Below are 72,089 nucleotides of genomic sequence, written 5' to 3'. Positions count from 1 at the left end.
TGCCATGTAATTACAATCGAAATCAGGTACAAGCGGTACCGCTGAGCTATCCTCACTTGTGAATACGGACGTGTAAAAGGCGATTGAAAGCCGCGGAACACTCGCTCTCAGAAAGAGCAACTCCGTTGTCATTGTGCAAGACGATTTGTGTACTTCCTTGATTTGGGCTCATTGTTTTCCAAAACTTTGTTGGATTGTCCTTGAGTAATTGTGGGAGATCATTTGAAGAGTATTTATCCCTTGCTGTGAGCACGGCGGAGCAGTATGATTTAAGGTAGGCCTTGCAATCAGTCCATGATGATGGTCTTCCTAAGCGTTTAGCGTGCTTATACATCCGCCTCTTTCTATTTTTCATACGGCTAAGGGTTTTTGTGAACCAATGGTTAGATGTATAGTTACTGATCTTAATGCGAAGAATGTATATATCTATTATTGTGGACATCTTTTCTCTAAACATCAGCCATTTTTCTTCAACTGGACTACTTTGAAAAGATGGCAGCTTTCCTGCTGCGAAAAACTATCTAGTTCAGCATTTATTGTGACGTAATTACCTTTATTGTAATTACGAATAAGTTTCGACGACATATTAGTGACAGGAGAAGGTATATTTAAAATGACTTGAAGCAAACTATGATCGCTGAAACCACCAACATGTTCTATGTGTACTAATGTTTCAGGATGACTTGTAAGAATAAGGTCCAGTATGTTTGAACCACGGGTTGGCTGGGATACAGTTTGGGACAGGTTGTAGTCCAGGGTCAAATTAATGACTTCAGTTGACACGCTACATGACGAATAAAGTCTGTCCCAGTCAACTGACGGGAAGTTCAAGTCAACAAATAAATAAGTGATGTCTGAGGGGAAGACCTCAGATGCTTTCTCTAAGCTAATGCGCAATTGATCGTTAAAAGAGCTGTTTGTATCTGGTGGATAGTAACAGCAGGGGACGAGTATAGTGATTGAGAATATCTTGCGGGCAACCCAGACAATTTCGATATCGAAGTTTGTGTTCACAGGGAATGATGGAATACTTTTTTTGACGCCCAAAAACACAACACCTCCCCTCCTGCAAGTGCGATCATAGCTCTATGTATTATAGATACTTGTAAGAGCACTTACTTCGGTGGCATATGCTGCGAAAGACAGCCAAGCCTCGGTGAAGGCGATAACGTCTGAGTCAGCATCATCAAGATAGCTTGAAATGAGATCACCCTTTGACATGAGGCTTCGCGTGTTTGCAAATGACACTGATAATGACTGTAAGTTGCGATCTGGCTTTGTTGTTAGAGAACGAGCACACATGTTTGGGCGTAGCTATCTTTTTAGCTCGACGACAGAGCCAGCGATACCATCATAGACGTATGTCGCGGAGCCGATTCGTAGTTTGTCAACTGAAAGCTTAAATGAGTTATGCAGTGTTTTCGCAAACGCACGCACCTTTTGCCTGGCCTGCCGAGTTCCCAGCGAAAAATCTCCTCGAACTGAGAACGCCGTTCCCTTAAGCCCCGGTCCAGAAGATAAAATGCGCTCTTTATCTTTGAAGAAAGTTAGCTCGATGACAGGCCTTGTTTTTCCGGCAGGAAACCTGCCAAGTCGGTGCACACGCTCAAATCGATGGCATGATGATGTAACGCCCTGGTTTTCTGCACAAAATTTAATTACTTGCTGTTCTGACGCTACCCAATCCTCCCTGGGATCGTCATCTAGGCCGAAGAGAACCAGATTTGAACGCCGCATCCTGTTTTCCATGTCGTTATATTGAGTCGTAATAGCCGTTACTTGTTTGGACACCATGCCTACAGCATCAGCATTTGCCATGGCTCTCCGATCACCCAGTGGTGTTGAACTTTCTAGTGCTTCCAGTCTAGCGTTTGATAGTTTAATTTCTTCATAAGCAGCAGCCTGCTTTTCAGTACTGCTTTTCAACACTGTCGACAAAGCGGCAAGATCTTTTGCGAGCTTCGTTACGGCGTTTAGGGCCTGGGCAAACGCATCAGCTTCCACCTTATTCATGGCACCAGGATTCGATTCTACGTCACCCGAAATCATGAGTAGAAGATCAAATAAATAGCCAGACATTCCAGACGAGAAGTATTTCGCCTGTCGCGTCAATTCAGTCAGACAAGGTGGGCACGACACAGCCAGCAGGCAGTAATTGCTACTTTGCTACTCTTAACACAAGCTGCATGGTTCAAATAACTGACCTGCAAGAGCATCGTGCGTGAGTACGCCATTCTCGGTGCGATGTCGTGCCCAAACTGGAAGGCGGGAGCCGGTGCTTTATATCTGCCGATGGTATCTTCAATCGCTTTGGAAGTGGATCCGTGTTGCCAGATGGGCCAGACGCTTTCGTCCAGAAGCGGCATCCTGTACGCTGGAACAATCCTTGGCGTAGACTAGTTGACAGGTGGATTCCACTCGAGGATGGCAGACAAGACAGCACCGGTGATGGTAGCTTGCAAGAGCATCGTGCGTGAGTAGGCCATTCTCGGTGCGATGTCGTGCCGAGATGTGATGTCATTCGAATGACATCACACGTCGTTTGTCAAGCGCCTAAAACTCTGCACATAGGAATAGGCGATGCACAAAGCGCCGACGACGCCATCTGCCGCCACGGCTCCGAAGCGCTGACGGGTCCGGGCGATCAGTGTTCGCGCGAGCGTCTACGCAAGTGCACGGGTGGATGTGTTTTCATCGTGATTTAACGACTCTGTCGGGCCTCAACGATGTCGAAAAATAACTGCTGCGTTGTCGGCTGCTCAAACACACCGAAAAAATCGCCAGGAACGCACTTCTGCAGGTGCTAGTTCATGAGCGAGAGCGACGGCGGCGGTGGATGGCGGCTGTACGACGTAGAAGGTAAGCAATCGCGCTTTCTTTACGGTAGTGGTAGACCGATTACCGTATTTTTATTTCTCCATTTATGTGGCTACGTCTCCAGCGAACGCTACTACGTTTACATTTGGTCGCCTCGCCTGCATTGTAGACGCTACAATGCACATGATGTTGTTATCACTGATAAGACGCGATGCCTAGGCTCTCTTGAAAAACGAATGGCGCGAAGCGCTATGCCAGAGAATGTGGGGCAGGTGACGGCTCCTTTACAAAAGCGCCGTGGAATCACACGTGTGCTGCACGAAATGGGCTGCATTCTACCTAATGATGGCACTGGAATGCGATCACCGGTGCAGAATGTTCGCTGTGCGCACGCCTCAACTGTATGCATATTGGCTGTAAAACATGGCACCTGTGCGCACTGAAGGCTTTTGACAGGACATTCAACCGATTCAATCTCCCTTTGAATGCCTCGTAACATGACTTCATGCTAATAAAAAACACCCTTGATGTATCCCACTAATGCTCATTCGCTTTACACAAGCTGTGTTATGAGCACGGGGGGTGGGGGTGGGGGGGCGCAAAATCTGTTCCTTGCATTAACTTAGTGGGGCCTGGGGGCGTTGAGATGATCCTTTGCCCCCCCCCCCCCTTTGATGGGGAACCCTGCGCACGCCTGAGTGGAGCCGATTATGGAACTTACGTGTTTTTCTTTTCTTTATTCTTACTGGTGGTGCTAGCTACTGGTTGCTGTTTTCTCTACCATGTAATTGGTGAGTATATGTTGGTGCTGCTTCATTGTGGTTTTATCACACCTGAAAAAAATGTTGCATGCCCTATGCGTGGGGTCGATCCTCAAAGTGTGTTTTTTTTATTCCTTCTAGTGGTGCTAGCTACTAGTTGCTTTTTTTGTGTGTGTGAAATTGCATGGACTTCAGTAAAGCACTTGGTTTTCAATCAATATATATGACCACTTTTAGCATTTGCTTTAAAACTGTGAATATTGCAAATATGTATTATTTTAATTAATTCCTTGCCTCTTCCACTTTTCTGTAACCTTATGAACATTTCAGAGAGGATGTGTCTGACGAGGCTACGACACCACTCCTCCCGAACGTGCAGACCAGCACAGGCGAGCCGCGCGCGGCAGTGGCGGAGTCTGCGCGCGCGCCGGCGCCAGTCTGTCTGGCGTGGCCACGACGCCACTCCTCCCGAACGCGCAGACCAGCAACGGCGAGCCGCGCGCAGCGGTGGTGGAGTCTGCGCGCGCGCCGGCGCCAGTGTGTCTGGCGCGGCTAAGACGCCACTCCTCCTGAACGCGCACGCCAGAAGAAGCCTCATCCATGACAGAAACCGACATTTTGTGCCAGAACTGTTTCAACCGCTTCAAACAGATCGCCGTAGAGTCTCTGGATGCATCTCATTCTGACGAAAATTTTGTTCCCGAACAAATTGCTGTCGAAGAGCTAAACGTATTCGTGAAGACAACAAAATATATTTTTTTTCAGCGAAATTACAGGGGGTCGACGGACATGCACCGACGTTCTTCTCTGAACACACCCAGCAAATACGTAGCCAAGCTGCTATGACAGGCTAGGTGACCACCAGCTCCGCAGTGACTCAGTCTCGCGCCACTAGCGCACGCTGCCGAGATATTTTTTCACAAGTTTATCGTGCTGGTTTCAAAGTTTTACCAACGCTGACCCTTCGCGTGGCCGCACCCGTGAAATCCATGCGCCGGTGCGACAGCGCTCCCTCAAAATCTACTATATAAACACATGGCACGTAAACGAAGCTACTGTGTCGAGAAAAAACGTTGGTTCATGCGTCAACGCATGCAGGCATTAGTGATCGGGACATTATAAAGAAAGCGGTGTACTTACGATGAGCTCCACTTCGTAGGGAAGCTTGTTGATGTTTGTCTGTGGCAAAGACTTGGCGCGTATAGTGACATTGTCGTCCCACACAGCTGTGACATCGGACACATGTCCACTATCGCCGCAAAAGTAATTTTCAGGGACGCGCACAAGCGGCAAATCGCATGCGCGCACTTCCGTCATACTTGCAGTGAAAGGAGGCGTCTGCTACGCGACCCGCCAGCGGTTCCAACGGCCGCCGCTACGAGGCTTTCAGTGGCGCCCCTATAGGCGCTGCGCATCGCGAATTGAACCAAAGAAGCAGCCTTGGCAACCGAGCACGCGCAGCACGCGGTGTACATATATTGCGGTTTAACGCAGACACGGAAGCGGAAGCCCGAACATTGAAGTTAGTGAACGAAAAGGGGGGGGGGGGGTCAGTTTGAGTGCGCCGCGGCCATAAAACATCCGCGAAAAGAAATCGTCGCCATACATGCAGATGTGCACATTGATGGCTAGCAGACGGCACCAGGAGCAATCGACACTGAACGGGCTCCCGATGGCAACTCCGCTCAATATCTGGGAATATTGCTTGAACATTCAGTGCAAATTGCTTTATGAACTTTCCCACTAATTTTTCAGTAACACAAGCAGGACAGACAGGGCAGCAGCATCGAGCAGCTTTTACGTAGCCAGTGCACGCGCGAAGAGCGGCACACGAGTCCCCTCTCTGACGTCACAGGAAAGGGGGTGCCATTCAGAGATTTCGAGGCAAATAGCAACTATCATGATCGCTTGGCTATTCAGGTGCCCACTCTGCTCCTTGCGTGGCTCCGTTCTAATATAAGCCTTCTGCTATCATAATGCATGTCGTGTCGTTGAACTGGCGAAGCTAAAGAGAGTGTCGTGTTCTACACAGCAACATTGTTTTGTGGTATCAGTCTCGTTATTCCATCTGTATTGCATAGTATATATCCCGTTGTAAAATTGAAAACAGACACCTGTGTTTTGTAATCTATGAAAAATAGCAGAACATTTGGGTTTGTGAAACCAGTGATATTCGATCTCAAGTCTTCACTTCGAGAGTAATACTACAAATATTGGCAAATATTCAATGGCTTCACACTGCAAATCTCGCACTCAACAGCCTTGAGCCACGGCCATTTGGCCGTATATGAGCAGGCACAAAACCTTCCAATATGCTGGACAGTATCTATGAGCTGTGATGAGAAGATAAAGCATAAGGGAGGCCTTATTTTAATCAAACACTAGCCCTAAAAATCCCAAGCACCCCAAGGTTGCGCTTGCAACACGCTGAGCTAGCTATGCATTTTGAAACGTGAATTCCGTGAATTGCGTTATCGCATCACAAACAAGGATATGACTGAACTGAAGTAATTCAATTTCGCTAACATTGCAGGTGAACTGGGAAAGATATTGTCAATGTCAGGATAAGTCTTAACAAATGAATAGAAGGGATATCCTACCTGTGTATTGCGTGAGCCGTTCTAGCATGTCGCTCATCTCTGGCATCACTATCATATATATTCAAACATAGTACCTGTGAAATTCCTGTTTGTGCTCCCATTTTGACACCGTTTTTTTTACTCTCTATAGCCGGTGAAGACACCTCATTAGAACTTGTGCCGACAAGTGGCGTAATATCTTACATATATGGTTAATCAGAGCGACCATTTTTGGCATGGCACGAGCCACATTAGAAATACCGTTACATGAAGCTCATTTTCATTAATGGTGCCTTTGTATTTAGCCCTCTAATGGAGGATCACCCAAAATCTTGTTGAGACGAAACGAATAAGAACAATTTGATGGCATTGTATTGCTGCCGCATAATTTAGTGGAATAAACTTAATTATAATAATTCTATAGGTCATATTCCTGTGTGCAAACACGTGCGATATACACCACCCTATTAGATATATACAGTGTGCCAGGCGTATGCATTCAACAGATTTTAGCTACTAAAAATCTACTTTGTGTTTATTTGACTGCGTAGCAAGTTAATTGGGAGTCTAGAATCGTTAAAAAGATAGTTCTAATGAGTGTACTCATTAGAAATATAACACAGAGAGAAATCATAATTTTATTCTCACTTTCGCACTTGACAAACGTTTAATTAGCCTAACTCAGGAAAGTCTCAGTTGGCTAACACCGAGACGACATTTCATTGGCAAGGTTTTGAGCGCCTTTAAACTGTTTACTTTTTAAACACCTGCTTTTAGCATCAGGCATATTGAACATGCTTTACAATACATTCAAAGCTCCAAGTGCAGCTGTCATGTATTATCGAAAGTTACATACGAGTATATGGCCCCCGGCGTTGTCTATACACCGCAGAAACTCATAAATTACATGGATGACGTGAGCGTTCAACTGGAGCGCACGCATTTGCTTTAAACATGCCACATAATTTAACCTTCTGAAAGCGATAAAAACCTCATTGACCACGCACCTCACACGCTATGGAGAACAACCACGCCTTGTAATCCTGAAAACCGTCTGAGCAGTTAGCCACGCAGTGAGTGTTCTCAGAGAGAATGGGTGTGTGGCATCAGATGCTGGTCCCAGTCCTAAGGAATAATTTTTCAGATTTGCGGTGGCGCAAACATATATCTGGTATTAACGTGCAGTGGCTGACCATCGAAGTTGCCAAGATGGGGTTCCCGGCAACAACACCGACGCTCGGTGCGTAACCGCCACTTCTTCCGGCAGAGATGACCGCACCGAGTAACTAGCAGCGCCCTGCTGCACCTTAGACTACCGAGAGAAGCGCCACATGTAATTCCACGTGTTAGGAACTCCTCGTATGCTCGCTAAAGCCATAGAGCTAAAAACACAGGAAACAGGGAAGAGTACAGGACGTGCGCTACTCACAACTGATTTTTATTTCTGAAAGGTGTTGTACGTACACCAAACATGAGGACAGCGAGAACTGTAAGCCAGCACCATTCAGATGTGCGATTTCCTTTGCCATCGGAGTATTTGACAGCCGCTAACAATATTGGCACCTTCTTTTGCAATCAGGCTGGCCTCAACTATCTCCTTTGTATCCTTATGAATGTTCCAATATAAAATTACATAATAATTAAACGGATAAAGACAACCGCAGTCATTTCCATGCACCGACACGTGTCAGTCGTGGTAAGAGTTTAACGTCTGCTTGTGCTCCCTCAGCTTGTCAGTCAGGTATCTGCCTGTCTTTCCTATGTCGACCTTACCGCACGAATCTGGGACGCGATAAATACCACCTTGCACGCAGGCCAAGAAAGGACACTGGTGCTTTTAGAATGAAGGCTGTTATGAGGCCACAATGGCAGTGAGTTATTTCTGCGCCGCCACCACCGCTGCCGGTGTCTGTAACCAGTATCGCGCGAAATAAGAAAAACGAAATAAATACAAATATTCAGGACTGCATAGCAGTTGAACTCGGGCTCTCTACGTGGACAGTGGATATTCTACCACAGAGGCACGCTAGTGCTTGAAACTCCTTTGCAAAAAGACTGTATACAGGCGTCGTGTCAGGCACGGAATCACGTTACCATGTGTAATATAGCGTGGCAGGAGAGTAATACAACCCGGCCTCACACAATGCTAATTGCGCAACGGCGGTGTGGTTGAAAGCTTCTCACCCACTACACTGTGGGCAACCATAATTCTTCGTCCATGTCAGTCAGATCAGCATCAACAAAGTGCACATAATGCCTTGCAGATGTTTAGCGGGTACCTCGCTTATCCGCACAAAGACGAATAATGTCATAGTGGGTGCTTCCCTACTTCACAAAATTATAATGTGTGACGTAGTGGATACCTTTCTTGTGTACGTGTAATGTTTTCCCGAAAAGATTTTGTCATGGGCTCTAGGAAGGCCGCTCTTCCAGCTTTCACTGTGACTGTGCTGCGCGCTCAGCGCAGGACAGGCGTTTTTCGCGCACACTCAGCTTTTGTTGCGAAAAGGATCGGTAGCCTTACAAAAGCTGATTATTTTTTGTTGTACGAAAAAATTGCATTTTCTTCCAGCTTTATTGCCACTTTCTTTAAGCTGTGGCCTTACCTCTGCATATATGACACAGTTACTTTCCGTTCTCTTGTCTTGATTGTTGCGCAAGAATTTGCAGATTTAGCTTTTTATAGCCTTCGCCGCCACTGACAGGAGAACGTGAGTGGGGTAGCATGCGCCGAGAAGCCGCTCTTGTAGTCTTGAGAAGTTGTCTTGCATGCGGTAGGTGCAGGATTGGCGCAATGCATTCACAAAACAGCGTTTAGTAATGGCACGCTCAACTAATTTGGAGTGTGCCCATGTACACGGAATGTAGCTTCCAATTCTCTCTAGGGTGATAGTCCCAACAGCAATAGTTGCGGTGGAAATTTGTTTGATGTCTAAAAACTGGACGGCATTATCAACCGGACGTTCATGCGTAATCACCAGATTGTCAAGTCACTCGCGGAACACAAAAATCTGATCTGTCAATGTTGCTTCAGTATTTGACTCAAAATTTATACAGCACTAGGTAATCTCTAACATATCTAAAATGTGTAAAATATTTAACAACATCAAGTTATCTTACGCGTCTTTCGAACATGGTCGAGATATCAGTCACTCAAGGCGAGGCTACACACGGGCCCAGACAGACACCTGTTTTCTCAAGTTCGAAGAGTTCACATTGAACGTGAGTAACTTTACATAAAACGCCAGTAGTTCTACAAAGCGTCTGCCAGATATTTCCTGGCTGCATTTGGAAAGCAATAACCACATTGCCATTTATGCAGTCTCCGATGCAACGAAGGAGCGAATATTACGGCATGGAGAGGCCCAGATCCTTATATCGAGCAGGCAGACATCTTAATGTAGTTATTTGTACCAAGAAACTATTACTTCATTTCAGCTTTTTAGCATGAACGGGTCGTCAGTAGAGAGTAATATAAGCTTCTCTTCGTTTATATTTCATGCAGCCACGAAAAGCCGTGAACCAAGCCCGGGCCTTGAAGAAGACTGAGGTCATCTTAGATCGCCGAACTACCCAAGAGTAGCAAGGACTACTTCCCGAATACCAGACCATTCCCGATAACATCCGGCAGTCCAAGTCCTTGACCTCAACCGCAGCAATGGTGACCGCCCCAGTGCCCCTAACGTCAGTCATCTTACAGCACCCTAGGAAGCAACGAATTTTCCACGGGACACCATGTGAAAACCCAGAAGCCTTGTTTGAAAGATATGACCATGTCTACGTATGAGTCTGAGTCTTTATTCCAGACATGCATAGACAAATGAATGGCTGGGGAGAAGAGAAAAAAGCCGCTCATCGAGGGAGGATGGGCCGGCACAGGGTTCACTCCCTTTGTCCCCACGCCGCCCGAAAGAAACTGCAGAACTGTTTATCCATGCAGTCATTCATTCCTTCATTCAATCACGGCTTGACAATGCTCCCTTATACCACGTATGCACCGGTACTGCGGTATTTACAGAACAGAAAATAGCACATGCTAGTGATGTTGCATGAAGAACCCCCCCGAAAAAAACTAGAAAAACACAGTGCACAACAAAATGGGAAATTCTACAAATACTACATATCTCAGGATACATTCAATGCAAGTTACACACATAAACGAAAATATGGCGGCTAACAATTTAGCTAAACCAGTTCCGAATACAATTATCGAAAACGTCGTGGATAGAGATATGAAATAAGCCAAACTGCTTGTTAAGCAGACATAGCAAGGCATTGGTTAGAGCTTGAAAACCATAGTTAGTACAGTCAAGGGTCTGACCGAATCCCGTCTGGTCGGGGACAAAGATAGTGCAATAAAAGAAAAGGCCAAACGCCTTACAAGCCAAACATCGCCGAGACTGCGGTTCATAATCTGGAACTCAATTTCAACACAGCTAGGCTCGGAAATGGACAGGAAGAAGATAATTTGCTCTGTGAAGGACGCTGTGAGCCTTGTAGAACCTTCACGTGGAGACGTTACCTATACGCTGTCACTGTCAGTGCTCGCTTGACTTCGTCAAATACAGCCTACCCCTCTCACCTCAAAAAATAATGCAGCCAAGTTCCTACGTAACAATGCTGAAATTTCAATTCTTCCTGCGGACAAAGGCAACGACACTGTTTTGCTCGACAAGAATGACTACGTGAACAAGGTTAATGCCCTCTTTGAGCAGTGCCAGTACATACCTTCCGATAAGTGCGGACCCAACACCCATACTTCAATGGGATCTCCAGAAGCTGCTCACAGACGTAGTTCGCTTCGTGCCGCCTATAAATAAGTCCCTATATTATTCACGTCTGCGCAACAATGAATCTGTGCCAGCTTTGTAATGACTACCTAAGATTCACAAGACAGGTTTCTTAATACGCACTATTGTCGATTTTACTAGGAAGCCTCTGCACAAGCTTCCAGCTCACTCACACAGAGTCCTCGCCATTCGTTGGAAAAAGTATTACGCATTTATGGAACACCAGCGCCTTCATTTGTAAGGTACACGACGTGGTGCTTGATCACAATGACATTCTGGTATTTTTAAACGTACGATCACTTTTTACAAGTGTACCGGTCGGTCTGGCCATTGACACGTGAAGGCAGCCCTTGAGTAAGATCGATCATTGCAGGACAGAACACCCCCTGATGTTCCGATCTTCTAAGGCTGCTGCAGTTCTGCTTACAGAACACTTAGTTGATATTGACATGCGCGCCTATTTTTGTGATTTTTATGTAACTAGTCCGTTACACGCGCAGCCGTCGCATTGCGCAAGCCGCGCCCTTATGTCTGGCAACCTTCCAGATTATCTTGTAATCTTTTTATGGCTTGAGCGCGAAAACGCGAACAGTTGAGGTTATTCTCGAACTAACGCGCCCACCAGCGATAAGGCTCGAATGTTCGAACGCTGCATGTATAAATTCCGAACGCGTCTTACCGTAGAGCAGTTTTTCGACGGCCTAACACCCTGTTCGCCGCTATCAGTGTACACCGTATATTGCTGTAGTTTGAGTTTTCATGTCACGGCCCCAAGTTCGGCCACATAAAGAGTTTCATCTTGTACACGCCGAGTGCTGATTTCGTCGACGTCACGACCCCGTGAAAATATTGTAGAAATCAAGGAGTCTCAAAAATTCAATGCGTTTTAGCTTATGTGAAGGCTTCCTGACCACACCCTGTGCACACCTAGGATTCGCAACAACTGATTTCGTAAAATATGGCATTATATTGAAAAAAGCGTGCGTGCTGCAACATAAAAGTAGCAGTTGGCCGTGGAAAGTTGCCCTTATGCGCTTATTAAGGCAACGCCCGCTTCCGGTGATATACGAAAGTTCATAGTGTAACTTGAATTTATAGATTGCGCAGTCTTCGCAATCGACGGACCTCAATACAGTCGTTGCAGCCTTAGTTGTGAGCACTGCAAAAAGGAAAAGCATGGTGCCAACCTGGCGCGTCAGCTGTACTATAGGAGAAAGGGCGTCGCTGTTATGCCATGTCAGCCCCGCTCCCGATATCTGAAACCTGGGTTATCCCCGCGTTCATTGTGCGTGCAATTTCTAATTTTCTGCCAATTCGCTGAAGAAAACAATAGATGAAACACAGCAACCTACAAAGTAAAACGTTATTGGTATGAATTTCAGACGACATAACCCGACGCTCAAAAGCCGAGAGTCGCAACCACCTGGTTAAACCAGCGCATCCTAGATAGCAGGCCAGCGCACTGCACTTTATGAAGCCAGTTTCTTGGATAAAAGCTTTGACGTCACCGTTTTCGTCCCACCGGGTTTGACACTGCGAATCTCGGTCCTAGAAGAATAGATTGCTTGTGGATTTGGTAATTGTTTGAGGGAAACTGGGGGGGGGGGGGGGCGCAAAAAAAAGAGTGAAAAAGGGAGAACCGCACAGATCTTGGTCCAAGTAGGCTGGTATCATAAATCAGAGTGCGCATGCCTGCTATCTAGAAGGCACTGCGCAAAATCCGTATCTCTAAACGGTACTGCGCACAGATGACGCGCGTGTCTAGCGGATTTGGCGGCCGTTGTCTCTTCAGCGGCTACTCGTCCCGCAGACGTCTGCGGTGTGCAGCGTTGCCACTGTAGGCTGCTGCTGTTTCTTTGCCCGGGCATTCAACCGGACGTTAATGCTCCCACATCCAGAGCTAACATTCAGTACTTAGCTGTCCTGAGATTTTCGTTTCACGTAGCACCGAAGAACACGTCAACAAAGCTGGCATAACACATAGAACAAAAGTGAAAACATCTCATATGCATATGTCTACGCTGTCGACCAAGCAGTTTCTTCCTTGCGCTCTGAAAAGTTTAAATAAAAACGATGTATCCCAAGACAATAGCAGTCCCTGGCATTTTGCATATTCTGTTTTATTAAATACCGAAAGCCATACAAAAATAATTTCTCGCGCTTAATACAGCGTCGAGCACTTCTAGCACTATTCATTCCTTTGATCCAGGCCTAAATTTTTCACTTTAGCAGCGACGGTTCTGCTAGATCTAGAACACAGTAAGTTTAAAAGGTAAAAAGAGACTCTCAGAATTACGTAGCTAATCCGTAACGGAAGTTCGTGCTCGAGCCGACGTTTTTAAAGGTGCACTTGTCTTCTTGAAGGCTGGATCAAGTCAAGTACACTTGTCGAAACGTCGGCTGCTTACGAATCTTTTCATCCCAAGCTTCCATCTGTCTCTTCCTGTCATTTTTTGGATTGCGTGGCTAAGCACTTTTATCTATTCAACACACGCGCTACTGCTATGAGACCAAATGAGCGCAGGTTGAACACCATTAATGCCAGTCGTGAACATAGTTATAGGAGTCTGGCATGAATTTTCATAATGGAAGATTACTATTATGGGATAAAAATAGCACGCAAAGGGACAGGACGAAGAAAGGCAACACAACACAAGCGTTGACTCTCAACTGGTGATTTATTAAAATCTACAGAATATTTAAACATACGCAATATACATAATGGGCATGCGCACAGGAGTTGGTTGTCAAACACAATATTGCAAATTGAAAAAAAAGATTACGCTCAGGAAACTGCACAAGCGCGACAAAGAGGCAAGTCAGACAAACATTCTACTGATTGCATTCACTTGTTTTTGATAGAAACATACCGATATTTCTCTGACGCACAACTCTCTCTCTGTTTAATGTAGAATGCTTCTGCGAGTTCCTTTGTCGTCTGATAATTGTGTATGAAGAGCACCGTCGTATTACAGAAAAGGGCGGGCACCCACACGCGTGGCAGTGCGAAGGCAAATTGGTATACGCGAACGTCTTCATGGTTCCAGAGTGTTCTATTGGCCGTACATAGAGGTAGCGCTCCGTTTGCTCCATGTACACTTTCCCACAGGATGAGGGTATTCTGTATACTGCACGTAGTGCACAAGGCACTGGAGCGTCCCTGAGCTTCAAACCACATTTAGTTTCATCTAGACCATTCTTTTTGATGATTTGTGTTATTCACCAAAGCGCACAAGTTGCCTGATATATTCTTCGCCGAAAAGAGGTCCTAAACATCGTAGGGTGATGCCACATTTTTTTTTGTCCATGCGCCATCCTGTGCTTATAACGCATGATTGCCCATTTTTTGACAGCTCGTTTTTATTCTTTTTTCTCCCTGCTTAATCTGGCGTAGTCGACCTTCGAAGACGGTAGTGAATGAAGAAATCGAAAAAGCGGCTGCCTGAAGGCGGCCCAGCTTCTCAGGCAAGCTCTTTTCGCCTCGTGTCTACACGACCTCCTGATCGCGACAGCGAAGCTCGATGTGGCGATGCCATTTTTCACTATTTTTTAGTGTCCTGGAGTTTAATTAAGGAGTGGTTTGACAGGTCTAGGGTTGCACTCCTAACAAAGATGGTTGTTAAAAAATGTCATATTGAGATCTAGAAACTGCAATGTGGTGCGCAGATGGTATTTCACTGGTGAACTTAAGCCCCATTCTAGTTTTTTAAAATGCGTTCAGGATCTTAACTACACCAAGAGACTCGTCACATTGCTACATCGGAAGATTACGAAATCGCAGCAAACCCAAACGCTTATGTCCATATTATGCCGAACGCTTATGCCAAACGCTTATGTTATTTATGTCAAATCAAGGAAACTTCCGTTATCACACCAACTCATCCAGATGTACTTAGATTTTCTTGTATTACCTGCTATGGGGACGTTTGCAAAAAAGTGGCGCCGCTAGGACTAATCGACGTAATCGACGTAATGCTGAACTAAATGCTTCTGATTATTGATTGAGTGATTAATTTTATTTCAGACACAGAGGGAGTCTTCGATGGCAAGAATAAAGGCAGAACATTGTCCTGTCTGACAGACGCCTTGTCACCCATACATTGCTCCAACAGTGAGGCAGCATAGAACACAAGGGCAGACATAAGGTTTGTGCAAAAGAGTAACAGTAATAAATTTGTTACATGTAAATGAAAAAAGTTTAACACAATATCTAAGAAATAACAATTGGTATACGCTGTACCATTTGTAATAGCGAAATTGATTACAAGCAGAATGTGACAGTAACAGTGTGACAAATAAAAAAAAGTAACATTTTCGCCGCAAGGGCGAAGCAATGAATGCGATAGCATGAAAAGCGGCCCGTAATGGATGCGCAGCTACGCCGCAAAAACATCTGCCCCCCGGCAGCAACCACCGCGCGAGCAGACAGCGGAAGTGCGAAGTAGTCCCTGCGCAAATATTAGAAGAAGTTAGCAAGCTGGCCGACGACTTTTAAATGCGCCCGTTGCACTTCTCGCGCCATCTCGCTGGTAATGAAGAAACACTTATAAGCGCCTGCCGTCTCTGAGTCCTGCCAGCAGTAAAGGGTTTGTATATAACGCTCGCCGTTTAGCTACCTGAAGGATCTGCGCTTTGTGGCGTAGTGGTTAGAGAGGTGGAGAGAGAGGTCGCTGGTTCGATTCCGCGCTTCGGAAGCATTTTTCTGAATTAGCTTTTCTTTGGACGTTTATATATGTATACATACTTATACATATACAGTGCATGACGGTGGCGGCAAAAACCTAGCCGAGACTGTCCATATAATTTCTATCGCAATAATAATGTATACATCGCTGAACCAAACCTATACTACACGCGAATACAATTTGTAATAACAAAAAATATTTACAAGCTCTATGCGGCACGGACAATGTGACAAACTCAAGAAATAATTACTGCATACAGCACTGAACCAAAACGATACGTCCAACAGAATAGACCTAGCAATGAATTCAGTCAGTAACAGAAAGCAAGTACACCTTCATGGCATTTGTAAAGCAACTCAAACACTTGCAGTTTCGCACAATATTTATAGTGCTAGGATGTGCATTTATAAAGGATGGGATTAAGGTTGGAAGCTGTTTCGTACCGTAGACTGTCCTACAAAAGGAAACTCTGTGCTTTCCATCAAGTTTTCCATCAATTAGACTGTACTTTCCATGAAGTTTCACAGATAATTTTACTGTGTATCAAATCAGAAGCTTCATTCTTTAGTATCAAGCACGCGGTTATAATGAACGCACCCATCCTATGTGGCGATATATTGGGATTATCCTAGGCTCAGTGCTCTTTGAATGCAGTAGATGTACTAATGTGGTATTGAAGTTAGGACCGCAGCAAGAATTGCCGCTGTCCAGATAACTTTCTTATCCACGCGACTCAGACATGTACGGAGGATGTGTATGTATGAAGAACGCATTTTGATACAAAAATTGACCGGATTAGGATATGTCATATATGCAGCATAAAAGATGTTTTATTCGTCAAGTAACGGACAACCTCCTGGATACTTGGTGTACTGTGGACCTTCGCAAACTGCGTTAAAATAACTCAATGTTGACTCCTCCACGTTATTCTGAAGGCTTTCTTGGCCCAAAGAGAACACCGCGGCTTCTCTGCAAAAACGTATTAATGAACATGCATGTAAGCACAAAACACTCGCAATTACAACAACAAGAAATCCTCAGATCTCACTCATTCTGGACACGATGTCAAGCGAAGCACTGGGCGAGTAATGGCTTCTAGCGATTTTTTATTGCTTTAAAGCGAAGCGTGCCGAGGTGGTCCTACTTTTTGCATATTGAGTAGTTATGGGTATATCATGGGCAGGCCCGTAGCGAGGAATTTTTTTCGGGGCGATGGGTAGGCGAGCACTTCCTCAAGATCTTGCTATTTGATGAAAGCAGCTACTTCGATGAAACAACCTACATGAGGAGCGCAACAATTTGGCGGGTCCTAAGGACCCCTCTTCGCCTTCCGGCTACGGAGTTGACCATGGACTCACTAGGCACGTCGACTACATTGACGCCCAAAGGGTATCCTGTAGTCCGACAAGATTTCGCTACACGCCCTAGAGCACAGATGTCACTTTTATCGAAATGAACTGCACGCTACGGTGCGATGATGCGCACAATATAAGTGGCCTTTGCCGTATTTCTCCGCATTCAGCCATGGTTGAGCATAGCTTGGAGAGTCGTAGGAGTGAATATGTAATGGTTGTCACATCCTTAGAATGGCGAGGACAAACATTGCAACCGCAGCTGACGTTGCCTCGTCATGAAGCCATTATAGGGCATTTTTCATGAGCAGTTTCAAGCACTGGTGTAGCTCCATGGATAAATACTTGACTGCCCCGTAGAGTGGCTGTGTTTGACCACCGTTCTAACCATGAATTTCAACCTCGCAATAGTGAGTAATAGCTAAGCGGCTCAGCGGACCAGCGAGCCCAGCGGAAGAGCGGAGAGATCAGCGGAGCGCGAGAAGAAAGGAAGAGTAATAGCTAAGCGGCCTAGCGTCGCCCCGCTCGTTGAACGTAGAACGCACCTCGCGTTCCGCTGTGGAGTCAGTTGAGCGTAGCGTGAAGGTGCGTCCACTAGGTTTCGCCGTCGTTTTGCAGCCATGCTGACCGCGTCTCGACAAGACGCGCTTGCGAAAAACGCGAAATGTATGCAGTTCTCTGCACGTCTGTGAACACGCGATTAAATGTAATCTGTACGGAAAAGATGTCAAAGTAGCACCTACACTTTCTCAAGTTTATTGTGCCTTCTTGTCTCCAATTTCGAAATAAAAGATCAACACGAGCTTTCGATGATTTGAATCCACTTTAGGTCATCTCCAAATGCCCTCGTCTTCAGAGGTCTTCTTATGTTGAAAATCAACGCCGGGACTTTTTCGCCTGGAGCAGAGCGAGCGCTATGTTGGCGGGTATCGCCGACAACATGCCGCTGCCGCTTGTGTTGGGGGTAGGCCTCTTGTCTCGCGAAAACGCTGGTCCGCTGGCCACACTCCGCTGAGCAGAGGATACCAGCGGCTGAGCGGTCCGCTCCGTAAAAACGCTGATGGCCCCAGCGTGCCGCACATGCGCAGTTGGCATCTCCGCTCGTGCGCTGGGCCCGCTGGCCCGCTGAGGCGCTTAGCTATTACTCTCTAATATTTGGTATGCGTCAAGCTAAACAGACGACCACTAGAGCGCCCAGACGTAAAAGATAAAAAAAAAAACGCCAGGCCTGCGCAGAAAGCGCAGCACAGTCACAGCGAAAGCTGGAAGAGCGGCATTTCTAGAGCCCGTTACAAACCCTCTTGTAGCTACCAATACAAGTACGCTAGCAACGCACCCACTACGCTACAAATCATAATTTGTGTGAAGGTGGGAAGCACCTACCACGACATTATTCGTCATTCTGCGAAGAAGCGAGGTACCATCTTTAAGATATTATGTGCGCTTTGTTGATGCGATGGTTGATGACGATAAATAATTATGGCTGAGCCCTTTCTAATGGGTTGGAAGCATTAAACGACGCACTAGTTACGTAATTCGCATTGTGTGATGCCCGGTCGTTAATTAACTCTCCCACCACGCTTTGTAACATACGTTAACATGAAAAAAAAGAGAGGGAGTTAACTTTATTGATTGATTGATTGATTGAAATAACTTTAATGAGGTCCTGCGGGACGCGCCCTAGCGCGCTATGGGCGACTCCAAGACCCTGAAGAAATTAATCTTGGGAGCCTTATGGCCTTCCTTGGCAACCAATAGAAGGGCACTTGCGAGGAACCCACTATGCTAGAAATAATCATATTTTTTTTGAAGTAGGGAAGCAGCCACTATGCAATTTTTGGTCATTCTGCGGAGAACCGTGGTACCCGCCGAACACCTGTAAGGTATTATGTGCACTTTCTTGAAGCTGTGGCTGATGATGAAGAATAATGGAAGAGCCCATTGTAATGGGTTGGAAGCATACAACAACGCACTCGTTGCGCAATTCGCATTCTGTGACGCCTGGTTACTTGTATTCGCGTTGTGTGATTCCTGGTAGTTATCTTACTCTTCTACCGCACAACATTACATATGTTAATGCGGTTCCTTCCCGGCATGAAGTCTGTATAGGGTCTCTTTCCAAAGCAGTATCAAGCACCGGTATGGCTCTGAGATAGAACGCTGGGCCCCCACGCAGAGGGCCCAGGATCGAACCTTGTTCTATCCCGGATATTTTTTTCTTATTTAGTTTTTCTTTCCTATTTCGCGGGTTAGTGGTAAGGGACACCGGCGGCGGCGGACAACTACGGCGCCAAAAACGGCCCTTGTTGTGATTTCATAACAGCTTTCGCTGTAAAAGAGATAGATAGTAAGAGAAAGAGAGAGAAATATATATATAAATTGCATCAACTTGACTTTCCTAGGCTTAACTGCCTCTCTCTATACTCATGTGGCTATACATCGGCTTAACTGGCCATCTCAAGGCAAGGCTTGGCCGCTATGCTTAGGAAGGCCGCCCAGATCTACTGTCCCTTCAGCTTTGGCACCCCCAGCGCGAAGCAATTTGTTTTCGCCGACCAAAGGCACTTTGACCAAATCTATATCTATCTATCTGGCCGCCTATGTCTGGGTACTCTCGTGGTCGTCTCCATAACTTGGATTTAAGGAAATTTAGCAGAGGAGGATATCAGTGTATGACGAACGGGATTAACGGGTCATGAAGCGAATATCATGCCATGCTTGTCGCGTATGTCAGGAAACCCTTTCCCTCAGGCACGTGTGACATGCACTCGCCTACCACAGCCCAGAGAAACCAGCTATTCGCCGCATATGATTTACAGTCTACACTAGCTCAGCAACATCAATAATAGGCTTTGGAAATGTCCACGCGATAGCGTTAACTCTTTCGTGACCGGGGGAAAATTGGCCATATTTTGTACGTTTTAGTAAATATTTTTTTATGAATACTATGATAGATGCACCGTAATATTGGAAGTAATATCTATATTAATATATACTAATATAGAAATATATATTATAATATCATAATAATTATTATAATTAATATAATATTATTATAATAATATATATTATCATATTATATATTAATTGGAAGGAAACGGAAATAATCTTAGCTACAGAAGATATTTGCTCAAAAGCGTTCTATATTAGAGTTGGCTTTGAATGATCCAGCTCAAGTTACAACCTTTTAACTGCCCGATGAAAACTGCATTGTTCGTTCAGGTTACGCGGTTACACAGTGTGTTTCAGCTAAAAAGCACCAAGTAATAAAAAATTAAGCATAGGCGCTAAGCGTCTACAATTAGTGCAGTATTGTTCTGAGCCATATAGAGCACGCCAGAATATATTTTTCAATCCACCAAGCCCGCCAATTAACACAGTTTGCTTAATGAACTTTTTAAATAGCAACTCTAGAGAGAAGTTTTCAATACAAAAGTTGTCGCTCTTGTTCAGGAACATTGAATTTTTCAATCTCTATTGAGATAACTCCCCTGCTTAATGTGTTTCCTACCTTTCTTGAAAGCACGCGAATTTTAAAAAATACCGCGTGGCTGCCGCCAAACGCGCGGCGCTTTTAGTGCCCTCAAATATAAGTTAAACGAAATACCAAAGGCTGCTTCGCGCGCGCAGATCGATGGAACAGGTTGTCGGTGAATGCGATGGACGTTAAGCGACAAAATGAGAACCCCCCGCCCCTTTCAAAAACAACAACAAAAAATTCTTCAACGAAAAAGCGGCAGCCACGCAGCAAATGCCACATGAGAACGCGGGTAGCATTTCATGCAGCGTAGGCATTTTATTTTTCTCGCACCAATGAAGAAACGCATTGGAAAGGGCGAGGGTTACAGCGTGATGAAGGACCGAGATAAATGATTCATTCGCACGTGGCGACCGCTCTTTCGTAGACGTTGCTTTAGACGGTACGCTCCTATCATCATTTAGCGTCCATCACAGTCACCGGTAGCCTGCTCAATCGACCTTCGTGCGTAGAGCAGCCTTTGATAACTCGTTCAACTTACATTTAAGGGCACTAAAAGCGCCGCGCGTTAGGCGGGAGTCACGTGGTATTTTTTAAAAATTCGCGCGCTTTAAAGAAAGGCCGAAAAAATTGAGCAGGGAAGTTATCTTAGCGTTTAATAAAAAAAAATTCGATGTTTCTGAACAAGCGCTACAACTTTTGCATTGAAACGTTTTCTGTGGAGTTTTTATTTAAAAAGTTCATTAAGCAAGCTTTGTTAATTACCGAGCTTCGCGGATTGAAAACAAAATATTCTGACGTGCTCTATATGGCTCAGATCAACGCTGCGCTAATTGAAGATGCGTAGCATTTATGTTTAATATTTTCAATACTTGGTGCTTTTTAGCTGAAACACCCTGTATTTTTCCCTATGGAAACTGTTCGAAAACACAGCAATACAATAAACAGACTTGAAAAGAATGATAAGTTTTCTATTGAGACATATGTATTTCAGCAAATTATGCTGAATAGAAGCACACAAAAAAAGAACAGGCACCAAAAGGTAGCATGAGACATGGTACCAAATCACCTTAAAAAATGACTTCACCGCACGCTATCAAATATTCTGAACTTGTAAGCTGCTTAAAGTATTCAAATTTCAATGTCTGAGATTATGGGAATATGTGCAACCATGTCTGAAAGCTCTGAGATGTCAAAAACTGGCCAGATCTCACGCCTTGAAGGAATCGATTTCATGCGAAGCAGTCGGCAGGTAATTGTGTATGCTGCATTTCGTACCTTTGAGCCAAGCATTACGAGTTGGATGAACGTGTTTGCGCAAGTGGGCATTGGTGTGCACAACGTGGGCTTACCAGGAACGTCGGCTACAGTGGCCCTTAAGGGGTAACTTAAGCTCTCACGTAACGTCAGCACTCACGTTAGAGCAAAGACGTCAGTATTATCGAAACGAGGCGCAACTTACGGTGCGATGATGTGAATATCATACGTAACTTTTGTTAGCGTATTCCTCTGGGGTCGAGCAACGTTTGAATATAGCTTGCTGAATCATAAGAGTGCAAATGTGATCTTTATTAGACAATTATATAGCAGAGCCAGCACTGCAACCACAATTGAAGTCAACCCGACATGACGCCTCTATCGCAGGGGGAAATATATAATGTGTATTGTTTTGTTTGCGAAATTATATAGCCAGCATTACAACTACAATTGACGTTGCACCGACATTACGCCTGAATAGGGTCTTTTCTAAAGCATTTCCTAGACCTTAAGTGGTTCTGTGGTAGAATACCTGACTGCCACGCAGAATGCTCGGGTTCGATTCTTGCTGAGATCCTGATTTTTATTCTTTGGGTTCGTCGAGTCAATGCTGCCGATATCGCCTTTTTTAACCACGGTGTTTTTAACGCACTCGCATTTAAATTATCTATGTCTGTTCTCGCCGTTCCTAAGTAGATATAATCTGCCGGTCACCTTTGGCGCATACCCGCATATCGCAGCCTGTGGCATACGGGTATGTGCCACACCTTCCTGGAGGAATGGGTTTGAAGAAGTACACGGTAGGATTTTCACGTTATTCATGTAATGACCAGACAGTTGTATTCGTCAAACCCTCTACTCTCCCATACCAATTTTGGTCAACACCAAGTTAAGGAGGCGATAACGAGAACAGCCAGACGTAGGCGACTAGATAGATAGCCAGATAGCCAGACGATAGATAGATAGATAGATAGATAGATAGATAGATAGATAGAAACGCTCAAAGTGACAAAGGTTCGCTAAGAAATGCTTTGCATTTAAAAAATCTTTCTCTATGATAAAGGAAAGCAGATGATTTTTCAAGGGCTCGTTTATCTTTGTTAGACACAATATTAATGAGAACTAACAGACAATAACGCCAAGGAAAGTACAGGGGGTGTTATCTGTAGTATTTAGAATATAAATGTGAAGAAAGTAAAGTGGACGAAAAGATGACTTGCCGCCGGCAGGGACCGAACCTGCGACCTTCGAATAACGCGTCCGATGCTCTACCACTGAGCTACGGCGGCGGTCATCCTCCCGTCCACTTTCTGGGGTATATATGTTGATTTAAACCTAGGAGTGTTAGTCAGCGCCAATCGCAGCCATGGCGGCGAGTGTGGAACACTCTTTTTTTGCCCGTTGGCGTCACGTAGCACGTGATCTTTTTACGAGTTGGCAGCTGACCAATAATCCCTCGCATACTACCTGAAGGCATTAAGTCTGCCAGGACGAGACCCTCGCTATGAATAAAGGAAAGCAGATGATTTTTCAAGGGCTCGTTTATCTTTGTTAGACACAATATTAATGAGAACTAACAGACAATAACGCCAAGGAAAGTACAGGGGGTGTTATCTGTAGTATTTAGAATATAAATGTGAAGAAAGTAAAGTGGACGAAAAGATGACTTGCCGCCGGCAGGGACCGAACCTGCGACCTTCGAATAACGCGTCCGATGCTCTACCACTGAGCTACGGCGGCGGTCATCCTCCCGTCCACTTTCTGGGGTATATATGTTGATTTAAACCTAGGAGTGTTAGTCAGCGCCAATCGCAGCCATGGCGGCGAGTGTGGAACACTCTTTTTTTTGCCCGTTGGCGTCACGTAGCACGTGATCTTTTTACGAGTTGGCAGCTGACCAATAATCCCTCGCATACTACCTGAAGGCATTAAGTCTGCCAGGACGAGACCCTCGCTATGAATAAAGGAAAGCAGATGATTTTTCAAGGGCTCGTTTATCTTTGTTAGACACAATATTAATGAGAACTAACAGACAATAACGCCAAGGAAAGTACAGGGGGTGTTATCTGTAGTATTTAGAATATAAATGTGAAGAAAGTAAAGTGGACGAAAAGATGACTTGCCGCCGGCAGGGACCGAACCTGCGACCTTCGAATAACGCGTCCGATGCTCTACCACTGAGCTACGGCGGCGGTCATCCTCCCGTCCACTTTCTGGGGTATATATGTTGATTTAAACCTAGGAGTGTTAGTCAGCGCCAATCGCAGCCATGGCGGCGAGTGTGGAACACTCTTTTTTTGCCCGTTGGCGTCACGTAGCATGTGATCTTTTTACGAGTTGGCAGCTGACCAATAATCCCTCGCATACTACCTGAAGGCATTAAGTCTGCCAGGACGAGACCCTCGCTATGAATAAAGGAAAGCAGATGATTTTTCAAGGGCTCGTTTATCTTTGTTAGACACAATATTAATGAGAACTAACAGACAATAACGCCAAGGAAAGTACAGGGGGTGTTATCTGTAGTATTTAGAATATAAATGTGAAGAAAGTAAAGTGGACGAAAAGATGACTTGCCGCCGGCAGGGACCGAACCTGCGACCTTCGAATAACGCGTCCGATGCTCTACCACTGAGCTACGGCGGCGGCCATCCTCCCGTCCACTTTCTGGGGTATATATGTTGATTTAAACCTAGGAGTGTTAGTCAGCGCCAATCGCAGCCATGGCGGCGAGTGTGGAACACTCTTTTCTTTGCCCGTTGGCGTCACGTAGCACGTGATCTTTTTACGAGTTGGCAGCTGACCAATAATCCCTCGCATACTACCTGAAGGCATTAAGTCTGCCAGGACGAGACCCTCGCTATGAATAAAGGAAAGCAGATGATTTTTCAAGGGCTCGTTTATCTTTGTTAGACACAATATTAATGAGAACTAACAGACAATAACGCCAAGGAAAGTACAGGGGGTGTTATCTGTAGTATTTAGAATATAAATGTGAAGAAAGTAAAGTGGACGAAAAGATGACTTGCCGCCGGCAGGGACCGAACCTGCGACCTTCGAATAACGCGTCCGATGCTCTACCACTGAGCTACGGCGGCGGTCATCCTCCCGTCCACTTTCTGGGGTATATATGTTGATTTAAACCTAGGAGTGTTAGTCAGCGCCAATCGCAGCCATGGCGGCGAGTGTGGAACACTCTTTTTTTTTTTTCCACACTCGCCGCCATGGCTGCGATTGGCGCTGACTAACACTCCTAGGTTTAAATCAACATATATACCCCAGAAAGTGGACGGGAGGATGACCGCCGCCGTAGCTCAGTGGTAGAGCATCGGACGCGTTATTCGAAGGTCGCAGGTTCGGTCCCTGCCGGCGGCAAGTCATCTTTTCGTCCACTTTACTTTCTTCACATTTATATTCTAAATACTACAGATAACACCCCCTGTACTTTCCTTGGCGTTATTCTCTGTTAGTTCTCATTAATATTGTGTCTAACAAAGATAAACGAGCCCTTGAAAAATCATCTGCTTTCCTTTATTCATAGCGAGGGTCTCGTCCTGGCAGACTTAATGCCTTCAGGTAGTATGCGAGGGATTATTGGTCAGCTGCCAACTCGTAAAAAGATCACGTGCTACGTGACGCCAACGGGCAAAAAAAGAGTGTTCCACACTCGCCGCCATGGCTGCGATTGGCGCTGACTAACACTCCTAGGTTTAAATCAACATATATACCCCAGAAAGTGGACGGGAGGATGACCGCCGCCGTAGCTCAGTGGTAGAGCATCGGACGCGTTATTCGAAGGTCGCAGGTTCGGTCCCTGCCGGCGGCAAGTCATCTTTTCGTCCACTTTACTTTCTTCACATTTATATTCTAAATACTACAGATAACACCCCCTGTACTTTCCTTGGCGTTATTGTCTGTTAGTTCTCATTAATATTTTCTCTATGATAGAAGGAAAGAATATGACACTTAAAGAACTCGTTTTTCCTTGCTGGACACAATATTAATGAGAACGAAGAGACAATAATACCAAGGGAAGTATAGGGAGGTGTTATTTGTAGTAATCGGGATATATATGCGAAGGAAGTAAAGTGGACGAAAAGATAACTTCCCGCCGGCAGGGACCAAATCTGCGACCTTCGAATAACGCGTCCGATGCTCTACCACTGAGCTACGGCGGCGGTCATCCTCTTGTACACTTTATGAGATATATATGTGCATTTTAAGCCTAGGAGTGTTAGTCAGCGCCGATCGCAGCCATGGAGACGAGTGTGGAACACTCTTTTAGGGGCGAAGCTCCTTATAGCGGCACCCGTTCGTCCCTCGTAGCGTAGTATGTAACCAGTCTTACGCTTTGACCTGCAAGGTGGTGCCGCTGGGAGATTTTTCCTGTGCGTTGTTGAACAATAAAAAATTCGCAGCGTTAGCTAAAAGCCGACTTCTTCTGTCTCTCATTCCCATTAGCAGCCATTCTTTACCTCCAAGGTAGTGCCTGGTGAGATTTCTCCTGTGCGTGATTAAACAATAAAAATTTTGTTCAAAACGCCGTTGATTGATGAAATAAACCAACAAAAGACGCCAGATGTTTTGTAAAAGCAAAACGAAAGAACGCCAGATGTTTCTAAAGGAAAACGAAAAGACGCCAGCTGCTTAACGAAAGACGCCAGATGTTTTCTAAGCAATGGTTTTCTTAACAATGAAAATTCACAGCGTACATGTAAAATTAAAGTGCGCTGCAAGTCGTCATAACTCATCGAACCTTTAGTATAAACGCGCCCGATCTCACATCGGTGATGATGTACTGGGCAGAATTCACGGAAGATTCACGGTTTACCGATGAACCTCCGCAGCTTCGCCCACTCATCATCATTCACTCCGTGGATATGCTGTGATTTTTTTCTGCCTGTTGGCGTTACGTAGCACGTGATTTTTTTGCGAGCCGGCAGCTGACCAATAATCGCTCGCATACTACCCGAAGGCATGAAATCTGCCAGAACGAGACCCTTGCTATGAATGAAGGAAAGAATAGGACTCTATAAGGTTCGGTCCCTGCCGGCGGCAAGTTATATTTTCGTTGACTTTACTTTCTTCACATTTATATCCTAATTACTACAAATAACATCCCCTATACTTTCCTTGGCAATATTGTCTGTTGGTTCTCATTAATATTTTCTCTCTGGTTGGTGTGCCACTGGGCAAAACAGGCGTTGCAAGTGGCGATCTTCCAGCCCAGCTTCTTGTCCTCTTAGCACTTTCTTCTATTTTCTCCGCTTCGTCAATCCATAGGACTGTTCTGAATGTACATGTTTGGGTTGGTGCGGTCGTGGATTCTCGGCTGGCCCATATAAATCAGCAGGCAAATGAAATTCACCATCTCTGTGGTTGTGACCCTTTCCCTAGAACCATCATCTTTGGCATAGGACTGCTTCTACAGGATTTGCATCCACGTACTCGTTTTTGTTAACCCAACTCATGTTTGTTTCTTCTGCAGCGAAAAATGTGCCCAAAACACCGATTTACCTTTCGACACGTATCGCTTCCCTGCGCAACACTACTCTTACGTCACGGCCGGGTAGCCTTCTTGGCCTGAACATGTTGAGACACTACAGCTGTTGTATACTGTTGAGACGCTACAAATAAAAATATCTAAAGATTGAAGAGCCTGTGCGGCAAATGGGCCATGCCCAAGAGTGCCAGCTCGGTGACTTATTAGATGCGAAGTATCTTAAGGCGGAGCTCAATCCGGTGGTGGTGGTGGAGGTGATGGTGGTGGTGTGCGGCGTGACCACCCTTACTGCGCATGCGCGTACCCTCTCCACACACCTCCTCTCCACTCACCCTCTCCACTTTCCCTATCCCCACCCCTCTCCACTTTCCCTCTCCCATACCCCTCTCCTCTCCCTCCGCTCTCCACTTTCCCTCTCCCCTCCCCCTTTCCACTCTTCCTCTGAAACGCGGGCTAGACATGCCGAAATTCTCTCCTGCGCAACGCCGCGATGAGCTCGAGCGCATGCGCGTCCCCTCCCCTTCTCCCTCCTCTCCTACGCTGCCCCCTCTCGCCCGCCTGTCGACCGCGTTCCCCGCTCGCCCTGTGAGAATTAACGGCCAGGCTAGATAGAAGATACGACGCGCGTAGCGTCCCTCTTCGCGTTCCACGACGCGAGGTCGGTAGCACGCCCAGCGAACGCCAACGGAACGCGATCGTGCAAGTGCTCCGGCTTCGCATCGCCTCATGGTCCCCTTTAGCGGGAGATGGTGTAATGTTTGAAGGACGCGGTAGTCATTTGTTTTCGTATTGATCTCGGGATCGCGCTCTATTTACTATTTACTTAACGTTTAAATAATCTTGTAGTTTATGCTGTTCAATCGGAACTGTTTTGCCCATTACGTTTGTTCTGTATTGTACCAAATTCTATGATTATCATGTGTCTGACATTGCTGCCGCTTTGTGACATACCACTTTTATCTTTTTTCTTTACCCATTATTATTCAGCACATGTGATATCTGAATCGTTCGCTTATCATCTAACATGTACTACAGTGTATATACATTTCATGTTTCATTTCTTTTGCTGTCAAGTGTTATTGATTCTTTGCTGATTGATTGTTTGATTTCATTTGCTGTCAAGTGTTATTGATTCTTTGCTGATTGATTGTTTGATTTCATTTGCTGTCCAGTGGTATTGATTCTTTGAAACTTATTCTTTTCTGTTTGTCAAGTTGCTTTACGTGATTTGTTTTCTTTTGTTTAACCAGCACAGGAGGTCCCCTTGTAGCCTAGAGCTTTGGGCCCTCCTTCTGTATATTATTTTTCCTATGTATTATCTTTTTTCGAATCAATAAAATCATTTCTTCTTCTTCTTCTTCTTCTTCGTCTATCCTACCATGAGGCAGGTGAGCATCTTTTCGACTACTAACGTACAATCGCCATCTCAGTAACTGCCCTTGGACGCTCTTTATTTCAAGAGCGTAGGATACCTTCCAATTCCTGAAGCAGTTGCATTCAGCACAAGGCGTACATCGCATACGTATATAAAGAAAATGAGCTCAGAATCGAGAGCGTTCTCATGAGTGTCATGAACTATTAGAACTGCGCTTTGTGCTGTTTAGCGTGTACCCGAGAAAAAGCTCTTAGATGTCTCACATAGCACAAAAAATGAAAGTCGTGTTCTTGAGAGATATGAATAAAAACGCATAATAGTTGAAACGTCTTCTAGTCTGAACGTGCAGATCAGCACCCATTTGCCAAACAGAATAATTTCTCGACGTTTTCGACTTATGGGGATTATACGTTCATGCCTAACAAATGCTATAAGTGTTAGCATTGAAAGAGTGTAGCCACTTGAATTGCGTTGCGATTATGCTTCTTCTGTCGAAAGGCATGCTAGTAATGTTAAGCATCTTGATTTTTGCGTGACAAATCTCAGAAATGGATTGGATGTATTGTTTGGTACACTACAGAAAAAAACGCAGATATACACAACTGCGAATAGGAATTATTTACTCGAGACAAAAAAAATTAGAGCTTATCAGGAAACACAGTATCACAACTACAAAATGACGGCCACACGAGGCAGCTTTCCCAGACACACAGCACAAAAGCACGATAACCATATATATGCAAAATATATTGTTTTTACTGCGTATATAGGCATATAGATCCACTTACCAGTTCCGTTTATCAATTCCGACAAAACCATACTATTCCAAGTGTAATACAACATTAGGTACTGTCGCTCCGCACCGGTCTTTTTTGCAAGCTCACCTGCATGATGTGATTCAAGATTTCAACACACATATTGCAATTTCTATCGATCGGCGTCATTGGTGATTGACATGTCAGAATTTTATGAAAGTCACATTATCCCCACAACAGTGAAACAATGAATCCGATAGCGATAAATTGGCATGTCATGCGAAGAAAGGCAAGCAGCTGACTTCATTATCCCAGACGGCCGATTCAGAGAGCGAAGTGAGATTTGTGTGGACTATGGCTTCAACTCACACCTAAATAAAAGCTGTGAGTCATATCTTGAATCCCCTGAAGAGAAAATTGCGCAAGTCTGGGTGACCATATCCTGTAGGCGAAAGTGCGAAACCGGCTGGAGGCGTGCAAAACTTCACAAAAAACTCACGAGCCACTGACATACATCTCGCACCTTGCCGCTGCCTGGGACAAGTGCCAGTTGCAAGGGCGACCGCGTGCTTTGCGGCAAAGTGGCAACAAAATGAAATGCAGGGCGCGTTCTGAGGGCCGAATTCAAAAATTATTTTCTTCCTTAAAACCAGAAATGATTTGATTACACTTTCTTCATTACTTAACGATGAAGTCCTCTATCAAAAACCGCATGACGTGGATTTTTACAGAGAAAGCTGTTATGAGATCATTTCACCGGCCGTTCTTGGCGCCGTAGTTGTCCGCCGCCGCCGCCGCCGCCGCCGGTGTCCGTAACCAGTATCGCTTGAAATAAGAAAAAAAATCACAGCGTATCCACGGAGTGAATGATGATGAGTGGGCAAAGCTGCGGAGGTTCATCGGTAAACCGTGAATCTTCCGTGAATTCTGCCCAGTACATCATCACCGACGTGAGATCGGGCGCGTTTATACTAAAGGTTCGATGAGTTATGACGACTTGCAGCTCACTTTAATTTTACATGTACGCTGTGAATTTTCATTGTTTAGAAAACCATTGCTTTAGAAAACATCTGGCGTCTTTCGTTAAGCAGCTGGCGTATTTTCGTTTTGCTTTAGAAACATCTGGCGTTCTTTCGTTTTTCTTTTACAAAACATCTGGCGTCTTTCGTTTGTTTATTTCATCAATCAACGGCGTTTTGAACAAAATTTTTATTCTTTAATCACGCACAGGAGAAATCTCACCAGGCACTACATTGGAGGTAAAGAGTGGCTGCTAATGGGAATGAGAGACAGAAGAAGTCGGCTTTTAGCTAACGCTGCGAATTTTTTATTGTTCAACAACGCACAGGAAAAATCTCCCACCGGCACCACCTTGGAGGTCAAAGCGTAAGACTGGTTACGCACTACGACTACGACTACGAGGGACGAACGGGTGCCGCCTTAAGGAGCTTCGCCCCTAAAAATTAAATAAGAAAAAAATTCCAGGATGGAACGAGGTTCCAACCTGGGCCCTCTGCGTGGGAGCCCAGTATTCAACCTCTGAGCCATGCCGGTGCTTGAAACTGCTTTGCAGAAATGTCCTGTACAGGCTTCATGCCGGGAAGGAACCACATTAGCATATGAAATATAACGTGGTAAAAGAGTAAAATAAGCACCAAGCGTCGCACAACGCGAATTCTGTAACCAGGCGTCACACAATGCGAATTGCGCATCGAGTAGGTTGTTGAATGCTTCCAACCCATTACAAAGGGCTCTCCCATAATTCTTCATCGTCATCAGGCACAGCATCAACAAAGTGCGCATAATGCCTTACATGCGTTTAGCAGCTACCACGGCTCTCCATAGAATGACGAAAAATGGCACAGTGCCTGCTGCCCTACTTCTCAAAAATTACAATAATTTATAGCGTAGTGGGTTCCTCGCAAGCGTCCTTGTATTGGTTGCCAAGGAAGCCCATAAGCGCATGATTCATTTCCTCGGGGTCTCAGTAAAATTACAATGATTTAGAGCGTAGTGGATTCCTCGCAAGTGAACTTGTATTGGTTGCCAAGGAAGCCCATAAGCGCATGATCCATTTCCTCGGGGTCTCAGTAAAATTCTTCGCCCCCCCGTCCCTCTTCCACGTCAACGTACGTTATACAGCATGACGGGAAAGGGAAATAGCGACCGGGCGTCACCCAATGCAAATTACATAACTGGTGGGCCGTTTAAAGCTTACAACCCATTACAAGGGCTGAGCCATAATTCTTCATCGTCATCAGTCGTCGCGTCAACAAAGTGCACATAATTCCTTACAGACGTGTAGCTGGTGCCTCGCTTCTCTGCAGAATGACGAATAATGGCTTAGTAGGTGCTTCCCAACTTCACAAAAATTGTGATTTATGGCGTAGTGGGTACCTTTCTAGTGTACTTGTATTGTAGTCCCAAGAGAGCTTACAACGGGCTCTAGAAGTGCCGCTCTTCCAGCTTTCGCTGTGACTGTGCTGCGGTTTCAGCGCAGGCGTGGCGTTTTTTACTTCAGTATCAAAAATACGGTCAAACATGCGACAAACGCATATTTTATCTAATTTGACATTTTTTTTCGGGAAGATTTGAAGTTTATTTTACCCCTGAAAATTTTTGTACTAAAATACGCTTTCCTGAAAATCACACTATTATAAAGATTGCTTATGGAAAGTTCCAGATAGCTCAAGGAAAAATCACGAACTTTGAAGATTTTTGTAGTTTTTGAAGATACGTAGTTGGTAGTGACACACGCAAATTTCTGAATTAATGCATAGGACAACTAAACAGAACCTCTGCCATAGGGCAAGCGTGCTTTTGAAGCTGAAAACGCAAAAATAGATTTTATACACATTCTTCTATTGGGCACAATTTAACAAATACAAGTGAACTTTGCAGGGGCGCCATGATCGTCAAAATATTTTTTCGAGCAAAAATGTTTTGCCACAATACTCCATGTGGCACACGAAAAAAGCACAAATTTTATCAGCAAGATCTGCGAAGTCCGAGCGCCACGTCTGACACGCTTGGAATGGAATGACCCATAATATATATATATATATATATATATATATATATATATATATATATATATATATATATATATATATATTGGGACAGCGTTCAGGCCGCAAGGCAACACTCTTCTTTATTGCCCTCGAGTCAATTTCTCTCGACACGATAGTATACATGGGACGTTTGTTCATTAATTATGTACAGTCCAATGAATCGCGACTGGAACTTTTCACACAGTCCGGGAACATGAATGCGTGTCCAAAGGGCGCCGATGCCATGGCCGGTAGCCTAGGTGTGGAGACAAGTAGGGGCATGCTCATCGAAGTGAGAGAGGACGGGGGCAGATGTCAGCGCCGTCTGCAGAGCGTCCGAAGCGACGTCGCAATCGTTTGTCCAAGTGAAGACTTTGCCCGACTTCAGGAGCTTGTGCAGTGGCGACGCGATGGAGGCGAAGTCACGGATAAAGCGGCGAAAATAAGACGCTAGGCCCAGGAAACTGCGTAATTGCTTTTGATATTTGGGCCGAGGAAAGCGTCTCAGAGAAGTCACCTTATCAGGATCCTGTCGAACGCCATCTTTACTGACAAGGTGGCCAAACAGTATGATGTTCTTTCTGGCGTAAGTACATGTTTTAGTATTTAGTTGAAGCCCAGCGTTAGAAATGCACCTCGAAACAGTCCAGTCGCTCAAGATTCTGATGGAAAGTGGAAGAAAAAATGACAATGTCATGCAGATAACATAAGCAGGTCTTCCGCTTAAGGCCACGAAGAACTGTGTCTATCATACACTCAAACGTTGCCGGAGCGTTGCATAAACCACAGGTCATTACACTGAACTTATAGAGGCCAGTGGGTGTTGCAAATGCTGTATTGAACTTGTCCGCTTCGTACATAGCTATTTACCAGATCGAGACTTGAGAAATATCGAGCGCCCTGGAGGGATTCGAGGACATCGTCACTTCGCGGCACCGGATATACTTCTTTGCGCGTAATTTTATTAAGTGCCCAATAATCGACACAAAATCGTACCGAGCCGTCCTGCTTGCGAACCAGCACAACAGGCGACCACCAAGAACTGGACGATGCCCAATGATGTCGCGTTTCAGCATGTCAGTAACGTTGTCCTTGATGATGTTGCACACTGCGTAAGACACGCGGCATGGTCGGCGGCGTACAATCGAGTTGCCCTCGGTTTCGATGCCGTGCACTGCGACGGAAGCGCCCCAGAAATTTGCAGTGCACGTCGAAGAGAGCAATGCGTTTTCGAAGTAGTGCGCAGAGATCTTCCGTTTGTGCCGCAGGGAGATCAAGATTGATGGTGGTAGTCAACGCCATGGCCGTCGCATGACCATCATGTGCAGCAGGCGAGAGTGGTGGATCTGCGTGAAGAGGCGTCAGTACAAGAAGTTGAGTGTCAGCAAAGCAGGCCACAACGGTACTTTGGAACAGAATAAATGGCCGCAATGTACTGCTGCATGCTGTGACCAACGCTCGGCTGCCATGAAACCTGGCAAGCTAGGCACAATTACCATGCGACCAGATAACCAACGATCGCATGGAGCGAGAAACACATCACGACTGAGGATGGTATCACATATCAATGTCAGATTATTCTCATTACCAGGTGAAATGGAGCAATCGGCCACCGTGACGAAACTCAGTTTGCGTGCATCGTCATGAGATCAAAATTCTGTGTCCGTCATATGAACGACTCGCTGATGACAAGATATCATGGCCAACGCTCAGGAGAGAAAGTCCCATCTTAAGATAACTGCGTGGGTACATGATGACATCACGAGAAACTGAATGTGATGATGTATGCCATCGATGAAAACTCGCGCTGTGCACACAGCAACGGGCTGAACAAGAACTTCATTGGCACACCGAAGGGGAGGTCCAGTATACGGCGTTCTTACTTTTTTCAAACGATAACACAGTTCCATACCAATGACGGAAAGCGCTGCACCCGTGTCTACGAACGCTTGAGTCCATGCACCTTCAACACATACCAACAGTAAATCTGAGGGCCGCTGCGGAGGAGTTTGACATAGCCCGAATGATGCAGCTTTCTCTCCCGAAGCTGCACTATTTAGGTATCCGGGCAATGGCCCGGGGTTGAAGTAGCTGGTCGAAGGGAAGAAGACGAGCGGCGCATCGGTGACGGAGAGCGGCGACGCGGGAAATGAGAATCATCGGCTCCGTCGAGGCTCTGCGGAGATGGTGAGCGACGTTCATAACTTTGATAGGAGCGACCATGTTTCGCAATCGCAGCACGAATCTCGTCTCTTTCATAGGAGTCGTAGCCCCGTCTTTCGTCCTGTTGACAGCGTAGGCAAAACCTGGAAATATGGCCACAGACTCCACAATAGTAGAAAACTGGCCGAGGAGGGCGCCAGGCGTTGGGAGGCGGAAGCGACGTTCGAGGTGACAGAACATTCCCCGAACCGTGTATTGTGGACGCGTAGGATTTTGTCTGTTAAGGAGGTGTGAGGGCTGCAAACAGAGCGTAAGTTGGCATAGGTAGAGCGTCATGCCTGGGAATTCCGCACACGTCATGGCAACAAGTTCTTCGCTGACAATGTTGCGGAAGATGCTGCTAGAAGACGTCGTGCGGAGCTCGGGTGGGCAAGACATAGCTTGTGCTTGAAGTTCTTCTCGTATGATGGAACGAATCATCGCGCGCACCTCGCTGTCATTGGTTGCGCTCAGATGAGACGTGTCAAGCTGCAGACGTAGCAGATGAACGTCATCAAGGCGCTGACACGTGGCGACGACTTCTGAGACTTTAGTGGTGTTCTGCACTGCAAGGGCAATGCCTTTGAGCAGGTGGCGGACCCCGTCATTCTCCGTCATTGAGTTGTTCAAGCGGCGACAAAGGGCGAGGATATCTTCTATGTATGAAGTGTAAGACTCGCCGGTTGGCTGAACACTCTCGGCTAGCTACTTTTTCGCAATGTCTGAGCAGATGAAGGGTTCGCGAAAATCTGTCGCAGCTAGTGTTTAAATGTGGCCCAATCCACAAAGTCCAGCTTGTGTTTAAAAAACCAAGTCTTGACTACACCTGTCAAGTCGAAGGCGACGCGAGTGAGTTTGGCAGAGTCGGCCCAGTGGCTGAGTGGACTCACGTGCTCATACTGCTCCAACCAGTCTTCAACGTCGTCCCCACGAAGACCAGCGCACCCCGGTGGATCCTTCTTGGTTGTGGTTACCGAAGAGGAAGGAGTTCCCATCGGGGCAGGCGTTGTGGATGCGCCAGGGTTGGAGCGCTCGTCTTGCGAAATTGCCGAGGTCTGTTGGTGCAAACGGCGACCTGAACGGAGCTCCAGAGGTGTATTATAGTGGAAGATGTACCGGTAGAGCGAGGGAACTGAGAGACCGGACTGCACAATCGACCACATCTGAGACAACGTTCAGGCCACAAGACTTGTTTATTGCCCTCGAGCCTGAGCCCCACTGCTCAGACCCAAGTGGTGATGATGAGTATTCACAGTTGAGAAGAAGACGAGTATGAGTCCTACCGATCAGACAGGACACGTACAGAAACTCAGAAAAAATGTTGCGTAGTTTAGGTATTCGCAGAAGAAAAATGAAGCTTTCGGATTGTTACAGCTGATAGAGGTAAAATAATTCTGATTACAATCATTGGATACAGTGATCTGGCAAAGAGGAAAGCCGCAATGCGAGTATTCTGGCAGATCCCCCGCATTGTGCGAGTCGAATTCCTGTGAAGCAGTGATTGAAAAGATGCCGGATTATGTGGCTTCGAGCTAAGAAGCCGATCGACATCTTACCGAACACTATTTGGCGTGCATATCATGAGCTTGACATGCATAGGAATATGCAATGACGCTTAAAGGGTAGTTCTCAGTATTACTGAAAAAATGCAGCTGATTACTAATCGATTTCATGCGGACCAGTCAGCGAGTACCTGATTAAGTTGCACGTTGAGTCAAGTATTACAAAATGCATCGATGTCTTCGTGTAATTGTACTATTTTGTGCATATCATGGCCTCCCCAGGCACGTGGGCTACACTAGCGCCGAAGGGGTAGCTCACTGACTGACGTGGCGCCTGCAATCACGTTGCAGAACAGACAACAATAATTTGAGTGATGTTTTAACTTCCTGAACTCGGTCGACGGGCAGCGAACAGGTGCCATCGCATACGACATAGGAGGTCAATAGAGGGCCTCTGCCTAGCTGTACGTTTCCTCTCTTCCTATCTGGTGGCAAAGGAGCTCACCAACCTGTGGTTTAGCGTTACAGTGACAGGGGTTCCTTGAGCTGGGTGTCCGCCTGTGGCATCTGCGAGAGATCGTTTACGTCTACGAGAAGTGCGTTCTCATTCTGAAGAGAGATTTTACTGAGGCTCCAGCAGCAACCTCTATAGCTTTCGCCACCTGCCAAGGCTCGCTTCGGGAAGGTCATGCACCGTCTTTCACAACTTCCAACAGGTATTTTTATGCTTTCAAGCCACCTGACATACCGAAGCTCAACGCCATTGTGATGCGCCTGATATCCACTGATACGGTTCATGCAAATTCGGTAGCTTTTATACTATGGCAGCCAACACAGAATTTCGGGGCCGGCAGTGAACGCGATCGTGGAAATTGATACCATGTCCTTGCACTTCCTTGAAACATCGAAAGCGACAGAGCCATCTTGGTTAAACTCCACAGACATTACACAGGCAATGTAAAAGGGCATAGCGGTCTTTCGCGTGCGCGTCTCTCTCGTTCAAAAATTGAACCATCACTGTAATATTTCTAGATATCTCCACGAAGAGAATAGCCATGAAAATACGCATGAATCTGACATGTTAGTTCGCTCTTGCAGTATTTGTACATACATTTTGTAATACACGGTATACTTACACGTTCTGGATACATTCATAATAATCGAGCACTTGGAAACACCTAACTGAACGGGTATTTCGCTGAAAATGAAAGAGATGAGCAATTTCATTATGCGATGTCGGGCATGAATCGAAGCCTACAGGGAATGTGCAGTATGAAGCAAATGTAATACCTCTGAAAGTAACACCTGCTAAACCATTACCGCAGTTCTAAATAAAAAAGGGAATATTGTGTGCAGCTCTCGAAGCATGCGCTTATCCGTTATTGGCAACCTACGTTCAAGAAATACAAATATTACATGACATAGTTTTAACTCTGTCAAAGGCGAAGAAATCAATATTCCGGAAAGGAAGGAATCTTATAACGATAGCCACTCTCAAAGCAGAATACAGAATGCATAAGCAAATATACCAGAAAAAATGGGCTGTTTACGCCAAAAATAACACTACTCACGAAATACACACATCCTCAATATGTAAGCCCGCCAAAATACAATTATTAGCCCTATACCAGGAATATTCAAACGCCTTGGCCCTGGGCCATACCAGGAAACAGCGGCGGTGCGTGAGGCAGCCTAAAAGTAGAACTAAAGAAATTAGTGACAATATATTAGGAATTATTAACGACAGTACTACCTAAAATAAAGTTTTATTCGAATGAATCGAAGTTGTTATCTCAAAGAGTATATGTTAAGTTTGCCTAGTGGCGTCAGTGGTAGAAATACATCTATATACGATTTGGCGAGGCACTGAGCACCATTGAATAAGTACTAGGCTGTTAGAAATGTGTTTGCTGTTGTTTTTAACGGCGAAACTCTTTATACTGAGTGTTGGGCCCTCTGTCTCCAAAAAAACTCCGCGGAGCGATAATGCCACCGCGCGTTTCCTAGCAACCTGAGGCATTGCTCCGCGCCTGCTCCTAGAGCCCAGACACGGCTCTGGCGAGCGCCTGCCACTTGCACGCCACCGCTCTGATCCCCAGTCGTGACTAAACGATTAGCTGAGCGTGCCGGGCCGCCTTTGACGGGGTAGGAGAAGGCCAATTTACGTTGGCCTTTCTTAACGGGAGTTCGCTGCAGAGCCACGGCACGGATATTAACCACGACGAACTGCTCTAGAGGGCCACCTTGATATGCTTCACCGAGATGTGGAACAGCCGCTTGCAGATCGACGATTCAAAACTTCAAAAGCGCTGTTTCGTCAAATTCATGGCTCACCAACTATCCCATCAGTAAATATTAGTAACACCATATGCTACTATATTGATTGTCTGTGGTCATAACAAGCTGTTGTTGCGGTCTTTCAATGATTAACCTTCGAATATTCTTTAAAGCACAAATAAATGTTGAGTGCGTTCAGCTCCAAGTGTAACAAATAAACTTCAAGAAATATAATATCAGTGATTTTACGAGCCTAAACCACGACCACATTATAAGGCACGCCGCTGCTAATGTTTCCGGAAACTTCGACCATTCGGTGATACTTAAAGTGCACTAATATCGCACAGTACACGTTCCCTAACACTTCGTCTCGATCGAAAATGCGACCGCCGCCGGGATCAAACCCACGACTTTCGGGTCAGCAGCCGAGCACCGCAACCACTTTTGGGAACGTTATAGCGCAAAACCAGACATTTACATGAACGAGAGACACAGGATGGGCGCTATGTCTTGTTTCTTTCGGCCATGTGATTGTGTGGTTTTCCGCACTAATATACTCAAAAGCTATACACCATGTCGCCGAATTTCAGCTTTTTAGTAAAATATCTGTCACCGTTACCACTGTAGCACTGAGGCGGACCACATCAGTGCCAGTGTTCAGGATACTAGGAATGATCATCGTGCGAAAATCATTCTACCTCTTGTCTGCTTTATTTTTGTGGGATTTTCAGTGGATTATTAACCAGAAAAAGGGATAAAATGACGTATGGCAGGTCTGCTACTGTAAAACCTGAGGAAGTGCGCAGCAGAGGCACCCAGCGATTCCCGCTCCTAGAGGTCCCACTACTTCGTTTGCCAAAGCGTCGATGACGCCAATGTTTGAAGAAAGCATGTAGGCTTTTCCCGGCACCATGTGCGCTATGCTGCACCTTATCGAATTCCCGCTTGCACCAGTAGTTGAGATAAACGTGTCATCTACAGCGAGATCCGTCAGGCTGTTTTCCCCTTCAGATGTAGGGCCGTAGAAAGGCGGTGAGAGGAGAAACTGTGCGCTCTTACGCGGCACCGGAGTCAGCGGCATGCTTCGGATAACAATTTTAGCAATTGTAAGCTAATTATGGCGATTACTCCTTGGTTATATCTGTTAATAATACTATTTTAGACCTTGTTGGTTCATTTTAACACGGATTTGAGCATCGCTAGCCTTGTTATGGCATCTATTAAGCGCTTTACTGTGAACATGATCACGCCACATGAGAAGCATAGATCCGCCCTAAGTGATCCGCCCTAAAAAGTTCGTCATACCACACGGAATAATCGGGATTCCAATGGATATCGAACAACAAAGAAAGTCTCTGAATTGCGTAATACGCGATCTTATCATTCACAGTGCTTATATTTATGGAAGTCCCAGAAAATACAGATCATATGGATAGCATTATACGCTTATTTTTACACACAAAAAAAAAAACGTACGGGTTCTCACATTCATTAGCTAAGAGGACTCCAAGGAAAACCACCCGACCTGCGTATTGCATCGTCACCATCACCATATCCGCTTTAGTGATGGCGTGTGCCGCTGCACACTTTCTCGATGTGGTGGATGGTGTCGTTAAGGACATAATGTGACTCGACTATTTGTCGCGGCGGGCGACCAACGCCAGGGAAAGGCGTTGGTCTCCCACCTTAATCGCACGAACGACACACCAGACAATCTTAACAGCAATGATATGGTTCACACCGCACTGGTAGACGCCAAACTACTGTAAGCAGGGCAGACAGTAACGTATGCACTTGATCCCAAACCAATGGCATATTGCTGAACTCCGCCGCTATACGGGACGGCCTTAACGCATTGACGCGTTTTCTTGATGTGGGGCGCTACTCCAAGCTCGTTCTTCACACCTACTCCACACAAGCCATTCGCAATATCCGCCGCGTAGACCGATCCACGACGTTTTCAGGTGCAATCGATCAGCTAGCAAGAAATATCAGCACAACAATACGCGTCGAACCGGCTCCACGAGACAAGAATGGTAGATTGGGCGTGTTGATTCAGCATATTGGAAGCGTAAGGCGCGACGACAACAATGGACAAAAGGAGGAGTACACACACAGGGAGCGCCACTTCCGAAAATAAAATTGTTGGAAGTGGCGCCCCGTGTGTGTGTGTGCTCTCCCTTTTCTCCGTTGTCAACGTTGCGCCTTACACTTGAAATAAGGTTCAACGGGCGGTGGTGTCTGGTCAGCTAGAGGCGGATTCTGCCAGCCGCCTGCCGGTAATATTTTGTTCACTGTCGCAATTCCCGGAAGATAACTGCGCAGGACGGCTGCGCTACAAGAATGTCTACGACTCACCGCATGAGCAGTCATACCAGCGTGTTATTCGACCTCTATAGTGGGCTTACTCGCTCAGATGAGCTGGCGTTTCGGAGACTTCGAGTCGGCGTGGCGCTTACACTGGTAGTGACCGCGCACAGGCCACACGCGCATCGTACAGAACCACACGTCCGTTTTGTGACACTTCTATAAATGACGTGGACGTGACACGCTTGTTGTGGAAATGACCTGGCCTAGAGTAGGCACGCCTTCACCTCAGAGCAACCTGTCACCGTCCTGGTCGCCCTCCGGACTTACAAGGGTGGACACGACGATGATTCTACCAATCCTTGTTAGACTTTCTGCACGACTTCACCTTGTTTTGTTTAGGCGTGACATGCCACTCGTGATTATCCTGTAAATATGTTATTCCTAAGGGAAGTCTGTCCTATTAAAAAATACGATGTGACGCCAGGTTAGAGTGTACGCTTCTACCATGCGGTACCACACATGTTGAGGGCCCTTTGCGCCTGTCAAGACGTCTTATAGAGTCTGTTTGTTTGGATACGTTTTACGCGCTGGAGCGCCTCTCTGGTAGAAAACTGTTCTGACCATGGTCTCGCCCACCGAAACAACGCAAATCACTGAACTTTCTCTCTAGCTTTGTGGAACCCAGTGACGTTTTCTGTAAACTTTGATCGTTACACCAATAAAGTGCCTGGGTGTGTGTCGAATGAGTGTTCGTTATGTTTTTACTATTCTACATAAACTGTCCATATCACCTACTTTCACTGTTCAGTTCACCTATTACAACACCTGCGTTTTTGTTAATAAATATTTTTCATTTTATTTGATTACACTGCTTTCTGTCCACATTCTCCTAGGGCATCCTTCCCCCTCTGTCCTATCCCAAGCTGACCACCACGTTATGAATATATATATGATGGTCAACCATCCTGTTTTTCTAGAAGGAGCGTGCTCTTTCTCTTTTTCTCTCTCGGTTCGATTCGCTCTCAAACTGATTCTACCGCGAAAGTTGTTATGATACCACAAAATCATCTCATTTTCCGCTGCCACGGCCGCTGCCACGGCCGCCGGTGTCCGTAGCAGCTATCGCGCGAAATGACAAAAAAAATATATATACAGGATCGAGCGGCCTAAGAACCCAGACCATCTGCGTGGCACGCGAGTGTTCTACCGCAGGAGGAAACCGGTTCTTCAAACTTGTCCGCGAAAAGACCCTATACAGGCGTCACATCGATCAAATATTCACGTTAACAGAAGCAATATTGCGTGTAAGAAGAGTAAAATAACAAACTAGGTTTCACAACGCAATTTGCGTAGCGAGCGAGTGGTTTTAAGCTTGCCACTCATCACAAAGGGCTCAGCCACAATTCTTTGTCGTCATCATCCACATCAACAAAGTGCACATGTTGCTCTACAGATGTGTTGTGGACACGTGGCTTCTCGTAAGTATAGCAAACAATGGCACAATGGGTGCTTCCCAATTTTGCAAAAATTGTGACCTTGCATTACAAATACCTCGCAACTGTACTTGTAATAGTCAATCCAAGAAAGTTTACAAAGAGCTCTAGAAAGACGGCTCTTCCAGCTTTCGATGTGACTGTGCTGCGTGTGCCTCGCAGGGCCAGCGTTTTTATCCAAATTTCTTATGGTCACGTCCGTCAGTATGTATGCCCTCTGTCTGGAGCTTACGACAGAATTTCTAAAGTTGCCGTTTATAATACGGTCATGTGACCGCTCTATAATTGGCAAAAACGCACAGAGACTGTATTAATTATCACCACAGAAGAGAGTCGTACAAAAAGGTGTTTGTACTTTAATAGTGAATAATAAATAATAAAATTAGTAATTTTCATGCAAAATACGCACTCGTCCCATTCCTTTTCTGACTGAAAAGAGGAAGAAAAAAAGAAAACTGCAGTCACTACGATGGTAAACACTTCTTATAATTACGCCGGATTAAAGAAATATTCCAAAAACGGAAGTTAACTGCTCGCAGTGCGCTCGTATTGAAATATTAGCATGGTAAAAAAATGACAGCGTCACGCATAGGGCCAAGCAATAATTGCGATAGCAACAAAATCAAATGTCATACGAAGAAAGGCTAAAGTTCACTCCTTTCGCAAACATGGCCGCTGCAGCGAGCATGGCAGCCTTGATTCTTCAACGCAAACTTTGGTGTAGAAGCACAACACGTACACACACCCCCCCTCAAGATTTAAGCGCGCGAGCACAGCCAAGTGCAGTCAGTCGGAGTAGGTAAGCGCGCATACCTACTCCGGCGAAAGACGAGCGCGGCAAAGACCGTTAATGTGCGCCTTTGACGCGATCTAAGTGAACAAACCTCTGCTACGCTAAAATACCTGAATGCCCTGCGTACCACCAGCGGCAAATTGTGTATATAAACAGCTCACCCTTAGTACGCTGGAGCACATGCACACTGTGGTGAAGTGGTATATATATATACATATATATATATATATATATATATATATATATTAGGGGTGTGCGAATATCAAACTTTTCGAATACGAATCGAATACGAATATCCACCTTCGAATATCGAATCGAATATCGAATATCAAAGGAAGAACGCCTCCACAGTAACGATATTTTATTTAACATGTAGCTATTTGGAGAAAAAAAAAAACATTAACAGCCTGACTGGCAACACAACATACACTGCTATCTCCAGAACACAATGTTCAGGCTAGCACAATGCACATCACAACACAACCAAATATCACGGCACAATGAAAGTAATGACTACATGTTATCATGAAGAAATATGAGTTGCTCCACATGATCAGGCAGCAGGCGCTCCCTTGTAACAGAGACAACCCCCCCCCCTCCCCTGCACCTGAAAAGGCACGCTCGCTTGGAACAGAAGTGGCTGGCATAGGGAGGTACATATATGGCAAAGCTTTGCCAGACTGGGGTATCTGAAGGTGCCTACAGTCCGCCACCAGTCACATGGGTCACTGTCTTTCTTCAGAAGTGCCCCCGCATAGTGAACGAGTGGTAGTGCGGCACGTTACGGCCGCATAATATTGAAAATGTACGGTTACATGATCGCCAACAGCGCTGCACATCGGAGATGCACCAGCAATAAATCATACGTATTGGGGCGCTCGTCGCAGGCAGATCGTGCCCCCGTTTACTTACGATGTTTATCGCTCCTCTCGGCAACGTTTTTAGCTATACGAACGCAGGATAAATGTGGAAGACGAGTTATTTTATGCATGATAATCGAATCGCATATTCGATTTTGTCGAATATTCGAATTTATCGAATATTCGAAACTTTTCGAATACACGATTTCCGAATCGAATACGAATATTTCGAATGTAATATTCGACGAATATTCGAAACTTCCGAATATTCGCACACCCCTAATATATATATATATATATATATATATATATATATATATATGTGTGTGTGTGTGTGTGTGTGTGTGTGTGTGTGTGTGTGTGTGTGTGTGTGTGTGTGTGTGTGTGTGTGTGTGTGTGTGTGTGTGTGGATAAAGAAAAGTGGTTACCGTAATGAAATTGCGAAAAACTTTGTGCTGCAATATAGGCAACAAAACAAATATTTATTTTCTCCTAACAGTCTCGGCTGGCGGTCCAGCCTTGTTTGAAGGATGTAAGGCGTTACCATGTCATTTCAGTTACATACTTTGAAGAAGTCTGGACCGCCAGCCGAAACTGTCAATATAAAATAAATATTTTTTGTTTTCTATATTGCAGTACGAAGTTTTTCACACATATATATTATCATCACAATGAACCTGCACGCGCTACCTTCTTCCTCTTCTGATTCGATCCCAGTACACGTGCACCGATTTGTCTGGCGTGAGGTGCATTAAGTTTATGGGTGGGAGAACGACTACTGAGAGAGAAAAGGAGAGAAATTCTTGGCGAAAACAATTTCTTGACGTGGATGGATTCGATCCCCTGTACCCATGATCCGAAGTCGACCACCATAACCCCTAGACGGCTCTCCAGGCACGCTAGCAGAGCGCTACATAGGCTTGTATAGAACAGTATAGCCTGGAGGTGGGAAAGGGAAGTGAGGAGCAGGAGGAGGTAAACGAGGACGGGAGCGAGTAAAGCATGCATAGCGAACAAGAGAAAAATGGGAAGAGAGAGAATCAAAGCGAGAGAGCAAACTATATAGAGAGAAAGAGGAAGCGAACAGTAGAAAGAGAGAGAGAGAAAGAAAGGGAAGAGATAAAAAAGAACGAGAAAGGAACAGAAATATATATATATAGAGAAAGAAAAATAGATATAATAAAAGAGAATAAAGAAGTTACGAAATAAGTAAATTACGTAATAAGGCATTTCGTGCATTTCGTTTTAAATATGAACATTTTGACAGAAATCTATCTGGCTGTTGAAATGATTCTAGATCCTGAATTCTAGAGACACAGTTCTCGAAATGGACCTCACAGCATCAACACCTTATTAGCTTTCCTTATTTCCTGTAATTATTGTCTTCAGATTACGAAGATGCGAAGTGAAAAGAACGTTCTTCGTTTGTTTCATTTATTTTCTCTTGGCATTGCTCGTCTTTTTCACGCATTTCGGGACGCCAGAACGGTGATTCACGTGACTTCATTAGGATGCATACTCTCAATTGGTGCATATATGATAAATATGAGCTCTGAGTTACCTCCTAACGTGCTTTGCCATGCAGTCGCCCTTCCGTTCTTCCTTGTCGCACATGGCGATGGTGCTCTATCAACTGATTTTTCTTCACTTTGGCCGACAAGTGCAAAATCCGGATAGGCTCAATGCTTAGCGCTGATATTGCACACTTTATTTATAAAGAAATAAGTGGCGAGGAGGAGATATCGCCTGTAGAAAGAGGTTGTGAATGCGAGGAGTAAACCACTTCGTCGCCTTTGAAACCGAAGTGCTTGAGGTCCTTTAAGCAAGCCCCGAAACTCACGACAATACTATCGGGCAAAGTATATAAAAAAGGTAGATGATGAGATGAAGGGCCGCACGCTCTTTCAATTTTTTGTCTTTTTTAAACAGTCAAACGACTCGCTTGCACCCATTCTTTGCAACAGAACTTCTGATTCAGACTTCAGTATCCAGTAAGCCGCTTGTCGTACGCGTTGGGTTATCGGACAGAGATTGCTGTTCACGCTGTTTGGTTTTAGTCAGCGTCCTGCCCTTGCTTTTTTTTATATGCACTGTTTTTTCCCGCTGTGTAGCATTCCTCATTCCGCCAATTTCGTCTCTCAGCGCTCCGTTGGCCATGTGGCATGAAAAATGGTGAACGAAAATCGATGTCCGGATTCTCTGGTATACTCTCCTAAATGATAAGAGAGAGAGCAGCGAAACTGCGTTCTACAAAGGTTGCTTTTTATGTACCGATATGAATGTGATCTATTGAACTGCAAGAGATATATTTGCGCTTGAACATTTCGTGTTATGAACGTTTTGCGCTTGCCAACAGGACATAGCCGCTATGAACTGAATTTCATTGTTCCCTCTTCAAGTGATCACGATTGTACAAGAAGCTCCCGGGTTAACACCTTCACTATCAATGTAACGAAACATAGATTAATCGAGGGTCCAGTTTCTTAGTACAAAGACCCTGTACTCGTCGCGGGCATGCTATTTTTCAAGCTACAATCAATCCATTTATGTTACACCTCTACACTGGAAATAAGTTCTCCTACTCACGTCCCCTATGCTTTCCGCCATCAGCTTGATAATTGTGGCGCCCTAATTATTTAGTAATTTCCTAATAAATATTATTTGATTTGGATATAAAGACACGCAAGGACACGGATGAAATAGGGAGGCATCAGGCTGACAGCTGCCACCCAAAATAGCACGACACCTGCCTAATTCTTCGGGAAGGGGGAATAGAGAGGGAAAGAACATAGCAGGGAAGAATCAGAAGATAGGTTAGATTGGTAAATAGACAACAAAGAGGGGGAGAAAGAAAAATAAAAACATATTAAAGAAATCTCAATAAATGCGAGGCAAGATCTCTTTTTTTACGAGTCATTGAAGCGCTGAATCATTCTGGTCATGTCGAACAGCCGACCATCTCAGAAACAGGCAACCATTAAGGGTAGCACACTTAGGTCCAATGAGTCCACATTAGCAAAACGTAGCGTCTAAGTTAAAGATAACTCATGTGAATTGTTTCTACACATACGACATTTGTACGTTGTCAAATATACATAACATAACGCCTGAGTTTCGCGTAAACTTGGTCAGGGAAAGAACGCTCTGCATATGTATGGAAATAATTAAATTCCGTGGAATTTCGCGCTCACATTGTAATGTTTCCAGTGAAATGACCATTTCATTGAAGACAGTAATACCGTCTTACAGTGTCACAATTTGACTCTCATTGTGTCACAGTGTCACAGTATGACAGATCTTATTGTGTCACAATGTCACAAAAGAGCTCTATTTATGTATGACAACTTTTATTACAGTCGTTTGGGTACGTTCTTTGTAGCGCCGATATTACTTCCCTGGATGCGTTGTTGCTTTCAGTGAAAGAAACTAGTGAATTGAAAATTCTCCACTAAACAACGTCCCACATCAATGAACTTGTGACAATGTCAAAAGGTAAGGCACACGGTCATTTTCGGCAGTTATACCTTTACAAGTTTTAATAGTGTCGTTGACAGAGATGCGATGTTCGCCGGCCAAGAATTTTAGTAATAAATATTATATGTGTTACTCACGTTTGCTTGTTTCAAGAGCAGCTGTCGATACAGCGCAGTGCCAATACTGAAGTTGTGGAAAGTTGACGCTACGCATGAGTAACTGGACCTATTAAGTGATGAGGAGTAACCTACTAGGTAAAGGGGGTTTTGGGAAGCGGGTAGCTGCAAAGAAAAATTATTATTTTCGTTTTGGTGAATAACGCTACCCATGTGGAATAGACAGAATAACTCAAGCATTCATAGATATATTACGCAATGGGGTGCTATATGCCATGCTACAATGGCACGTTTCAATGATGACGTTGGTCGGCTACTGCTTGACATCAACCGTACGCACAGTCAACCGAAAAAGTTTCCGGACCCCACGAGCGCGTGCTAGAATGCCTGTCCGCGCGCCTAGCGGTGCGCCACCTACAGTCGACTGCAGCGCTGGGACTGCAGTGGGTCATGTTATTTTCTGGCATATCAATTTCCTACCGCCCGAAAGCGGATTTTTATTTGAGAAAATAGGTATTGCGCAAAAAAGACTGGAACGAAGTGCAGACACAAGGTGACTAACACGGGGTCAGGTTAGGTGACTACCTGTCCTTTTTTTGCGCCATACCTATTTTCTCAAAAAATGAACGAACTAGCTCAGCAACAAGCCCTCTTGAATAGCATTGTTAGTTCGTTGTCTTCATGCATTGCGTTTACCTGCAGTATGACCATCACACTTTTACTTTGGCACCTGATTGACGGCTATCATGGCTTGCCTCGAACGTGGTGCCGTTGTTTACATAGCCATTTGTGAGAAAGGTTGCAATTCGTAACAGTTCTGCTGGTAGAATACCCTCGAGACAGAAATATGTATGTAGCCACGCCCGCAGAAGAGGGCGTCGCGTTGAAAAGAGAAAGGTGAATCACGTTTGTGCCCAGTGACAAAATAGCCAATTGACTTGAGGTGTAACGAGGCAGTAGGAGTTTCTTACGGAACGTAGACAGTAGAGATACATGTCTTCAAACCATCTTGATCAGTTTCCTCCCTCCCCCGCAGGTAAAGAACATATTGCCATTGCAGCAGATTATCCGACTTGCTATGACGTCACTGAACCCCCGCCTAACAGTTTCCCAGGACCGTCAATGGCTGCCTAATGTAATACATCACTTTGCATCCGGGCAATCCTCGTAAGCTTCTCGAAAAACAAGGTTGCTACTTCTTATTCAATATCATCATTCAGTTGCCTCGTTTCCCTGCAACAATAAACAAGCCTACGATGCCTTCCAATTTCAACCGAGTGGTCTTACTGAACGCCCGAATCACACAATGACCGACATGATTTATATGCCTGTTTAGAGTGTTAATCGCTACGGCTATGATGAGCCAACTTTTACCAGCTTTGCTCAGAACACTCGTGCGCTGATACGAGCAGATTTTTTACCTTTTATTTTTTCGGTACACAAAAGACAACCTGGCATTTGGACAAGCTCATTCCAAGCACTGCACAGCTGTCGACTGAGTATGCTCATCTGTACAACACTACACCAAAAAATAACGTAACATTAGCCACTACTCTGTTTCCGAATCACAGATATGCTGGAAGTATCGGTGACAACTACGCGACCAGCATGCTCACTTCAATGCATGAGTGTCCTCCTGTGCTCTTCGTCTCGTTCTGTCAGTCCCTCATATCTTGTCTTCAATTTACTGCGGCTGCTAGAAGTGACAATTGTTGCTTCCCAAATAGCCCCACAGGAACCATTCAAGTATCTTGCGTTTTTAAGTGTTCAGCTTCAAAACAGCGCAACAACACGAGGACGAAGAAAGAAACAACTGGGCATGAGTTGACTCGCAAAAAAGAAGCTGCGCAATTTCCCCAAATTTCAGATCTCCTAAGCTTTCAGATGTTGCCCATTTCCAACGCCTGACAACACACCTTGTGCCCACCACCTTTAAGAAGCGCCGCGAGAGCGTTTTCTTGCCGTGAGATATCTGTTGCGGTATATGCACCACAAGAAGAACAAGAAGCATGCAAGGAAGGAAATCATGAAGTGTCTATTCATGCAAAACAGCGTGTAAGAGCGCCTTTTAATCGCGCTCTAGATTATTGATGAGACGTGAAATCGATGCTGTTGCACTTATTTTAGATATCGTGTCCTAGCCGTATATATTTGAACTTGTGCAGCCGCTAATGCAGGAGACGGGGTATTTGATAGACATATATATGAATATGTATGTAAAGCGAAATTTCAGAACTATGAACATATGGCGATAGTCCAAGCTCGTACTGACAACATTGGATGTGAACTTCCTCTGAATCTCATACTTTACTGAAGTTTTGCTGATGATGTGAAATATAATTGAAGTTTTCAGTTATTCCAAGGACCTATAAATTGTACTTACCGGATACTTAGGTGGTTCGCACTCACTAATGTCTTCACCTGGCGCGCATTAAAAATAGGAGAAAAAATTGCCTAATATTAGATACTGTGAGATGTCGTACAACTCACATTTAGTGAAACAGTCTTGGTGCATTCGTAAATAACTTTGTCGTTCTCTAAAAAGCTATATGTACAACAAGCCTGGATCTCAGCTTTAACCCTTTCGGCCCTGGCGTATTCAACTGACGACACCAAATAAAATTTCTCCTAGCATCTCAGAAACTGAACCAAAACTGCCAAATCTTGGGGGGGTATTTCTTCAGCTATCCTAATCTACACCACGATTGTGGCATTTTTGCGATGTTGGGAGCCGCAAAGAAGAAGCTTGACCGAAGTCACGGGTGACTCCGAGGCGGGCAAGCTGTGGCGTCGGGAAGTCCTGAACTTGTTTCAAGGACTTCGACGCTTCCAAATACGACGTTAGTTCAGAATTTCTGTACTGTAGTGAGTAGCAGGGATGAAAAAGCCATATTTATTATTTTATGACCACTGAGCACTGGTGACCTAATTTCACGCCATGTCTGTAAATCCATAAATACTTATACCATTTGCTCAATTTCTTGTTTGTGGTCTTCTGAGACCGTAAATATTAGCAGTATGCGTACTAAAAAGGTATCGGACACAAATAAAAATTCCAGGGCTGAAAGAGTTAAGGAATGGTGAAGTATATCTCAAGTGGCACAATCGTAGATCGGCTAGCTCTTGTGATTTCTAACTGTTCGCGCAGCTGCGATTTCTTTCGGGAAATTTGTACAATTATGATAGTATGTGCATGATAAGGAGAATGGGAGTTTTAGTCATTCTGATATAGCGCTAGTACCTCACCGCGTGTTTGGTGAAGAAATATTTTGAGCAGGGACGGGTGTCAGGTGACTAGATCATAGATTGAATGGTGGATGAAAAAAGATGGTTGATCCCTACGTCATAGGAATCGGAATAACACGAAAGTAAAGCGTGCCCTTACAGAAGTAACTGAATGTTTACGGTGCATTGATATAAGAGAGTTTGCACAATGCACGTTGATGTCCGGCAGCTATAGCACTGTTTAACGTAGATGCACCCACTTTGATGATGGGTGGTACATCTCCATCCCGACGAGTAACGTCCACGTTAAATGATTACACAAAACCTTGTGGTAGCTGTAGTAGTTAACGGTGAAAGCGTATTCAGAGAACGAGGTGTGATAGCAAGAAGAGCGCCGCATATTGGACGCAGAACTTGGTCGCCATCCCGCAGCATGGTAAATGTGATTGAACCCCACGGCCGGACTAGAGGGAAACGAAAAGCGCGTCTTGCCGCCCCCCGGCCGCAATTTTTCTCGGGGCGAGAGTGTGAGCGGTGAACGCGGTGTAACAGCCAGGTGAGGCAGGCGCGCGTCGCAGAGCTATTTTTGGTTTGGATTAGCGTGATGCTATGAGCGAGGCTGACGCTTTTACGACGGTTGCGCTTAGATCGCCACCTCGCGGTGTGTTAAGGCATTGACAAAATTGAACTTCTATTGAAAACGCGCCGAATGGGACGGACGTGTAACGCGTTGCAGGTGTTAATCGCGGAGGCCACAGTAATAACGAATTACTTTACCGCTCCCAGAAGCCAACACCACCCCGCTGACCGGGAGAGTGGTAGATATAAAAGGCGCGTTTGTAAAGCCTCTAGAGTCTGACCGTGGCGCAGTGGGTATAGCGTGCCCGGCATCTGTTGCTGAGGGCCGAGCGGTTGTGGGTTCGATGCCCGTTGACGGAACATTTTTTCTTTGTCATCTGTTCGTGTAAATTCTTTCAACGTCATTTCCGTGACGGAAATACGTCACTGAAGTCTTGGTGGACCACGGCATAAAACACTTTCGGGTTAAAAAATGGAGAAGTTTGAGATGGCTGTGTTAAACAGCCCCACTAACGCGAAACCTGGGGAGGCGAGAAGCGGCCGTGTTTCCCATTGGGACACGTAAGTTGCAATGAGAGGACAGCGTCCTCTCATTGTTACAGACAGAACTGCATACAGCGTTCAGCGCCCACCGCAGCAAGCGTCCATTGCAGAAAAATTGGCCGCGCATCTGCGTGCTCTGCTGCAAATGCCATGTAAAGACGATAAAGGAGGCGCTGCGTTTACGCTGCGTGAGATATGGACGCCATCTGGCAGTACATCTGGAAACATGAGCTTGTGCAGAGGGTTTCCTTCCTCCGTGGCAGAGGGCGTTCGTCGGCGCGCATAGCATGGTATTTTCAGCGCAGCCGCAGTCGCTGCTTAAGAAACTAGGGTCTTTAGAATTATGTATCTATGTATTTTCTAATAAAGGAACATATCACGTAATAATTACCTAGTGATGTTACGCCTCAGATATGCGTAATATTTACTTTTTGATCGACAACGTTCACTAGTATGAACAGCCGTACTAGTTCAAGATGGGTGGGCGGTAAGCAAGTGGTTCAACTTTGGCCGGGTGGCTGAATCGGGTGACAGGCAGACAAACAGAAAGACAGACAGACAGACCAAAATTTCTGCGTTTAACTTCCCCAAGAAAGACTATCGTTTTTAAAAGACATTTTCCTGAGTCTTGGCGTCGTGTTATTTGCCACTCGGTGAAGCGCACGTGCTGTTGTTTCACGCAGGAGAGCACATGTTCTCGCGAACTTTTCCATGGCTAGCGCGCGGTCTAATTTGCCACTTGCTTGACCGTGAAGGGCGGCGACAGGAGACAACGTGACGGACTACGACGAGAGGAGACGCCGAGAGCCCGAGCGCATGATTTGATTCACACTAAAAGAATGGTGGTGGCTTCAGGTAAAGCTTCACTTATACCCCTGTCACACTAGACGCTTTAATGTCATTCGAATGTAATGACATTCACATCTAATGACATTATGTGCCTGCTACAGTTATATTTAATGTCATTAGACTCGAATGACTCAAGCAATCGACTGAGTTTGAAAAACGCATTCGCTGTCGAAGTCAATACGAATGTATACACTCTACCCCAGAGACTACTTAAAATGTGCCATTTACTATTCTAAATTTGACATGCATTCGTGCAAACACGTTATTAATTTGGCTTTTTTAAGGCGTCTGTGACCTTAACGAGAACAGGTATACGTAAGTATGTCGCAAAACATTTTTTGCTCTCCACCTCAGTGGCGTCTAGCCGTCGGCACTGTCGGCCATAATGCATACAAACAGACGCATGTGTGCATGTGTATCTGCAGTGATGGAATGAGCTCCACGAGTGCATGGACCGAGGTGGAGATGTTTGCTCTCATAAGGCTATGGGAAGACAATTGTGCGCAGTTTCGTTGAAAGCTGTTTTCCCGCATGGATGCGTGTGAGACCGCGTTTTGAAATGGAACAAAGGCGAAACGCTGTGGGTTTCCGTGCGTGTGCTGTCGCACCGCAAAATGCCACGGGTACCTCCTTCACTTCGCGTTCTCGAAAACTGCAATAGATGCAGCACGGTTTTGTTTTGCTTTTGCTTCCCTTAATGCAGCGCATGCATTAAGCCAGCGCACTACGCCTTGTTTTACGTGCAGACTCAACAGGCTGCGTATCGATTCTTCTTCTGTCTGACGAACAAATTTCTTCTGGCTTATGCGCTTTTCTCGGAAGCTAAGTACAAAGCAACTAAATACTTTACTTGCTGCAGCTTAGTGTGGACTGCACACAGCCCATATATGGACTGTGTGTACTTCGATATGGACACTTCTATATGGGGTGCACACAGCCCATATAGAAGGCTTTGCGTAGAATCCAAATTGGGATGAACGCACTGAGGTCGGCTTGCGAGGAGCGCGATGACACTGACGACGCCGATGTATTGACGCGAACAGCGGAGGTGGCCATTTTGTTTGAGGTCACTAAGCTCGGATGAACACGCTTTTTTTATTCCTCACGTGAGCGTGGCGCGTAGGCGGTTGGCCGCGACGTCACGATTACACAGCGATGCCATTGGCTGGAGGAGGGTCCTTTGACGGCAAAAAGCCGCTTTTTTCTTGACTTGTATCCGGGTATAGTAGTGGACTGCGCGACGTCCGCTCGTTTTTTGCGAATGTATACTGGGATGTCCCCTGCATAAGTGGAGAAACGTCTCCTTTGTAATAGCCGCATCGCCAGTGCTGTTCGTATGCGCACTCCTGTATGACCCTTGATGGCGTATAGTATTATTATTTTGTTAATAGATGTTCTGTTATTTGTTAATTCATATTCTGTTACACCAGAGACAATCTTTCAGAATCTTGTGTTTTCTCCGGGCATTCGATAAAATGTGTTCCGCGGTTTTTAAATCTCCACAGTTTGGTTCGGTGGTCAAACGCAGAGGGAAATGTAGCTATTCGCGGATTCGCCGTTAGGTGAAGTGTATGAAGGTGCCGACGGAGGTGAGTGAATGCACTGTTTTCAGGTCGGAGTGAGTGAGCTGATAAAGCGCTCTTACTGTGTCGAGAAAAACATAGGTGATTGTCTTCTGTGTCGGTATTACTCCTTATCATTGCTAATACGTCTGATCGAAGAATGCCCGCTTAGACAAGTACCAGCTGCTCTGCAAGTGTCGTACCTGGCATTTTCGTATCTGGCTTACGCATTCTGAAACTATGCGCCGGTTTCATATATATAAAAGCTCTCGACGACACCCTTCGATGTTAGTTCTTGCTCTGATTAAGAAACTTTGCAATGGCAGAGCTAAGCCACCCACTTAGGCATACATCACATCGATGTTTGAAGAATAAATGAAAACTCTTTAGAGTAATATTCCTAAGCTTTGCAACAAGACAACTCCCGAAAAGACCATTTAACGGCATGCAGAAGCCTTGATATAAGGCCGTGCATGGCGAACCCATGACAATGTTGTCTTAGTTTGCGAATCACATAAGATTCAGAGGTTGTGTGTCTTACCCAGGCTCTTTATTGTCTCCGCTGTTGTAGCAACCATTGGCTCCTCTTCGGCGCATAACGTATGATTTATGGTACGGTTCACGCAGAGTATTCCCGAGCCGTTGGCAACTGGATACAGAAAAAGACAAATATATACACAAACCTTCTAGCTTCACAGTCCTTAAGAATTAAAGAATGATCAATGGAAAAGGAGCTAAGCAGCTTAGCATCTCCTCTCCGTTGCTCAGCCAAAGCAAAATTACGCGCCGATTCCTCGCGAAAAAAGGCTAGCTACGCCGTCTGTTAAAATTCGCGTTTGCTCTGAATTTTAAGAATGTGAGCTCTAGCAGAACTGCGCAATATACACCAAACAATTGTCTCACGTATCAACAACAGAAATTTTTCAAAAGGGTTATTCCTAACATTCTTAGCTAGGCTTGGACCTCCAGCAATGAAAGCGGCCTACAGAAAACAAGGAATGCAACCATACCTGGTGCACCTACAGACATGTTGCTAGAATCACACACCTTATCCCTATTGGAAGAAAAAACAAAATGGTGGGCATAGTGGAAAGCACCATGGATCATTATGGTGGATTAATATAGGGGATGAATGATAGGTGCATTGTGGGTAGTGGGAAGGTGGGTAGGGGATGGTAAAATGGTGGAGAAAGTCGGTGGATAGTGGATACTGGCTTAGATGGGTGGACAGTGGGCGAGGTGGGCAGTTGACTCAGGTCATTGGCGGCAAAACGGCGTAGTTCCATCATTATTTTTCATGGCATCCGAAGATGTGGCCGGCTGCTTTGCAGTGGAGGCATTTCGGGTGCTGGTCGGAAGAAGTGAAACGTTCGAGATCCTCGGGCCTTAACGCTGTCCGGCTGGCGGGTACTACGGCCTTCGCAGCGGTGGTGGTGACTGGCGAAGGGATTGCGTTCGTGGCGGTCCTTAGTGCGCGTTTGGGTAGGGGACAACAGGGCGTTCGACAGCGATGGAGCTCATTGCTCCTGACCATAGCTCTGGCGGTAGAGCAATGCTCCGTGCGTGCTGAATTTTCTCAGGAACAATATCAGAAATTGAATGTCCTTGGGACTGCCATTTGAGGAATCAGATGAAACAGCTCTTCTTTACCACCGCTTTGCCAGTCTAACGCAAGTCATTTGTGGTAATGGCTCGACTTTCAGCCTAGTCTGTCGTCAGTGACTGGTGTTTGTATGGCCTTTTCCTCATCTCTACCTCCTGTTTAATCACTGTGGCTTCCAGTCAGTCAGTCAAGAACTTTTATTCATTGGTCCTCTGTGGCTTCCAACGAAAATTAGTCCACATTAGGTTCAAGGTCAGTGAGTTGTTATTGCGCCCCGGCCCATAAAGACATTTCTCTTCTCTGGCCATAGTGGAGTCGTAGTGGCGGAACAAATGAGTCATCTTCTCTGGGCACGTGTTGATGATCTCTTTCGGGAGCTGCGAGTGGCTTTTAAGCAGGGTTTCGGCCTTTTGTTGGCGGATGACAGTTGAGAAAGTATGCAGGAATGCATATCGTAATATGTCCCAGGTTGTTGACATGAGTTCATGAGTTCTGTTCATGAGTTCCGTAAATGAAAGTTTTCAGACACAAACTCGTGTCTTACGCGCAATGTTATCAATATATACTAAAGTAGTCTTAAAGGTTGCATTACACATCTGGCGTGTCCTACGCCGAGCCATTGCGCATTAAAGTGCTACAGCCAATATCACGACTTCAGGTTGAAAAAGACGAACAAGTACGCCTTAAATGCTGAATATAGTAAGGTTAACCCAAAGACAGGTGTTTTCACTGTATTACCCTATGGTGAGTAGCGATTTCACTTTTCGCTTTCCTTGGCAAAAGGTCACCCAATAAACAGTTCCATAGTTACCATTCTGACTATCGCCCCCATCGCCGTAAAAAAACACGAAACCAAATTACGCTCAAGAATATATGCCTTGTCTATGTGGCTGGCGAGGTTACCCTGGAGGCCGCGACGGAAGCGAGCGCCGGAAATGGAAGGCGCCTGGACATGGTGAGGGCGAAGAGCGCGCCGCAAGAACGATGGGGATTAGCATGCCACTAAGCTGGGAAGGAGGAAGGATACGAATCATCGCGAAGAAGGAGGCGTAGTCCGACTACAAAGGCGCGACTCCTTCATGCGTGGCGTCTTGCCCTTTGCTAGTCAATTAGCGCATTCTATACACTGGCTCGTCTGGTCAACCCACGACTGAGCGCAGAACGTGAAAGAACGGCCTCGCGCCCTATCCGCGTTCGGTGTCGATGAACTTCGACTTCGGGGTCGATGGACTCGCCCTAGGCCTGGCGCAATAGGCGCCCGGCCGAGGGCAAGTTCATCAACCCGCAATTCGTCGCCCGGCACGAGCTGAAAGCACGGGTGAATGGTGCGGGCTACGCATGTCCAGGGCACTTCCGTAAAACGCTCTAAACTGAATAACCGCAGCACAACCACGGTGCAAAAAAGACGGATATTACCTATGCTTTTTCGCATAACTCAGGATAAAAAATTCCGCTAAGCTATGTTTTCTGGAAACATTTAGCAATCTACCGCAAATTATTAGCTTATACTGCAGTGTAACTCATGTGCAGTAAAAATGTAGCCGATGCAAAAAAAGTTCCCGAAAAAATCAGCAAAGCTTTGCATATACCCTATTAAATTATGAAGTTTAGCACAATATGTAGAGATATCATTAGCGTCGTACATTGCCGAGCCCTCGACGAGGCTTTTGTGTCACCTATTTTTGAATGGGTCAAACTTCTATGGCCAACTCACCTGCGCAAAACTCCGAGTCCATGGCCGTGCTTTGGGAAACTGTAACGGTAGATATCATTGTAACCACTGCGATGATGAATATGCGGATTATTTCTTCTCTTGAACAAAATTGAAACAGGAAACTGATTGCGTTTAGAAACAATGTTAATATACATCTAAAAGGAGCCAGCGAAATAGCACGCGAGAAGTGCTCCGTATTTCAAATCACAGTGCACCGGCACGCATAATTGTTATTTTTTACGACAATCGGCTTTACTGTAACACGTGGTCACGCTCTCTGTCGGCTGCGTCCTCGTGTAAGGGAACCTTATCACATGCATGCGAATGTTCTGCTGAAATTTGATAAAGTGCACAAAAACCTGAACAACGGAGATGACGCCACAATATAAGATAATGCATTGATAAATTCTGGGGCATTTCAGGAAAGATTAGAATCTCGAAGATCAACGACCATTCTCATAAATGTCATTCTACTGTAATTTCAGAAATCGTGTCTCGTGAACTGATTTTAAGTGTATATATTAGTTGACGCGCTCCACTGAATTATAAAACGCGCGAACTAACAATTGCTAATATAGAACAAACCCTGCGAATGTTCGGCCAATAAAATGTGTCTTTGCCAGTTCCGCTATACAATGGACAAAGGAAAGTTTTTTTCTGTGCGCAGAACATTTGAAGGAAACAAATACTTAGGACACAAAGTTCATTGCTCAGACGGCGGGAATATATGTACTAAGGGCGGGGGCAGGAATCAGAAAAAGAAGGGGAGTGGGCACATATGTAAAACTGCTTACTGGCAGACTAAAGAGCAAACTTGAAATCAACCTACAGACATATTCAATACATTATTCTTAATAGACTGCACGCTAAAACAATCACAAAGACTTCATGCCTTTGACGGCCATTTTTTGACACTACTTTCTGATTACTTGCGCATCATCAAAAATAGGGATGTACTTTCACTTTAAACAATGACTTGCTAAATGTTAACCAGGATAGCTGCATGTCAAATTAGCATGCTCTCTGAGGAAGCCGTTTAGATATGGCCGATGTAGAACCGACAGCACGATAATGAGGTAAACGAGTGCTGATCCACCGGCTACATCGCTTTACATAAGTTCACAGAGGCCTGCTGCTGCTTTGGATTGACCTAATATTAGGGGTGTGTGAATAGCGATGTGTCGTCCTCAACGCGATTTAGAGTAATGAAAAAGCAAGTGAGAATTGAATCTAATATATTTCGGTTACTTTAGAATATGAATAGTACAAATACTGACGTCTGGAAAAAAATTTCTTCACCAAGCAGACTTGAAGAAGTAACTTGGCTGTACAGAAAATCATATACAGGAAATGTATGCATTGTAGAACACTATTGCTTGATGGTAGAAAATGTGTAGTTACTTGAAGTCATCAACAAGGAAGGATAACTGCTTGCTGTGCTCGCGAAAGTAGCGACATTGTTGTGCATTCCTCACGGCAACCAAGACAGTCGCTCACTAGGCCAGCTTGTGCTGATATCTTAATACTTTGATCATTGTGCCACACGCGACTTGTTTTGTATTTTTATGTAACTACGTTGCGCGTAGCCGCTTCCTTGCGCAAGCCGCGCCCTAATGTCGGGATACTTCCACAGTATGTTCCACATTATTATGGATCTAACGCAGCCACGAGCGATAAGGCTTGAACGTTCGATACCCCATGTATAAATGCCGACACGACTTTCTGCATATTAGTTTATCGACGACCGACCCTCTGTTCGCCGCTATCAGTGTAGAGTGTGCATTGCTGTAGTTTGAATTTTCATCGCCCGGGCACAATTTTGGCCAAAAAAGTTTCATCATGAACACTCGGACTGCTGCCTTCGTCGATGTGACGACCCAGTGGCAATAGATTATTCTTCTAACCTCGTATTATCTAAAAAGAGAAGCAACAACGACTGGTCGACGTGATGTTGACTCCGGGTGCTTCGCTTTAGGATGACCCCGAATAATGCTGGCTTCGCATATTTTTAGACATTACATCTCTTCTCTATCTTATCTCGCCTAGCTCTTATCTTATTTGGAATTGGGTAATACTTCTGTTTCTTCTGTAGAAGTATCCATTGCCCATGCCTGTACAGCCCCCTAGATCCGCTGAAGCAGTTTTCGGTAGATTTTTACCTCGTGGAAAATTAAGTTGAAAGTTCAAAAGTCCGAGTTCAATTTTGCAGCGGGTCTCTATTCGTTTCAGTGGAGTTTTTCAGGGCACTTTTGACACCCTATTGCAATAACATTCTCGGCGTCATCCACATTGACATGCTCTGGCCATCGCACTTATATAATAGCAGAAAATTTGCAAAAGAGCATCTATCTTTTCGTTTTGAGAAATATATTGCGCAAGGTAAACTAGTTTGCGTATTCTAATTTTTCGAATTTGACGTGTAAATATTTGTGCACATTCCAGTACTTGTTATCAAGTTTCGTAGTGTTCTAATACTTCGAACAGTTCAAGTGCATTGCAAATCGTATCGAATACCGAACCACTCTAAGTGAATATTTGAAATTTCCTATATTCGCGCTCCCCTATGATACATACACTGCAAAGTAAACGAAGGGAAGAGTGTCAACTAAAACCTCTCCTTTTGCAAAATCACACAAATCTTCTCAACTTCTCTATGTCCATCACCACCTACAAGACGACGAGATAACAAGATCGTGTTGTAGACAAGATTTTTCTCCTCGTTACACCTTAAGACTTCCTACAACGTAGGACAGCAGTTTCACTGTTTTTTCTAAAAACGATACATATTTCGCCCATGCATGAATTTGCTGGTAAATAAGAAGTTTTTAAAGGTCACAATAAAATGTGAGCGCAATAATTTTTGCTATTGCACCCCAAAATAACATGAACTTCGAGATGGTATTTTCACTAATATCGGATATACTTGTACATGGTAAAAAAACACTTACCACTTAAGGCGAAGACGGAGACGTACGTGAAAAGAGCATCGGGGAGACACAGCGTCATCACTTCTGTCGACTGACGCTGATTCCCATATGTTCTGCCCAACAAATCTAGATAGTGTTTTGCAATTTCTTTATATGCATTCCCTTCCGGGCACATATGGGATATTTAGCATGACATGAAGGTCTGACATTATAGTCACTTCGTTCCTCCACAGCTTCTCCGAACTACCGTCGTGTCGTTATTATTCATGAAATCTGTCGACGTCAACTGCTGACGCAGAAGGCGTATCTGATGGAATATATAAATAATTAAACATATTAGACTGCGTGTTTCATATATTCATGCTTTAACCCTTGACGTATGAACACTCACCGTCATGGCTACGAGTGGCGTTGACTAACACTCCCATATTAGCATGCACACGAATCCCCGATAAAAGTGGATGAGGGGAGGACCGCTGCCGTAGCTCAATTGATAAGAGCATCGGGCGCGTGATCTGAAGGTTGTAGTTCTGGTCCTTGCCGGCGGCAAGTTGCCTTTTCGTCCACATTACTTTCTTGATATCTTTACACAATTACTACAGTACACTTGAATAGTGTAATTAACGTTCCATATATACCATCCTTGGTTTCATCTGCTGGTTTTCATTAGGGTTGAATCAAAATACTAAAAAAGGAGCCCTCAAAATTTCTTTCCTTCACTGATATACGTATATATATAATTTGCTGCAGTCATTGGGATCTACTTATTGTTTTCGTGACGTGCGTATCATGAATTTCTAGTCATGACTAGCTAATAATGTTCCACACGCACTCAGATAATGCTGTGGAAGTTTTGTAGATATCCATTTTTCTAAATGTCCGTAAGATCAAAAACACCCCGACAAGTGGATAGTGATTCACTTGGAATGGGTGCTGTGATATCCTTGTCACAGCCCGCGACGGCTCTACAATGGTTACTGATCGCGGCTGGAAACTGGAAGGCCGTGGGTGCAGTCTCGACCGCAGCCATCGAAGCATCTAGCATTTGCATTGCGATGCAAATGAAATGCTAGATGCTTGTTTGATTGAAATTGAACAGACTTGGAAGACAAGAACAATGCACTCATCCTTGTGTTTCTCAGTCCCTCTTTTAAGTTATGCGCTTGTATCGCGAAAGGCCGCTGATTAAGACTCCCAGGTTTCAATTGAAAAGTATAGCCTATAAAGTGGATGAGGGAATGACCGCTGCCGTAGCTCAATTTGTACAGCATCGGACGCGTTATTTGAAGGTTTGAGGTTCGGTACCTTCCAGCGGCAGCTTATCTTTTCGTCTACATTTATTTATTCTCATTTATATCACAATTACAACAAATAACATCCCCTATACTTTCCTTCGCTTGATTGTTTGTTCGTTTTCCCGGGGACTCGTTTGTAGGTTATGCCCTTGTTACACAGACAGCCTAAACCTCGGTTAGTGTAACCGTGGTTACGCGTAATCGCGGTTCGCTTATGTTACACGGTATGCGAAACCGCGGTTATGCCGCTAACCGCGGTTGTACGAAACCGAGCTTGGCAACCTCGGTTTGGCAGTTAACCGAGAAAATGGCGGCTTCAATTGAGGACGTGTGCACACCGCGAGCGTTCGTGGAAAAATTGGGGGACGCTTAGCTTCGCCTTTAAGAGCTGAACGCGATAGCGATATTCAACGAACGAATTGTTTTGCACGAACCAGGGAAAGCCTGATTAGGCTTTGGGAAAACAATTTGCGTCATCTACGGAGCACCTCAAGGAATGCGAAAGTGGACGCGGCAATAACAGTCGAGTTGAACGCCGGGCTGCCGCCACACGCAGAGCCATTCACGCCAAAGGAAGTCCGCTTTAACCGAGGACGCTTGTGCGCCGTGTAACATCGGCGAACCGTGGTTGAGGCTAACCGTGCTTCGACGCGGTTAACCGTGGTTGGTCGTAACTGCGGTTAACTTGCCTGTGTAACAAGGGTATTAGAGTCAAGCAAATGAAACCAGCAATTAGGCCAGGGAACTCGCAAGAGACGTTAACTGTTGTCTTAAAGGCAACTGTCATGTACTAATTGTGACGGTAATTGTAATGAACTGAAGTGGACGAAAGTCGCCCTTTTGTCGACAGGATCCTCGAAAGAAAGGGTGATTGTTTGTCCTCTATAATTAGTACACTTACATTTATTAGGTACCGATAAATAATACACATAGGTAGTACACCACAATCAGGACAGTGCAGCTAAGGACAACACAAAACGTCATCCATGCTTTCTCTGGTCTTAATGTCTGTTCGATTATTTTCTTGTGTTTAACATTCTACGTTAAAGAATACCAGATAGTAGACATTTCCGCAGCCCTTCATTACGGCGCATTTTAATTATATCATGGCACTGGTACATAAATGCACAGGTATTGTTGTCATAATGTTATTCTCACAATCACCTACTAATATTTGTCATTCACTAGCTTAATGCCATGAGAACTTCAGTATACGTCTCCTCGAGGCGCAGTGCCGACATATGTGCGTGCAAATTGTTGTTGCAATTTCTTTTAAATAATACCAAGGAAGAGCAAGACTCGTTGACCTTTGGATTCAACTGAACTCCATGCCTATTCAGTGCACTTACTTTCGATTTGACGTGCATAAACACAGCCAGTCACTCTTCGCCCCGACATTTCTGAGTCGCGCCCTCTCGCGTGTGACGTCAACGCGGAGACTTGGATGCGCCTCTTCGCGCGCAGGCTTTCTACGTGAAGACTGCTCGACGCTGCCGGGTCAGTTGATAAAGCAATTTGTACTCGATGTCGAAGCAATGTGCCCCGCGAAATCAAGCGGATTTATCGTCAAGGCAACGTGAACTTTCGAGTGCGCGTGGTGTCGCCTGCGAGTCATCAGTGCCTACATCTGCACGTATAGCGAAGATTTCTTTTCCTGTGCGTTGAATGGCCGTCTCGCGCTTAATTTGACTTTCGGGCCCGCTTTCAGTCACTGACTTCAGCGTTTGGGCTTCTGCTGCCGTGTCTGCTTTATACCACAATGTATGCGCGAGTTGGGTCGCGAAGCCTGCTGCTTCGGTTCATTTCCGTTGTTCGGATTTTTAATCGCATGAAAAACAACGTGTGATATCATGCAAATAAGTTACGTGATCGTAACAGGCAAATAAATTTGATTAGATCCGCTTTCAACAGCTGCAGTGTAAGCGCATCGTAAGCGCTTAAAGCTTAAACAAGAAAATTGGAAAGCACGAGGAGAAATGTCGATAAACAGAAAGCCTTCGCATCCGAAAGTGGTATTAAGATGTATTTGCAATAAAAGACTGTGAATCACTCGCAACAGTCGACTCCTAGGGCGTGGTGGGATCATTATAGGAAGAAAAACTCACAAGGTTCCTTGAAGAAAAACTCACAGGTTCCCAAGACGACCCGAAGGCAAAAGCCATCTTCTCCTTTTTCTTCGGCCGATGTAGTTTTCCTTTCCGACGCCCCCTCACCTCCAAAATCTTTGTACACCTAACGCGGTTTCGCATTGCCTCCAGGATCACAGGTACTGCAAGCTTTCTACACCTCACATGGTTTAGCACTGCCTCAGTTATTTTACAGTGGCTCTTCATTCGTTTCGGTCGATTTGCTCATGGCAATTTTGGCACTCTATTGCAATAACATGCTCGGCGTCGTCCACATTTTCGTGCTCTGGCCATCACACATAATTCTCTTAGGCGTTTGTACAAAATTGTGTAAACCACTTGTGTGTGTTATTTGTATCGACTAGGGGCTACGAAAGAGCAAGATACATTTAGCTTTGGATGAACTGAACCTCCTGCATAATAAATACGTCTTCATTTAACTTCATTTAGCAGTGTACTGTTCAATATGATCCCTCTGCTGAAGACACCGTTATTCTCGACGGGTCGTTCGACGTGCCGCTTTCCGAAAGCCACGATAAAAGTTTTATTTTTTTTGGCAACATGGACATAAATGGCAAAGAATTTGCACCATATCTCTAGCTTGAGATTTCGCTCTTTTGATGCAAAAACAGAGCATAATTGTGCTCAGAGTAAAGAGATATTTAATTACAATTTAATTGGAAGCAATCTCTCTCACATACTTCAATTAACGTACTATAACGTTATTTTTGTTCCAATAGAACATTGAGTGCCTTGAAACAACGTTGTATCGGTTTGACGTATTTATAAACAGTTTTCCATATTTGGCGTCTGGAAGGCCTAAATACTGAGAGAATATTTGCTAAAGACCACTTTTTATTGTGACAGAGGGACTGCGCAAGGTGAAACTAATTTGCCTATTCGTGCATCAAATTTTGCCAAACTTAGCGCAGGTATGTAATTATTTGTGCACGTTCCAATGGAACGTGCACAAATCACGTTTCGTAGCATTTGAGTGTTTTGAATAGTTCAAGTGCCTTGCGAATCGTATCGAATACCGAACCACTCTAGATTGAATATTTGAAATTTCCCGTATTTTCACGTCCCTATGCAACATACACTGCAAAGTTAAAGAAGGGACGAGGTTCAACTAAAACATCTCTTTTTTTCGAAACGCCTCAAATCCTTTGAACTTATATATGTCCATGAAATCCAAGGTTTGACGGAATATATATATATATATATATATATATATATATATGTCCATTATATATGTCCATCATCGCCTAGAAGACGACGCGATAAAAAAAAACCTGTTGGTTTTTCGATAGATATTCCGCCCATGCATGAACTTGAAGCAAATCAGTAGTTTTGTAAAAGCCACAATAAAATGACGGTGGAATATATTTTGGCTGTCGCACCCCAAGCCACCCGAAAACAATGTTTACATTCGAAATGGTATTTTCTCTAATGTCGGAATATTCTTGTAAGTTATGCGCTTGTATTTCGAAAGGAGGCTGATCCCAGGTTTACGTTAAAAAATATACCTTATAAAGTAGACGAAGGGATGACCGCCACCGTAGCTTAATTGATAGAGCTACGGACGCGTCATTCGAAGGTTGCAGGTTGGAGGACGGTCGACGCCAAGCTATCTTTTCGGGCACTTTAATTCATTCTCAATATCACGGTTACAACAAATACTATCCTCTATACTTTCCTTCGCTTAGTTGTCAATTAGTTCTCATTTAATTTCGCGCTTGTATTTCAAGTATCATCAATCACCAACTCACCAAATCAGCCATATTGGTCCGTTTGCTGTGCGTTTACATGTTATAGTCCACCAAATGAAACCAACAATTAGGCCAGGGAAAGCATGAGGGATGTTAATTCTTGTCTCAATTGTAACTATCTTGTACTGATTGTAATGTTAGTAGAAATGAACTGATGTGGACGTTAGTCACCCTTTTGTCGGCAGGGTCCATCAAGGGAAAGGGTGATTGTTTGTCCTCAACAATTAGTACACTTACAATTAGGTGCCAATAATTAATAAAAATTAGTACAGCACAATCAGTACACTGCAGCTAAAGACAACAATTAACGTCATCGAGGCTTTCCATGGCCTAAATGGATGTTCGACAGATTTGCTTGTGTCGAAAATTCTACGTTAAAGAACACCAGATGGTTGAAATTTCCGCAGCCTTTCATTACGGCTTATATCAGTCATATCATGGTTTAGGCACGTAAAACCACAGGTATTGTTGTTGTATAAATATTCTGGTCCCGTCCACCTACTAATATTTGTCATTCACAAGAATAATGTCATGAAAAGTTTGGTATACGTCTCTTCGAGGAGCAGTGACCCACATTGCGTGTATAAATTGTTTTTGCGCTTTCTTTCAAATACTACCAAGAAAGAGCAAGACACATTAACCTTTGGATTGAGTGAACTCCATCCCTATTCAGTGCATTCATTTTCGATTTGACAGGAATCAACGCAGCCGAGAAACACGCGCCCCGAGTTCTTTTAGTGGCACCCTCTCTCGTGTGACGTGGACGCGGGGACTCGGCTTCCGCTCTTCGGGCGCACGCTCGCTACGTGAAGGCTCATCGACGCATCTGGGCAAGTCTATAGAGCAATCTGTACTCAATGTTCACGCAAAGTGCCCCGAGAAATCGAGAGCACTTGTCGTCAGGAGCACGTTCAGTGTCGATTGCTCGCGGTATCATCTGCCAGCCATCAATGTCTACATCTGCATGTATGGCGAGGGTTTCTTTCCTGAATGTTCAACGGCCGTGGCGCGCTAAAATGACTTTCGGGCTCGTTCTCAGTCACTGACTTCAGCGTTTGGCTTTGGCTACCACGTCTGCGTTATAGCGCAATGTATATAGTGTGAGCGTAGCAAATCAGTGACTCTTCTTGTCATCTCGACATATTATCATCATTTGTGCAACTTCCTCATCTGTATATATCATCATCATTGTAGAACAGCTCGAGCTAGACTCGAATAAAGCGGTTCCTCATAAGTGTGTTGCGCGTGTTCGGTTGCCAAGCCTGCTCGTTCGCTTGAATTCCGTTGTTCGGAGTTTTCAGCGCATGAAAAACGACGTGTGATGTCATTCAAGTAAATTAGGTGATTGTTACAGGCAACAACCTTTGATTAGATCCGTTTTCAGCAGCTGCTGTGTAAGCGCATTGCAAGTACTTAAAATTTTAACAAGAAACAAAAAGTTTGGGAGCCCGAGGAAAAAGGGGATGCACGACAGTGATGTGCAGGATTGACAGGTTGTAATATTTTAATCCCTACATTAATAAATCGACGTTTACTAACTCGTTCACGGTCGTCTGAAATTATGGTGTACAGATTTGGAGTAATCTTACTAAAGTCGATAAAGATTTCACATCCGAAAGTCGTAATAACAATTACTTGCATTAAAAGAGTGCAAATAACTCGGGTTTAGCAGTGCCTCTGTTATCGGCCCACCTATCAGGGTTGACCGTGATCAGTGGGCCCACTAAAGTGACGATATTGTGTGTTAGCGTCATCATGTGACGCCCCGTTCTGCGACGTAACAAATTTTTGTTATCTGTGAAGTAATGATGACCTCATATTGTGACGTCGTGTGATGGCGTCATTACAGTATAATTATTGTTTGCTTCATTCGTGTTGACGCCGCCGACGTATGACGCCGACGATCAACTGTCACTTTCGATGGGGAATTGAAGGCTTTCTCCTTAAAATATTCAATCTTGTTAGAGCGCGGTAAATAATAGTAATAATCAGCAAGCTGACCGAAATAATCTCCAAATGCTGCGCTCGAGAATAAGGAGATGAGCAGGTACAAGTGAGATGACTTGCAGCTTTTCACGAAAACATACGACCGCGACACGCCATCATTCAAATTTCGTCGCTCCCTTTCGACTTGTAGTTCGGGCCTGGCGTAGCAGAACGGTCACGCTTCGTGTGCGCTTTGCGCAAGCAGTTCTAATTTCTCCCTTGACATTCGATGAAGAATATCTCGAACTACGGGCAACTATTGTGATGTGTAAAAAAATAGGTATGCCATAAATTGGTAGGCACTACAACTTTCTAATATAAACACCTGCCCTCATGTCCATAATTAAAAAGTTAATTAACGAGTTTTTGTGCTATTTATTGGTAACTGTGTCATTTTAACAGCGGCAAAGTTCTTCCGCCTCGACGTGGAGTGCGTGTGCTAAAACGACAAGAGCCTTACTGTCATAGGATTTTTATTAAAAAATCTGTATTGTCTAAAAAATTCGGCAGATCCCACGTACGGTGAGAGTCGATGTTATGCGAAGCATGCGGCGGGTAGGTCGTAACTTTTTTTACTGAGCGACACGTTACAAAGTGACGCTAAATATTTGTATATATTTTATACGCACACATATATATGTTGAAGAGCTGCATATGTGTTATATAAGCAGTTGTTTACGGTTGGGTAACGCTGCCAATGACAACGTGGGTATTACCAAAACCAGAAGCGGTAAGCTGATATGTAGTGCTTATACTTGTCCCTTATTATGGAGAACGCACGCACGTTTCACGAACCCGTGTGCATGTGTGCAAAAAGTTCTTGACAGTTCTTGAACAAGGGCATCATCACCGTGATCAGTGAGCACCAGCAGCTGGTCATGACTTGTTATAGGATCCGGTTGTGATCGTGGTGAAGAGGGGCCCATCTGTATTGAAGTATGTGGTATAGTAGAGCTGTTGGAATTCGCAGATGCCTCGGTCATTTCGTCGACAAATTGTCTGTCGACAGAGCCCGCGACATATCGGAACCTGAAGCCACCTTTCGCGTTGGTGAGGCATAGGCCGTCGAGGCTGGTAGGCCTGGATAGTGCTACGTAGACCAACATCAGTGGATGGTGTTTGTCCTATTCGTAGACTACCTGGGCGTATGTGGCCTACGTAGCCTAGTCTACAAATGGCTGTCAATCAATCTGAAATCATCCTCAGTCAGCATGAGGCCATCGCCCAGCCTCTTAAGAAATGAAGAGGACACTTCATCGTTCTGGTGGACGAAGTGCACTTTACGATGCGGTGATGTGGATATAATATGTAAGTTTCGTTAATGTATTCCTCCGGGGTCGAGCAATGCTTCAATATAGCTTGCTGAAACATGGGAATACAAACGTAATGTTTATTAGACTGCTATAAAATCGGAGCCAACACTGGAACTACAGACGTCAATCTGATATGACGCCCGTATCGTAGGAGTACACATCGTAGGAGTATCATGTAGTGTTTATTGCTTTCTCGTAAAATTAGATAGCCAGCACCACAACCACAAGTGACGTTGCACCGATATTACGCCTGCGTAGGCTGTTCTTCCAAACCAATTTATAGACCTGGCGTGGCTCAGTGGTAGAAAACCTGATTGCCACGCAGAATGCTTGGGTTCGATTCCTGCTGGTATCCTAATTTTCATTATTTCCATTCGTTGAGTCAACGCTGCCGATGTGGGTTTTACTTAACTCTCTAGCATTTAAGTTACCAATGTCTGTTCTCGCCGTTCCTGGGTAGACATAAACTGTCAATCACCTGTGGCGCATACCCGTACACCGCGGCCCGTGGTAAACGGGTATGTACCACACGTGTCTAGTGGAAAGGGTTTGACGACGTACGTGACAGGATTTTAACGTTACTTATGTCATGACCCGTCAGTCATATTCGCCAAATCCTTTTACCCTCTCATGCAAATTTTGGTCTGCACCAAGTTAAGGAGGTGATCATGAGAGCACCCAGACGTAGGCGGCTAGATAGATAGATAGATAGATAGATACGTAGATAGAAACGCTCAAAGTGCCAGAGGTTCGCTAAGAAATGCTTCGCATTTAAAATAACACCCTGCATAGTCAACTTCATGCTACAATTGTACGCATCACATCGGTTATATATATAAAAAAAACCGGCAGATCCCACGCAATGTGGGAATCAATGTAATGCGAAGCAGCCAGCAAAGAGCTGCATACATTGTCTTGTTTGTCATTGAAGCAAACGAACTCATTCATGTCGTGACATCTAGTTCACTATATAACGCAAGTTTGTCATGAATTCATGCATGTACAATCTAGTATATGCATGAATTCATTCTGGTATATGTATACATTCTGGTATATGTATACGATACGTGATATTCGACAGGCACTCCTGTCATGCCATACTGATTTTGGTATATATGCAGTTAACAAAACGTCCGCGAGCGCACCAGCAGCGTGGCGTATGAATCATGCCCTACATCACATGCGTGTCATGATTTTCATGTTAACTCCTTTTATTTATGTTCGTCACACAGTCACAACGCGCAATACCAATTTTGGTGTATATCAATCTAGCGGAACGGCCGCCAACGCACCATAAGCGTGGCACGTAAGACATGCTGTACATGACACGGGTGTCATGATTTTCATATTAACTCCTGTTATTTATGTTCGTCACGCAGTCATGTCGCGCAATACCAATTTCGGTGTATATCAAGCTAGTGAAACGGCCGCCAGCGCACCACGAGTGTCGCATGTAAGTCATGTTATACATGACATGCGTGTTATGATTTTCATATTAACTCCTGTTATTTATGTTCGTCACACAGTCATGTCACGCAATACCAATTTTGGTGTACATAAAGCTAGCGAAACAGCCGCCAGCGCTCCATGAGCGTGGCATGTAAATCATGTTATACATGACATGCGTGTCATGATTTTCGTAATACCTCCTGTTATTTATGTTCGCCATACACTCTTGTCGAGCCATACCAATTTTGGTATATATCAAATTAACGAAACGGCCGCAAGAGCACCAAGACTGGCATGTAAATCATGCATTACATGACATGCATATCATGCTTTTCATGTTATGACCAGTCATTTATGTTTGTCATAAAGTAATGTTATGCCATACCAGTTTTGGTATACACCCCATGAACGAAACGGCCAGGAGAGCACAAATTCGTAGGCTGCTAGATAGATAGATAGATAGATAGATAGATAGATAGATAGATAGATAGATAGATAGATAGATAGATAGATAGATAGATAGATAGATAGATAGATAGATAGATAGATAGATACGCTCAAAGTCGCAGAAGTTCGCTAAGAAATGCTTCGCATTTAATAAGCTAAAAAATGTGCTAGTATACGTCCCTGTGTAACTCACAGATCTCAGTCGCAACTGTCGCATAAAATAAAGAACTGCACGCCTTCGGGCGTTTCCATTTATACGTAGGGCTATTAAAACCGTAGGCTTGTCCTGAGACGCGCCCTGGAGGATCAAAATTTGATAGTGCAGGCTTGTTCTGGTCAAGTAACAAGTTAAGCGCTCAAGCACCTGGACAGTGACAATTTAGGCGTTTTGTAGCGTGCTGCTTTATGCGTTTAAGAAGGGTAAACGCTCACTGAAGACAAATATACAATGAAGGCACACACACGCACACACATAGCGCTACTTTCAACAGTTTATTTTTGTGATCTCGACGCAACCTATAGGGCAAAACCATGAGCACATCTGCTGCGCAGATGTGTTCATGGTTCTAATGCTTCATGGTTCTAACTAATCACAAAAATAATTTGTTGATTGCACTGAGTGTGTGGTGTATTGCCTGCCGCTATCTTGTGGTCGCAGCTACGTCGGACAAACCGGTCGTTGCTTGAATGACCGGCTGCGTGAGCATCATTACAATGTTTGAAACGTGGCAGGTGGGTTCTTAGCAATACATTGTAAGAAGTGTGGTTGTATGCCTTTGTTCGACACGTGCAGAGTTCTGTCTAGAAATAGAAATCAGCTTACACGTGAGATAATCGAAGCAGGGGAGATTGAGAAGTTGGGTGACAGGTGTGTTAGTATGCCTTCTATCGCGCTGACGATAAAGGAATTTGATTTCTTTGTGTCCGTTTTGATGCTCAGTAATGTTGGTGCTACTTATGCTCAGCAGATGTGCTCATGGTTTTGCCCTGTAAGTAGCGTCGAGATCACAAAAATAAACTCTTGAAAGTAGCGCTATGTGTGTGCGTGTGTGTGCTTTCATTGTGTGTTCGTCTTCAGTGTGCTTTTACCCTTCTTAAACATGGAATACCAACATGCCCACTTTCCTCAGTGAGAGCGCGGCTCAGTGTGCATGCTCGTCACAATTGCATGAAATGCACTGATGTATTCTACATATGCAATAATATCTTAAGAGCACGTGAGTGAAGCTGGCACACCGGTAACGCCAACGATGAACTAAGCTGTAGGAGTGGTAGA

At 44.9% G+C, this 72,089-nt stretch overlaps 1 protein-coding gene across 2 annotated transcripts; it reads right to left on the bottom strand.

Annotated features, from left to right (window-relative positions):
* Positions 1-16,452: 16,452 nt before the first annotated feature.
* LOC119399688 (uncharacterized) lies at positions 16,453-60,524 on the bottom strand. Of its 2 annotated transcripts, XM_037666506.2 has the most exons (9): positions 60,450-60,524; positions 57,502-57,540; positions 54,726-54,833; positions 49,810-49,847; positions 47,448-47,591; positions 42,593-42,612; positions 37,240-37,301; positions 29,383-29,478; positions 16,453-16,601 (listed from the first exon to the last, which is right to left on the bottom strand). In XM_037666506.2, the coding sequence occupies exons 1-9, from the start codon at positions 60,505-60,507 to the stop codon at positions 16,537-16,539; spliced, it is 630 nt and encodes a 209-aa protein (XP_037522434.1). In that variant the 5' UTR covers positions 60,508-60,524; the 3' UTR covers positions 16,453-16,536. The 2 variants fall into 2 exon arrangements, with proteins under 2 accessions (XP_037522434.1, XP_049273771.1); XM_049417814.1 differs by lacking the exon at positions 16,453-16,601 and having other exon boundaries at positions 29,401-29,473; positions 37,236-37,301.
* Positions 60,525-72,089: the final 11,565 nt, after the last annotated feature.

This window comes from Rhipicephalus sanguineus, chromosome 7 (genome assembly GCF_013339695.2).
Source record: "Rhipicephalus sanguineus isolate Rsan-2018 chromosome 7, BIME_Rsan_1.4, whole genome shotgun sequence".
In the NCBI taxonomy this organism is placed as follows: Eukaryota; Metazoa; Arthropoda; class Arachnida; order Ixodida; family Ixodidae; genus Rhipicephalus; species Rhipicephalus sanguineus.
The sequence above is the reverse complement of the archived record's forward strand: the minus strand, read 5'-3'. Positions and strand labels throughout refer to the sequence as shown.

Excerpts from the sequence above, each read along its gene's own strand:
- LOC119399688 (XM_037666506.2), bottom strand. The coding sequence starts at position 60,507 with ATGACGCTGTGTCTCCCCGATGCTCTTTTCACGTACGTCTCCGTCTTC. Across the intron at positions 47,592-49,809 it reads GCGAACCACCTAAGTATCCG|CTACCCGCTTCCCAAAACCC; the intron begins GTAAGTACAATT and ends TTTTCTTTGCAG. Across the intron at positions 29,479-37,239 it reads TATGAATGTATCCAGAACGT|GTGAGCTTGCAAAAAAGACC; the intron begins GTAAGTATACCG and ends CACATCATGCAG.